Source organism: Mesitornis unicolor, unplaced genomic scaffold (assembly GCF_000695765.1).
Source record: "Mesitornis unicolor isolate BGI_N332 unplaced genomic scaffold, ASM69576v1 scaffold10841, whole genome shotgun sequence".
NCBI classification, from domain to species: domain Eukaryota; kingdom Metazoa; phylum Chordata; class Aves; order Mesitornithiformes; family Mesitornithidae; genus Mesitornis; species Mesitornis unicolor.
This window is the reverse complement of record NW_010165808.1, coordinates 1-64,155: the sequence shown is the minus strand read 5'-3', so window position 1 is coordinate 64,155 and position 64,155 is coordinate 1. Positions and strand designations below refer to the sequence as shown.

The 64,155-nt window shown below is 41.3% G+C and overlaps 2 protein-coding genes across 2 annotated transcripts; both read left to right on the top strand.

Moving 5' to 3' along the window:
- Window positions 1–18,238: 18,238 nt before the first annotated feature.
- TMEM45A (transmembrane protein 45A) lies at window positions 18,239–25,686 on the top strand. The gene is made up of 5 exons (XM_010194758.1): window positions 18,239–18,442; window positions 20,469–20,681; window positions 21,409–21,593; window positions 23,699–23,844; window positions 25,279–25,686. The coding sequence occupies exons 1-5, from the start codon at window positions 18,253–18,255 to the stop codon at window positions 25,370–25,372; spliced, it is 828 nt and encodes a 275-aa protein (XP_010193060.1). The 5' UTR covers window positions 18,239–18,252; the 3' UTR covers window positions 25,373–25,686.
- Window positions 25,687–34,838: 9,152 nt separating this feature from the next.
- Window positions 34,839–60,428, top strand: GPR128 (G protein-coupled receptor 128). Its single transcript, XM_010194759.1, has 16 exons — window positions 34,839–34,947; window positions 38,530–38,637; window positions 41,337–41,468; window positions 41,837–41,946; window positions 46,832–46,987; window positions 47,512–47,603; window positions 47,919–48,037; window positions 48,122–48,235; window positions 49,920–50,080; window positions 51,530–51,679; window positions 53,020–53,132; window positions 54,773–55,137; window positions 56,710–56,791; window positions 57,696–57,857; window positions 58,861–59,017; window positions 60,204–60,428. The coding sequence occupies exons 1-16, from the start codon at window positions 34,839–34,841 to the stop codon at window positions 60,426–60,428; spliced, it is 2,355 nt and encodes a 784-aa protein (XP_010193061.1).
- Window positions 60,429–64,155: the final 3,727 nt, after the last annotated feature.

The following is a 64,155-nucleotide window of genomic DNA, read 5'->3' as shown; positions in this document are numbered from 1 at the left end:
TAATATATATTAGTATATATATTATATATATAGTATATTATGCTAATATAAGCATATAATATGTATTGACATTTAGACATTTGTACTGTATTGTAGTGTGTGCCATTCTGTGAGTTTCTGTTCATTGCTCCTCCCTGCCTGGCCACAAACTATTATTTTTTAAGCTATCCCAAGGTTTCTCTGCTTTCTCTCAACTTTCTTGCCCTGACACAGCCTTCTCTATGTCACTCCTTCCTTACCACAGCCTTTTCCTACAAAGCTGTTTAGCTGACTGCCTGTGATCCCATTACACCCGACATCGCCCTGCGAGTTCAAACTGATGTTCAAGCATGACTGTGTTTATCAAGCCTCTGTGTCAATATATACTTACTCCTAGGCCAATGGAAATTTCAGTGCTGTGGGAAACCTGGCAGAAAGGTGGTACCAGGTGGGAGCCAGCACTGTGGAAATGGCCCTGCCTACCCTGACAGCACCAGCCAGGCTTGTGGATTAAAGCAAAGGCAAGGAAGAGCCAAGCGAGTTAATGCCAAAGTGCTGCCACAGGTGTGGGAGCTGCTTGGGAGCAGAGTTGGTGAGGCCAGACATGAGGAGATCAGGCTGGTGCTTTGAACCATCTGATCAGGGCATCCCTGGGGAGGAGGGCTCCTTCCTTATTAGTTCTTTTTCTGTTCCGTGTGTGTCATAAGTTTGAGTGTGAGGAACTTTTTTGCACCAGAGATTTTTGCACGGCCCTGGTGTCCCGTGGGATGAAGATCGGTACCACAGCAGCTGAGTGCCCCTGCTTTGTAAGGTTTGCAGGAGGATGTTACCTGCCGTGCTGCCAGAGAGCTGGGGGGAACGGGTTGCAGGAGGCAATGCCTGTGCAGTGACACTGATTTTCCAACCTCCCCTTCTCTCCATGCTCACACCCTGCAGCTGTGCTCCTGCTCTCACTTTCCCCCTTCCCCTGAAAAAGCATTTTTCCTTCTTTCTCCCTGGGCTGGGCTATAGCTGGTGCTCTTCGTATCACTGTTCAACTAGCCAATTTTCCTGTCCTGTTCTTTCTGCCTTGTGTCTCATCCACAGGGTTTTTCACCCCGATGTCTTCCCGTGGCTGGCCCTCTCTCCTGACTCACCCAAGGTATGAGCTGAAACCAGCAAGTGAGTCAGACAGAGACAGAGAGAACAAAAATTAACAAAACAATGAGGAAGACAAAGTTGCATCATAAAAAAGTGAAAAGAACACCATTAGGTTTACAAAGTTAAACTCTCAAAAGCTGGACAAATCCAGACCTAACGCTGCCTTCAGAAGCGCAGTTCAGCCCCCTTCCCCCACGCAATCTGTATTGTGTGACATGTTTTCATCATTTGACTGCATACTATTTTTCCCACAGGACTAGAGCCTCGTTTAGCATAAACGCAGGACAGTATCCGGGAATGAAACTGGTCTCTACATTTCCTGGACTAATTGTGTGACTACGAGCCTCATTTATCACTGTGCAACACAGGCAGCATGCTGAATTCAGACCTGCCAGCTTCTTCATGAGGTTTTCTGGAGTAGCTTTACTATGGGCTCTGAATATTTTGCAGACATGATTATCATCACAGTGTGCATTAAAGGTGAGGAGATACTGTTTCCAGGGGGCAAGGGACTCTATACTATGATTTACTGCACCTTTCTGAATATTTTGTTGGCCCTGACATTTGTTCAGAATACTTCATATTTTACCTAACTGCTCCAGCAGACTTATTTTGCTGTTCTGAGTGCTTAGTGCTTCTATAGAATCTAGATTCTAAAAAGCTATAACCTAGATGTCTCTTACCAGGTGCCCCATAGTAAACCATCACCCAAATGCAGATGTGAAGGTACCTCATGTAGAAACAGCCAAGGAACCTGACGGAGGCAGGGAGAGTTTCTACTTCCTGCAGCCACCACTTCTTTCCTCAGCTGACAGATCAATCCCTGTTTCCTCACAGTCCTCTGTCTTAGATTTCCACTCCCCAACTTTGGCTAATAAACTAGGACTTGGCTTGCTATTTGGCCCTGAGTGAGTATATCAGAGGAGCTCTCTGCCGCCTGATGCTATTGAGAAGTTACACTCTTGTAGACTTGTTCGACCAACCTGTTGCTGACCAACTTCCACTGAAAAATGCCATGTTAGTGCAGGTCGTTTTCCCCAGCGTGAACAAGCTCTTACTTTCTAATATGAAACTTGCTTCACGAGCTGAACTGTAGTAAAGAGAAATGTCATTCCACACTCTCAGAGCCCATTTTCAGACTTCCGTATTGTCATTTGCAGCCTTAAAAATCATCTTTGTTCTCATTCAGCTGATACATGATGAGAAGAGAAAATGCAAAGATTCTTATTCTGCAATGGGGGAACAAGAATCAACTTTTTTTATACATGCTTGTACTGAAGTTGACCTCACCTGCACAGCTCTCAGTGTCAGGGCACATATTCACTTCAAGTACTGATACTCTGAGAAGAAAAATATTCAGGGTCTGCAAATTAGTTTCTCCTAGTGCTTCTGCTTTTCCAAAGTTTCTCTGTTCTGAATTATCATTATATGGAAATGGAGAAGTCTGGAGCGAATATTCTTACCGTTAATACTCTTGGTATTTCTGGCTTTATTGTACTAGATTCCCCAAGCCAAATTGCCAGATTAGTTCAAAGGACTCTCATCAACTTGAAACATAGCCAATTACCTAGGAATTATAGATTGTTTCGGGTACTGCACCTTCAGTCATTGCAGTTCCTCTCTTAATGCAGATAGGGGTAGGATGAGCTCTTTCAGCTTTATTTCTCTGAGATTATTTTTGCATATTCTTCTAGATGAAAGACTTACATTAGGGGGCAATACATTTTTATAAGCTAGGACTCAGCTTGACAAATTGCTGATTAATGCACAGCAAGGATACAAATTTTAATTAAGTCTCCTTTGTAAGCATCTTAGAGACTCAGGACCAATGGAGATTTATGTAAAGTGTGTTCCTTAATGTTTTTGTGGATGCTATTTACTTTGTCTCCAGAAAGAATGGAGGAAGTCCCAATTATGAAGGAATTTTTCCTGGCAAAAATAGGAGGACACAAGGTATATGGAAATAATGTTTGTTTGTCAGACGGGCAGACATACATGGTGCACCTGGGCTGTATTGTTCATAGAATCTTTCTATTCTATCTTAGAAACCACAGGTTTTATCTGCAGTTACTTGATAGCTTGTTCTGATTGAGTGAATAGGATTTACCATATCAAAGAGGATACATGGTAAGGTTACATTTTACCATGCAGCATGGTCATTTTACCATACAACAAAAGCAATGTCAATCACATCAAACCTATGCCATTCAAGTATTGAGTGGTCATCCAGAATCATTCATAGCACAGAACTAACACTCACTACAACATTAAGTATATGAAGGCAATTGGTTTTTTGCTGACGGACACAGTAGACAGAAAGAAAAGTGGAATGGATCCAGTATGTTATTAGCTACAAACTGGGAAACGAGATCTAATAGTAATTTTAATTGTCTCTTAAAATTGCATTGTAGGAAGCAATCCTGAACAGGCAGAAAATCACACCATGACCTGAACAAGTCTTTTTCACTTATTCTACTTAATATTTACATATTTAAATTTTCTTTAAGGTACTTGTTGTTGTTTGTATTAATTCTCAGAACACATTGCCCCAGCAAGCAAGACAACTGTTGGAAAGGGGAGCAGCTGCCACAGAGGCTGGATTTCTGAAACACTGCTTACACAGAGGTGGTCCTTCTGGAAAATATTAATTGCCTTTTTCTCTGTACTTATTACATCACCCAACCTGCAAAAGCATCTGCTCACCAGATGCTGAAGGGTATTTGCTGGAGTGCTATTTATCTAATAGTAAGTGTCACCTTATACTAGAGAGACAGGCAAGCATGGAACTGTTTGAGGTGGTAACTGAGGGTGGAAAGTGTCAAACAGAAACACACTTTTGATCTAAGTTTTAATCTATACACCGAGTCAACTTCATCCACAAATTTCTCAAAGAAAAAAGCTTTCAGATACTGAAAAGCAGAAATCTTAAATTAGGGGACTTGGAATTGTCTCAGAATTTAGTCCAAGTTATGGCTGACTGATGGGGAGAGTTGCACCTCAACCTTGTTCCAACAGCCACAGGGGAGGTTGGCAACACAAGAGTTTAATGCTTTCAGGGTGGAAAGGGTCAGGGAGGCACCTGATGTAGTTTAAACAGAGCTTCAGAACCTGATTACCCCAACTTTCTGGCAAATACCTCAAAAGAGGATTTTTCTGTATGTAAGATTTGAAGATTTCATTGGTGTTCTCTGCTGCCTAACGTAACAGATGTGGTGCAGTATAAGATGCCTTTCATTATGCTGTGAGTGATTCAGTAATGTCACTAACACCACTTACTACAGCAGGACCTTTGCAAATAAAACTGTGGCTTCCTCATTTCAAATTTATTTTTAGACATTCTTCTTTTGGATTCAGGGCTCTGCCATACATTCCTGTGAAATTACAGGAACTACAAGCCATGGGTGCTCATTTTCGTGGAGAAAACCACGGGAGGGGGGAAAAAAAAAAGCAAAAAAAAAAAGTCTCTGTTAGATGCAGCGATCAAAGGAAGGTTTGTGTGCCTGCAAGTCCCTTTATTTTTCCCACTTTTCCTAGCTTGTCCGGGCTAGTGGAAGCCGCTGCTCCTAAGTGTGAGCGTCCTTGCTCCCGGCTGCTTTTCCTGGAAAGCGGGACAGAAGCTGGGGACGGAGAGCAGGCAGCTTTCCACGAGCCCCTTTGATTTGACTCTGCCCTGGGTCCTCCCCGGCCAGGCGGGGAGAAAACCTCCCGCCCCACGCGGGGCCGCCAGGGGAACAACATCTGGGCGGCCGCGCCGCAAACATCTGGGGCAGTCCCGGCGCATCCTCCCCGGCGGCCACAGCTGGAGACGACCGGCAGCGAAACCCCTTGGAGGGGGCGAGGAAGCGGCTGCGAAGGAGCAGGGTGGTGGAGGTAAGGAAACCCGGGTCGCCCTAAGCCGGGGTAGCGGGGAAGGCCGGAGATATCCCCGGTGAATGCAGCGGGGGACGGGAAGGGAGTGTTTAATATTGGCGGGTGAAAAGACAACATCTACTCCATGATTGCCTTAACTCGGTCCGTGGGGGTGACTCTCGAGGGAAAAAGCATGTATGGGAGTTCTAAATCAGAAACAGCTTTCGAGAAGGCTGCTGGCATTAAAATACGACTGTAGCCCTTGCAGACATCCAGAGTATTTAACTCCAGGTAGAAGAGTTTTTGCAGCAGTGGTTCTGGACCATTAGAGGAGTTTAATTCTTAAGGATGGGAATAAAACATTTGCTATAGTTTTAAGTTTCTTACCTTTTTTTTCCCTCTCTCTTCCTTGGATGTCTCAATTGGAGATGTATGTCCAAACTTTAATTTCCAGACAAAATCAAGACAACATAAATGTAGCCATATCTACTTACTATATGAGAGAAACACTAAAATTAGATTATCTCAGCATTTCTATTCCATTTAAATATAGAATAAACCTTGGAAAAACACAGTCCATGTATATGTTTAATTTTTTTTTTTTTTTGCAATAAATCATATTCTTCTCTCCTAATAACGCTTAATACTTAACATGGTATCGGGCATTTCATATCTTTCTGATAAGTGGCTTTCTGAAATTTCAGAGCTTAGGAATGGAAACACAGAAACAATTCAAAAGTCTTTGTGCTTCCTCATGTATAAACTAAGTATATGATGATTACTATGCATTTACATACCTAGGACTTGTGATTTCTCCAGTATGTATAACTTTGTTTGCACCAGCTTATATTATTGTGGACCTCTTTAAATTATGGCATACATTGTACTGTAAGTCACCACAAGTACTTTGTCAATTGTAAAATGAATGTATTCAATTCAATTTTAGATGCAAATTCATCATCGACACTGGAGTTACCTTTCCAAAGTTTGTTCAGATGTCTTTGTTTGCTTTTCAGAGTTTCTTATGTGGGCTTTTCTTGTATTTTTCTGTTTATAAATGGAGTTGAGTAAATGAAACAGATTTCTCTCAGCTGTGGAGAGCGTGGGTAGAAATAACTGCTGGGTCAGAAAAGTTAAATGAACTTTGAGGAGTGGCTTGAATAATCATGCCTGTGTTTAGGCAAACTGCTCTCTGTTTACTCTTTTCTTGCACACCAAATCTGCCTGGAAATATCATTTTACTCAGTACTGCAAACAGCGAGCACAGCAGCCCAAAAATGGGCCCCTTGTTTCCTGTCTGAAGACATACATGAATCAATACTTCTCAGTGTCAAAACTCTTGTCAGCTGGCTCCTACTTTGTTTCTTAGATGTGACCAAACACACTCATGCTCACTTGCAGTTGGCAGCAGTATTCATTTTGATCCTCGCTTCCTAGCTATGAGCAAGGCAAGTTCCCAAACCCAGGGATTATAAATAATTAAACATTGTTTTCAAAAAATCTTAGGTTTTAGTATAGTGCCACTCTACTGTGGCACTTCTGTCTTCTCACACAGCATAAGCCAGACCTTGAGTTCTGGTGCTGCTTTTCGGCCCAGAAGATCACAGAATCACAGAATTGCTTGGTTGGAAAAGACCTCTGAGATCATCATGTCCAACCGTTCCTGTCTACCCAAAAAAGGAGGCTTAAGTCTTTTCTCAGAATCACAGAATATTAGGAGTTGGAGGGGATCTCTGAAGATCATCTGGTCCAGTCCCTCTGCCAGAGCAGGATCACCTAGACCAGGTCACACAGGAACACATCTAGGGGAGTTTTGAATGTCTCCAAAGAAGGAGACTCCACAACCTCTCTGGGCAGCCTGGTCCAGTACTCTGTCACCCTCACAGTGAAAAAGTTTTTCCTTATGTTCAAGTTGAACCTCCTATGCTCCAGCATATTTTCTAATCAATTTATGCCTAGATCAGGGCCTTCTATAACATTTTAATGCTATCTGAGCAAAATTCCTAAAACTCTTGCTTTACATGACCTTGCACTTCAGACATTTCTACAATACAGAACGTGGCATCTATAACACCTGTGGTTTTAGAAGAGAATACAGCCCCTTTCTGTGGCTGCTGGTCTGATTGAATTACAAAGCTCCTACTCCATAACACTACTCCTGTGCCCTCCACAAATTCTGTCATCTGAGGGGTGGCAGGAACTGAAGTTGATGCTACTGTAGCTTTGCATTATGGAGGACACTTCAGTTTTTGCTAATACTACATTAGCATTAGCTGATTCCCATTTAGAGAGTACAAGATGGTCCCATAAAGAAGAACTATACCTGTTTCTCTGATGCATTTTGATTTTTCTAGCTGGGCTAACTCAGACAGCCATTTCTCCCAGCTATTATCAATACTTCACACTGCCTTGCCAACACTCCCATTTATTCATTAGTGTTTCTCTTTCTTTTCTGACCTACATATCCTTCTGCTGTTGACAGTGTGTTTCTCCCAAGCAATAGTTGGTAGAGGCAGTGCATTCACTTACCTTCACGACAAGCAGTAATCAAGCACCCCGATCTCAACAGACAAGACTTTAGAGAAAACTTCCAGCTACAAAGGCAAGCCAGCCAAGACAAAGCTCTAGGTGAAAACCCCAACTTCTGCTTTGTTAAATGACTTTATGGAAATTACTGACAAGAAAGTTTTTTACTCACTCAAATATTATTGGTTACAGCATCCAAATCCACTAGATTCAAGCATTTATTTTAAATCACCTTGCCATCTAAGAGCTCTGAGGGCTCACACTACCTAACTACTTCATAGACAGACAGGATGGCCAAAAGTTACTAATTCCTTAGTCAAATAACTTCAGAAAGCAGAGATTCAAGAAAAGGAGGCTGGATGTCAGCAGAAGGAGGCAACAAAATGCAGCACAGTGTCCTACTAGAAGCCACTGTTCTGGATACATGCCACCGATTTCCAGTGTCCTCCTTACACAGGACAGGAGTTGTTCAGCTCTTACAAGTGTCACCTGCTTGTTGCCCAGGAATGAGCTGTTAGGAGCATCACATTGGCTAACTAAGCCCATTTAAATTTTTGGTAAGAAAACTGAGTCCTTCCTATGAACACTATCAAGGACTTATTATTGCTCTTGCATTTGTTGAGATGAGCTCCCTTCCCATTTTTGTCAAGTTGAGACCATCCTCTGAAAGCTTCCTAGTATACGCAGCACCACATGACACTTCTGCTTACCATATTTTGTTAGTGTTTGGCAGGTCTTTAAAACTCAGTGGTCTTTGTAATTTTCCAGTTTCTCATTTAAAGGTTTCAGTCACCTCAGTATCTGGTGCTATACGCAATGAAGAGAAATCTTAATGCCTTTTCTGCACAGTTATGGGTAGTTACAGTAAGGGAGCAACCCTGGCTACCAAATAGTTATAAATCCCATTAAGGTCAGCAAGTCCTTTCCTTCATACCTGAAGATCTAGCCTTCTCCAAGAACAGAGTTTCTGACTTTTCTCTTTCAGACCTGGCTTCCTTGCAGGTAGAAATTATAATTTTATACCACTCAAACAAAACTCTACTGAGTTTTCTCAGTAGATTGCTCCCCCCCTTTTTTTTGGGGGGGGGGGGGGATTGTGCCTTCTTGTGTTCAAGAAGTATTTGGAAACATATATAACAATTGAAGCCACTTCTAACAGTCTCTAGAGAGCTCTGGAAGTGTCAAATGCAGGGTCTTTCACAGCCCACATAGTCATCAGTATTTATTACAAATAGTTGTCATAGTCTAGTGGTTCTGTCAGCTTTGCTGTCTTACAAGATGATTACACTGAAGCCCTGACTGTATTGCTGAGATACTGTAAGGAGGAGTCCATAAAAGAGGCTGAAACCAAACTGTAGTTTATTTCATTTTCTCTCCAGAGCAGAGCTTTGATCTCTAAATCATCAGTTGATATATCATACTTTTGCTTTCTTGACATTTTCATAGCCTATCAGGAAGCAGAGAACATGTAGGTGAGCACACCTGGAACTACAAAGAGGAGCCAGGGATTATACTCTACACAACTGTTTTTTGTGGGGTATCCAAGGAGCAGTCTTCTCACTGGTGGTGTGACCTCTGCTTGACCATGGACTTTCAGAGATACCTAGGGTTCTGTAGAGGTTGTTCATTGAAGTGACACTGAGTGTTTTAATGATAATAAAAGGAATCGACTTTATAAAGAGGAGCATATAGGAATTTCACCAGCTGGCACAGTTCAGGTTAAAATCAGGAAGCAATAAGAGCTCTAGCTGAGCCCAGTGGCAGATGGACTGGAAAGAAGAGCCAGTCTCTGATGTCAGTGAAGAGCTTCTGCAGCACAGCAGTGGGATATCACAGCACATCCTTCCAGCACACCATCGCTTGGCCGTTGCTGCACACCGTCAAAAACTTGCTTGAGCCTGCTGTGTTGGGAGAAGCTGTGCATTGGCAGCACCTCACTTGGAGGGCAGCAGTCTGCTGTGATCCTCTGTAGGGAAGGGAACTGCTGCTCTATAGAGAGGACAGCTGGAAGGTCATCCCACAGGAGGCAGCAGCTACTGCTGGGCTCCTGCAGGCAGGGAAGCAGCTGTGGTGGCTGAAGCCAAACATACTCCTACAGGAGGTAGCATTCTCATACCTGTAATAGTTTACTCTCATGCCCGTGCTATTTTACCCTTTATTTCAGGCAGTGCCAGGAAATAACAGGTTTTATTGCCAGTAAAGAAACTATGAATATTTCATAGGAAAAAATTACTCTTATGGATCCCATGCAATTACCAAATTTAATTGTGTGTGTGTGTCTGTTTTTTGAACTTGTGGCGATCTGAATAAAAGGCTCCAACTGGCAGTCCTGAAGACCAAAAATTTCATATCCACAGACTAGCAGCTGCTCTGATATCAAGAGCCAATGGTGAGATTATGATGGAGTGTTTGCTGTCCCTGGGTAACCCTTGGAGCTAGCCTGCTCCAATCTGGGAGCAAAAGCAGAGCCAGCAGATGCACAGAGAAAGGGGAAAGAAAGCCAGAAAACTGAGGGTCACGGGAGATGAAAAAACACAGTAAGAAGCACTTAAAGGGCTGAGAAGGACAAGTATCTGCAAAGGGGGAGTTCTGAAGAAGGCACTGAAAAAAATAAAGCAGTTCAGGCTGTGGGCCCAAACCCAGCACTATGAGAAATGGAGTCTTGGAATTCCTCCTTTCTAAAGCCACTACACAGATTTCTGGTCATTAGCTCTTTGGGATTTTTGTTTTTCTTACAGGCCTGAAGATTTTATCAAGGACTGAATTCTTTTACAGGTTTCAGAGACGCCTATTCATGAAACTTCTTTTTTGTAAAAAAAAATTCTTTCTCTCCCAAACCCTTAAGCCAATAATATGAAGGCTGTACTGTATTCTTTGAGTATTTCAAGAAGCCTTGAGTCCTCCTTTCATTAGCAAACACAGTACTTAGTTCCAGTTTAATTCTGAAGGAGCTATAGGTGTCAAATAAGTATTTTCTTAACAACATAGCTGTGATCTCATCTGGAAACATGGGGCTGTATTTTCTGAAATACTTTAAGTAATGACATGAACAAAGTAATTACAGTAGACGTTGTGTGTGGCTCTCCATGATGTTTATTATTTATTTGCTGCAAGATAAAAGGCATTTGCCTCGTGAATACATCTTTAAGTGCAAGTAGGAAACTTGGATAGTGAAGTAAACTTCTCTATGATTGTCTTAGATGCATTGAACTTTGCTGGATTCCACTTTTCAGTAGAAGCTGTATGATCACAATTTGTGTGCTGATTAGAAAGTGTCTACAGATGTGCTATTTCCTCCTCTTATCTGGGTGCATTATTCTCACTGACATCATGATTGTTTACTGTGGCTGTTATAGATAAATAAGCATTTTGTATCAAATATGATAAACTTCACATAATTGTTTCTTAATCTACCATAGGGAAGAAAAATAACACTTTGTTTTTACCATTACCATAGCAGTAACTTTGCTAATGTTTAATATTCAGTTATAACCTCTGTTACCCTATGGCTCTGTAGCAGAAACAAATGCATTACAGCAGAGTGAGTGGCCTTGTAACTTGTGTCATTTCTGGAAAAAAACTCCCATGTTTCTGGTCGACTGTCTTCTTTAACATTCTCCAGAGCGTGAGAAGCACAGGAAATTGCAAGGCATACTGCTGTGGCAGGAGAATATGCAGGGAAGGGAAGCTGCCTGCTACAGGGCTAGCTCTGGCTCAGCTCATAAGCTCAGCTCATAACTCCCTGTTCAGTACAGGTTATACTGCCTAAGCCCCTAAGCTAAGGGAGAAAAGGAAAACTAATCTAGTTCTTCAAGAAGTGATTGAGAAGCTCTCTGAGTAGCCAGGTGATATAGCTAATTTCTTCATACCACTTGCAAATCTTGCCTTAGTCCCCTCTTGGGCAGCCTCAAGAGATTGGGAATCAAACTGGTAAAAGTTATGAAATGCCTCCAAAAGGGCATAAGATATTTAAATCAATCGTGTAAGCCTGTTTCTTACCTGCCTTTCATTCTTCTGCTAGTGTGAGATAATTTTCCAGCTAAAAAGGCATATTTCAATAATGACCATCTGCCAGGGTGGGAGTCCTGGGTAAGGCTGGATGGAGCAATTAAGGCACATGAACTCTGGGCAGTAGCCTCCCCTCCTGGCCTGCCCTACACCCTCCTGAGAGTGGGGTTTCAAGGAGTACTTGCTGGGGAAAGCCCATGTCTGGGCTGGAGTATCTGCCTTGTTGCTGGTTCCTTGACATGCTCCTCAGGGCAGCAGCTCTGCTGGTTGGTGGGGAGGGAGCTTTCCCCCAGCTAGTGTCCAAAATTTGCTGGTGCCCTGCCTGCTACAGCCCCGTGGCTGTTGGTGGTGATGGAAGGGTCCTGGGTGGTGAGGCTTCAGTATGGAGACAAGAAAAGCTGAGTGAACCTGCAGGGATCCTGGGGATGCACACAGCAGGTGACAGGGGTGATTCAATCAGCAATGGTCAGAGAGTCTGCATACGCTTGCTGGAAAGCCAAACTCTGTCATCCATGGTGAGGGCTGTAGCTGGGTGATGCCGGCTGTCTGTGTGCCTCTTGTAGGCATCAGCACCATTGGCTTTGCCTGGCAGGATTAGTGGCAGGATTTGACCAGGGTTGAGGTTGTGCAAGCAGGTCACCAGCTGCAGATATGCATATGCAGCACCTGGTGACTGGGTGGCTTTGTGGGGCAGTGAAGGGAGCATGGGCTGACAACACATGACCAAGCCCAGATGTCTTGGCACCCAGCTGTGGGGTAGCCTCAGGATTTTCTCTGCTTGCATCTCTGACAGGTATTTTACTCTAGGGAAGGTGATGGGTAGCAAGGGAGGTTTGCTGCTGAGATCATGGCTGTGGCTCTGTCAGCACCCTGGCTTCGAAGCCTCTGAGGATAAAAGAGAGTCTGGGATTTGCACATCTTGCAACATCAGACCTTCAGTGATTTGTCTGCTAGCTTATGGGATAAGACTCTGTAAAAAAAACCCCTCAGATTTATTAAGTATGGGCAACAGTGGCAAACTAGTAACAACAGACAAGGAGAAGGCTGAGGTTCTCAGCAACTTTTTTGCCTCAGTCTTCACTGGCAACCTCTCTCCTCACAGCTCTCAAGTTGATGGCCCACAAGACAGGGACCAGGGAGAAAAAGTCCTGCCCACTGTAAGTGAAGATAAGGTTTGTGACCATCTGAGGAACCTGAACATACACAAGTCCATGGGACCTAATGAGATGCATCCCAGAATCCTGAAGGAATTAGCTGATATCATTGCCAAACCACTCTCCATGATATTTGAAAAGTCATGGCAGTCAGGTGAAGTCCCTGATGGCTGGAAGAAGGAAAACATCACACCCATATTTAAGAAGGGTAGAAAGGAGGACCCTGGGAACTACCGACCTCTCAGCCTCACCTCTGTGCCTGGGAAGATCATGGCACAGATCCTCCTAGAAGCTATGCTGAGCCACATGGAGGACAGGGAGGTGATTCGAGACAGCCAGCATGGCTTTATTAGGTGCAAGTCCTGTCTGACCAACCTAGTGGCTTTCTACAATGGAGTGACTGCATCAGTGGACAAAGGAAGAGCTATGGATGTCATCTATCTGGACTTCTGCAAGGCCTTTGACATGGTCCCCCACTACATCCTTTTCTCTTAGTTGGAGAGGTATGGATTTGATGGGTGGACTGTTCAGTGAATCAGGAATTGGCTGGATGGTCACATCCAGAGGGCAGTGGTCAGTGGCTCAATGTCCAGGTGGAAATGGGTGACAAGTGGTGTCCCTCAGAGGTCCATACTGGGACCTGTGCTGTTTAATATCTTTATCAGTGATACAGACAGTGGGATCAAGGGCACCCTCAGCAAGTTCACAGATGACACCAAGTTGAGTGGTGCAGTCAACAAGCCAGAGGGCTGGGATGTCATCTAGAGGGGCCTGCACAAGCTGGAGAAGTGGGCCCAGGTGAACGTCATGAAATTCAACAAGGCCAAGTGCAGGGTCCTGCACCTGAGAAGGGGCAATCCTCATTATCAGCACAGGCCTGGGGATGATATGATAGAGAGCAGCCCTGCAGAAAAGGACTTGGGGGTACTGGTGGGGGAAAAGCTGGACATGAGCCAACAATGCATACTCGCAGTCCAGAAGGCCAACCACATCCTGGGCTGCATCAAAAGAAGTGTGGCCAGCAGAGCAAGAGAGGTGATTCTGTCCCTCTACTTTGCTCTGCTCAGACCCCACCTGGAGTACTGCATCCAGTTCTGGAGCCCTCAACACAAGAAGGACATGGACCTGTTGGAGTGGGTCCAGAGGAGGGCCACAAAAATTATCCAAGGACTGGAGCACCTCTCCTATGAAGACTGAGTGAGAGAGTTGGGATTGTTCAGCCTGGAGAAGAGAAGGCTGCAGGGAGACCTTATAGCAGCCTTCCAGTACCTGAAGGGGGGTTACTAGAAAGCTGAGGAGGGAGTGTTTACAAAAGCAAGTAGTGGCAAGGGGCAATACTTTTAAACTAGAGTGGGGTAAATATAGATTAGACATTAGGAAGAAGTTCTTCACTATAAAGGTGGTAGATCACTGGAACAGGTTGCCCAGAGAGGTGGTGGAGGTCCCATACCTGGAGACATTCAAAGTCAGGCCTGATGGGGCTCTGATCAACCTGATCTAGTTAAAGATGTCCCTGCTCACTGCAGGGGGGTTCGACTGGATGACCTTAAGGTCCCTTCCAACTCAACACATTCTATGATTCTATATCACACTTTATTATCCATTGTTATCCAATAAATAACTTCTGAGATACCAAAGCTGGCTGGGTGCCCAGGCATGCAGAAGAGCTGACAGGAGCTGCTTTGTCCCATGCAGCACCAGGGAACACCAAAGTGCAGCACAGAAAGTCAACAGCCTGCCATCTTGTCCTCTTCCTTCACCTCCTGTTGCACCTCTGCCTCACACCTCCCAGATCCGCCTCCTGATCCCACAGTGATCTTCCTGCAGGGGAGGCTCAGCTTATCCTTGTCATGTCCTCAGTGTCATACTAAGCCCCCAGATCATGGGATACCACCTGTCTTACTTGCAGACAAGACTTCTCAGTCACATCAAAACTGTGGGTGATGGCAGCGGACTTCTAGCTTCATCGAAATAAACTCTGAGGCTTGATAGGAGAAAATGCATGAGTTGGGAAGTTTAATCTGTTTAAGGCAAGCTCTGTTTTCAAGTTTACTAAAGATTTAAAGTATAATTCACATAACTCCCTCCTGAAGCCAGCTGTGTTGAAATTCAGTGTACCAAAGATATGCCACAACAGCTAGCTGGTAGATCTGATGTGTCTCTAGAGAAATCCTACAAATAATCCCCAACATCTTTGGATGAACTCAAACGGAACTCTACACACTCTAAAGCTAGTAACACATGACTGTATTGCTTAGTGGCCAGCCCAGCCCTAAACCATGACAAACAAAAAATCAACTTTTCTAGTTCTGTTTTGTTTATATTGGATATGCAGCAGTAGCTGCTGTATCAGTCTTTTTTATTTTCTTCTTTTTCCTTGTTTTGAAAGGCAAAAAATAGTTTTAAACAGAGTATCTTGATGGATTGCCCAGGTTAAGGGCAGAAAAATCCTGCAGTGTTTAGAGCTCTAGATAACCCAGGTGTGAATTTACATATGTAGAATTACTTTTGAAGTTTTGTATACCATGCACTACAAACGGCATTAACACACTGTTCTGCATTTGACTCTTACTCCAGCTGTAGTCTCCTAATTTACCTTTTTAATCTGGTATCTCACTTTGATGTGTGGTATAGGGTAAATCTTTCCATTTGGAGTGCTATGTGCCTGTGATAAATAACAAAATAGCTAATGAATAAAGTCTTTCTGGTGAATGGTGTTCAATGAGATCAGATATATGGTGAGGAAAGGCCTCTGTCCACTCCGCCCCTTTTCCTTTCACTCAAAAAATGAAACAAAAATAATATATCTGAAGAGACAACAAAGCCTTTCAGACCCACAGGTTTCAGAAGAACCAGATATTAAGGCTTTCAAAGCATAAGAAGCATTTCAAAGTTTAAGCAATATTCAGGCAACTGTCTAAAAATTCAGCTTCCGTTAGTATTCCCCTTTTTGGAGGCCAATGATGGTGCAGCAAGTATTGACAGTAGTGCACCAGCTCATCAGACTCTTTGAACTTAAGATGTCCTGAAATAAGGTACCCCTTCCAGGACAGTGTGAGAGTTGGGCCTAACCTGTGAGGCTGAGCCTCCCAACCGTACCACTGAGAGCCCAACTGAAATGTAGGATGCTTGAGAGTGAGCAATGCTTTCCCCACTAGGAAATAAAACACACAGGCATCAACCCAGAGGGACTTTAAGGATGGTAGTTGGAGGCACAGGAGGTAGAGGAGGCAGAGGAAGGCTCTTCCCACCCTCAGCCCCTTGGCTGCCACCTTCTCTCTCTGCCCTGCCCAGCCCATCCTGGGCTAGGATTGGTGATGTTCAGCTCTCAAGCAGTCTGATTCAGCACCACTAACATATGCTCAGCCCAAGGGAGCTTAGAGCTTAATTCAGCATTTTGTGAACATAGATGGAGGTGGTCACCACCATCCTGGTGGCCGGGGTGCCTGTGCTGAGTACTACCTGCCAGATCTGCCACTGCTCGCTCTTCATCATGGCTTTTGCCACTCTGATCTTCACCAGGTGAAGCAAAGCCCCCCAGCAACAGCTCTGGATATAGCATCCCTGCTTTTCTTCTTGACAGGAGACATTTTGCATGCAGAAGCAGAAATCCCAAATGGAGTCCTTTACCTTTCAAAAGAATACATAAACACATCCCTTATTCCCCCTTTGGCTGCCCCATGGCTCCCTGGGAGCCTTTGCTGGGCTCGGTGCAGCCATCTCGGCAGGCTTTCCTTCCAGGCCTTGATACGCAAATGCCAGCACTGGCAATACCTGTGAAGACACAACCAGAAATTGGCTTATTTTGGTAACTGGTGTCATGTTTCCCTTTCCTTGTAATTCAGTAAGACTTCTCTAGAAATTAGCTAAGGGCAGTTTTATCCAGGGAAAGCTTCTCAAGTTCACCCCTCCTCTTTTGCAGCCTTTACAGTGGGAGAGATCAGCTCTTGAAGAGGAGGGGCTAGGCAGCCAAGACAGGACACTCTTCAGCAACTCTGTTTAAATCACAGCCTGCTTCATGCTGTGCATGAACAGTTATATTTCTTTCACCTTCTCTTTTGCGGCTATATAAGTCACTGCTCCTCATGCAATTGGGTAATACTCTTATGGCAGCTTAAGACCTGTGTATGGAAAAGTTTCTCTTCTTAAAAAAAAAAAAAGAAAAAAAAGAATGCTTTCAGTGAAGCTTAGCCTCCAGAAATAGGAAGGCTCATGCTACGTGACTAGACAGCATTACGTGAACCATCTGCAAGTACTCCATGGCCCACAAGCCACAGTTTAAAACTTCTTATGCAGAGCTGACCATAGGAAATACTTACTGGAAAGAAAAACTTTCCAGAACCTCCATGTTCTATTCATAACCAGATGGCTCCAGTGTAGTGTGGCAATCAGATTTTTAAGGCAGCAATGACAATAACAGAAAGTGGTTATTCTTGATTACAAGTTGTCTGTGCAAAGATTTAGTATGCCTCTGGATCACAATGCACAACACCTCAGTTTATAAGAACTGGAAGAAAAATTGCAAGCTAATGTTATAACTGTCATTTTTAATGAAGAAGCTATTAGAACTAAGTCTCCTAAAAGCTGGGATGATGAACAGAATTGCTAGGCTTGGAGCTTGGTCTCTTTAGCTTGGAGAAGAGGAGACTGAGGGGTGACCTCATTAATGTCTATAAATTTGTAAAGGGCGAGTGTCAGGAGGAAGGAGCCAGGCTCTTCTCAGTGACAGCCAGTGACAGGACAAGGGGCAATGGGAGCAAGCTGGAGCATAGGAAGTTCAGTCTGAACATAAGGAAAAGCTTTTTTACTGTGAGGGTGACAGAGCACTGGACCAGGCTGCCCAGAGAGGTTGTGGAGTCTCCTTCTCTGGAGACATTCAAAACCCTCCTGGACGCATTCCTGTGTGATCTAGTCTAGGTGATCCTGCTCTGGCAGAGGGGTTGGACTGGATGATCTTTCAAGGTCCCTTCCAACTCCTAATATTCTGTGGTTCTAAATGACTGTATAACACTGATCAACTAATAACCTTATCACTCGGGGTACTTGATGGGAATAACATGTATCTAGTTGTGGGTGCACAATTCACCCAACAAATACTGAGAATGCCTTGATGTTTGTAAATCATAACGAGATGTCTGGATTGAAATGCAAACCACAGTTTATTAGTGGATAGTTATCCATCAGGTTTTCTTTCAGTCAGGTATTGTCTTGATTTCTGTTTGTGGAGTAAATAAACATAAAAGGTGGAAGAACAAATTTGTGAATATTCATATTGTCTCTTTTGCTAGTGTAACTTCAATAGCATGACAGAGTGGCTTTTTTTTCCTCTCAACTTTCCAACAGCTGCTCTGCTGTTGGGGCACTTAATCTCGTTCTGCAAAGCTATGAAACTGGGGAGACTGGCTGGGTGTTTTGAACAGCTAGGGAAGAAAAATATACAAATTTATTGTTAAATAAAGTATGAGTGCTTAATTCAATGACACCCTTTTGATCCATGCAGGGAGTTACTTTAAAATTATGACCCACAGATTTCTCCTACTATTCCAATAATTGATCTTCATTTGTTGCATCCTCAGGTATCACCTGGCAGAAAACCATGGGCAATTTCAAAGGGCATGCCCTCCCTGGAAGCTTTTTCCTTCTTTTTGGCTTGTGGTGGTCAGTGAAGTATTCACTGAAGTATGCCTGTCGAAAAAACAAGAACATTTGCTATCTTGGTTCCAGAGCAGGATTTCAACGCCTGGAGTTTGTCGAGGGGATAATCAAAGCTGTGTTTGCCTTGATTGGTAAGTAAGGAGGACTTGGGGCAGACAACAAAAAGGCTGTGCTTCTTAACACTTTTTTTTTCCAATTTTGTTTTCTGATACAATGTATCTTATTCTGTTTTGATATTTTGTCCTTAAAACACCATGAATCTGCAAACTAGTGGGGCTACTGCTATTAATTACACACAACAGCTGTAACAGTTTCCATTCATAGTGCTCTACTGGAGCTTCTTTAAGGTCTAGTGACTACTTCACAGCAGGTCCATCTAAGTGTTTATGTGCTGTTCACTACTTCAGGGACGGAGATAAGATATTTAGGCAAGGAACTCTCATATGGAGACTGGGAGGACCAGGCCCTGGGAGCATTGCTTTTCTATTTTGAATCCAGCCATCTCAGATGTCAGTTGTCTCCACTGAGACATTATTGATAAAATGTATAAATGCAGATGCTTCTTCATTAATGTAATTCAAAAGTAAAAATATTCACAAAGAAAGAAAAAGACTGAACTTCAGATCTTATAGCTACAAGACTGTGGCAAAACTGGGATCATGTTTCTTCTTCTGTTGTGGACTGACCTGGATGCAAAATCACAGCCAACTGGAAGTCCCTAATTCTTGCTTACACTCCAGCATGCTATATATTAGCAATTTACCTTTATAGAGTAAGTAAATTAACTAACAGGGAACTAGGGGAACTCAGCATATATGGGTCACAAGTTGAAAGAATCTTAATTTTCAGTATTTTTATATTTTTAGATTCTATCTACTCTTCTTTAGATGCTCAGAGTTGCCTGTTGTCTAATCAATGTGTACCTATAAGTTGTGCAAAAATCTTCCTCATGCTTTTCCTTCCTCTGTATCAGTTAAGATACATCAGCACTAAATTGTTTTTGTGCAAAGAGTATATAGTCTGATAGGCCTTTAAAAGTTATTAAAACCTAAATAATAGCGTTCATTCTGAAGTTTGAGTGGAGACACCTTTCCTACAATTTTCCCAGTCAGTGACTAGATGTAGTTGGGCAGATAGAACACTTATGTAGTAGTTTTTATTTTCACCCTGAAACAAAAAGCTATTATTTTAATATATTGTAATTTCAACTACTTATACAGCAGGATGCCATCCCATAGTTTAGAAACAATATTATTACCTTTAAAATCTTAAAAGAACAACGTATTTTAAACCCTTCCCAAACTTCACTGATCATATAAAGTAACTCAAAGCAGCTCTCATCCTTTCTGGAGTACTGCAGCTAGCTAGTAAGACACCAAGGAACCAAGGTAAGGGAGGTGGTGGAGCAGCAATTCAGACACTAACTCAGTATATATTCTCATAGGACCTTTACTAACTCTGCATGGTGGAGGGATTTCCTTTTATGGCTTACAGGAAAAATCTCCTTTGAATTAAGAGTTTGAACTCTGCCATCCTGCATACTGCACAGTACTGAAATAGAAAATCTTTCTTTTGGGGACATCAGAATGTGTTAAACGCATGTTTGAACCACTGGGAGAGGCAGCTGGAAAATTCTGTCAGAGAACTACTACAATAGCAATTGTTTAAAAAATAAAAAAGCAGCACAGAATAGCCATCTCCATTTCCACTGCTAGAAATTGTAAGATGCAAGTAGTCCCACCAGGAGTGGAGCTGAAGCCTGATTTCCTCTGGCTTTCTCCTCTCTGTATTATGTGAGGCTTAATACATGCTTGAAATTACTCAGTGGTCTTTCCCTTAACAAAGCAACTTATTTAATCTCTTCTCCACCCACTTCCTATTTTCTTGAAAATTTATGTAAAAGTTAATCTCTTTGAATTCTCTCTACATTTTCATTTGAGTTTGGACAACACATAAAAAGCTACTGGGAATAGCTGGACTGGGAAGAAGGGATCAAAACATAGCAGTCACACAGAGCACTCCTCAGAAAGCCAGACTAACCCCTAAATTAACTGGTGTTAAGCTGCATGGGGATATATTGTTGCCTCTATAGTTTGTATCATCAGTCTATACCTTAAGCACCAGTACAAAGAGTTATGCCTTTTATTTCATGCACAGGAATGGTAGCTGAGCAGTTTGTTCCTGATGGACCTCATCTGAAGTTGTATAATTATGAGGAAAAGCACTGGGACCACTTGATGAACTGGCAGCACGCCACCATGTACCTTTTCTATGGCATTTCAGGGTTGGTTGACATCGTGGCTCATGGGACCAACGCATTGCCAGTGGCCATGGACAGGATGATGCTATCCTTAGCAGTGTTCATTGAAGGTGAGTTTACCTCTCCTTGCAGAGGTCTGTGTGAAACTTGCAGTGAGGTATCAGCCTTTGGTCTGGGATTCTCACATCAGCCTTAGAGAATGAGCTCCATGGGAGCTGGGCGTTGATCAGTCTTGGCCCTCCTCAAACTGCTGAGGGTTTGTCTGCATTGCATCCCAGAAGCTTTGTACAAGTGTACAGCTACAAATGTGTACACATTATAGAGGTGTATCTGTGCTTTCCAAACTAGCTCAGATAGCAACAGAAATGTTATGAGAATAGCAGCATGAGCCTGTTTTGGGTAAGTGCTCAGTAGCTCAAGCATGGCCTTCAACCTTTGTACTAACTTAGTATGCAAGTTGTTGGCTAAAGCCAGTGTGAGTGCATTTACCTGCACAGCAATTGCATGCTGGAATTGCACTGGCGACACACTCAATTTACATTTTCTGTGTGCACAGAGTATCTCATAGCATCCCTCGTTACACTGCAGAGACAGGAATGAGATTTTTTGTTAGCTTGTTTTAAATAAAAGGCGACAGTTTCAGCGTTCCATGAAATTTCCCTATCTGAGCTCAGGAGTGGAAGTACAGAGTACGCAGGCATCAGTTCTAAAAAACTGCTCTCAGTTTAGCTGAGAAGGTGAATTTGGCGTAAATGCCAAGGTTCGCTGTTTTCAAAAGCAGATAAGGGGAGATTAAAAGGAAAGAAAATATCAAACTGATCACTTAATTAATTCCAGGTTTTCTCTTTTGCTACCATCTTCATGGGAGAGCCATGCTGGATGTGCATGTTCATCAGCTATTGCTATTTGCTATCTTTGGAGCTGCTGTTTGCATATTTCTGGAAGTTTTCTTCCGTGGCAGTATTGTGCTAGAGATGCTCCGTACAAGCCTCTGCATATTACAGGGCAGCTGGTTCTGGCAGGTAGGTCACTTTTTTGACTTTTCTGCTTTAAGGATTTCTTCCTTCACCAATATTAGTCATTTACCCCTTTGCAGGTGTGTTACACTTAGATCTCAAAGGGCTTGGAAAACAGTGCACTCCTAATGTCCCTTTAGAGAGATAAAAGTATTTGTCATATCCATTTTACAGAAGAAGAAGCAGCCATTTTACTACTAGTACTATTTATCTGAACCAATAAAAAATCCAAGGTGGTTTCCTAGAGCTCTCCCTTGCTACAGCCATTGACCATTCCCTCTGATCCCTGTAACATCCTGTTCCAAATTCACCTGTCAAATGGCAGTGATTTTAGAGCCTGGCAGTATATGTTGTTCCTTATGAAGACAGTCTCCATGGTCAGCTGCTGGAGCAGTGAGTCGATGTCCAGCAGAGTACTGGACTCTGCAAAGCACTCATTGATGCTGCCAGGTTCAAAAGGTATTTAAGCTCCTGATCTCCATTAAGACACTGGGTGACGTAAAGCCTCCTGCTTTTCCAGTGCTCTGGAAACTGAGCAGAAGTAGTAATGGCAAAAAATCTGATATTTCAGGGATGTGGCTCCCAAAAGGACTCTTCAGAATGTATCCTCTATACCCTCAATTACTTGTGATTCTATCCAATTAATAGATATTTGAGAGCGACCCTTCCACTGCTGTCAAGACGAGTTTAATGAACTGCTGTGATCTTGTAACAAAGAAATAGGAATGCTAGTGCTGATGTGTGTTTCATCTTATAGTGGAGAACTGAGGTCACTCCAGTGATTTTTCTTTCCAGCATGTCTAGACTGGCTTTCCTTTTTTTATATGCTGGCCAGACACAATGAATAAAAATGTTTGCTGTTCCTTAGGAGAACTGGACACTCAGCACCAAATCAAATATTTAAATGCTTGCTCTGGCAACCAGACAGACCTCCAAAATGGCAGTATTTTTCTATAAGTGACCTTAAGTATCTTATGCTGCAGCACTTGGTGCTTTATTTTCTTGCTTGTAAACTTTTATTTAGTGATTTAAGCTTTATATAAAAAGAATTAGAGGCAAACATTTATTCTCTGTTGTCTGCCTAGTCTAATGTTAGAACAAGTTATTTCCTCAGCTCTGGAGACAATGTACTTTTTGTTTCAAAGTTAAAAAAATGAAGAACTAAAAATACGAGATATTTAAGTGTGGCTTTTTTCATACTTGCATCAGACTTCAACCATATGTGTGACTGAAAACCACATACTGGCTGCAGCATTACAAATTTGTAAAAGGTAAAGGGACTTTCTTTCTGCATCATCAACACTCTCATTCACTGAATTCTCTGCATGGAAATGCAAAATCCACTCCCTCCTTCCTCTTTCCTCTCCTCCTCTTCCCAGCTCCAAAATTCTCAGCTAAACTGCTGAGTGATGACTTTGAAGATTGTAAGGCAGTACAGAGGACTGGTGCTCGTCATGCAGACCCCTGTGTAGCCACAGGATTACTAAATTCCCAACTTATGCATTAATATTAATTTGATCTTTCCCAGCTCTGAATAAACAAAACAGCTGTGTATTTCACATAAACTTACAGCCTTGGGTGAGAAAGTTCCATTTTTACTTAATTTCAAAACCTGACCTTTTTCCTGCATGGCCCAGAAGAAAAAAACTTATGGCTCAACTTTATTTATTAATTTATTATTCATCTTCTGAACCATGTAACATATCCCCAGACGCTGTTGGGAAGAAGTGAGTCAGTGCAAATGACCAGGCAGATTTTCTGTTTGGTGACATGTTTGCAGTTCAGACCATACATGGCTGGGGATCACCCTCTTTCCTTACAGTGTGTAATCGTGATTGTTGCTGGACTTGTTAGGCATGGTCCTTAATTCTCCAGGCAAGAGCAGAGGGTCTCTGGGAATGGTTCTGCATCTTCAAAGGCATTTCAGCACAGAACTGTGTAAAATGATCCATCACATCTGAGTGTGGGTGCAAAATTGTGTTAATAATAACCATGGAAATAATCACCACTATAAGAAAACAAAATATCTGCCTTGTGATGAGTAGCATAAAACATGATATGACATAGGATACACATTGAATGTTTGCTAAGTATCTTTTATTTTATTACAGATCGGCTTTGTGCTTTATCCTCCAAATGGGAGCCCAGAGTGGAATCAGACAGATCATACTAATATGATGTTCCTGACCATGTGCTATTGCTGGCATTATGCCTTTGCTTTTCTTATACTTGCAGTGAATTACACAATTGTCAGCTGGTAAGTTACCTGCAACACTGAAACTTTGGGGACCTGTCTATTTAGTCTACCAAGGGCTTTATTTCAGAAAGGTTTCACCATCAACTCAAAAGATTTCACTTTTAAAGTAATTAATTGTCTTATAAGGTAAAATAAAAATAGATACTGCTAATCAATGAAGACAACATGACTTATTGCTTCAGTAGGAAGGGAAAAAACATTCATAAAGTACAGCTCTGACAGCATAATGCTTCTCACATAAAATTAGCTCTATTTGATAGTCTTCCACATTTGTAAGTGCATATAACATTAGAAGTAGGAGAGACTTCTTTTTCCTACAACTCTCCCAGTGCTCATCTCTTCTAATTCTAAGTGGTTTAGTCAGCAGTCTTCATGACTTAACTTTGAAGACTTTCACTTTGGACAGATTTCATTGATAGGCATTTCCTGTGGTCAGACCTGATTTCTTTTTCATTAGCCAATTTCATCTCCTAATTTCTAAAGTTAGGCCTTTTGCCTTGCTGCCCAGTGCTAATTCTAATGGAATTTCAACTGCAGTGTTAACTTGGTTGTAAAAATGAGTCATGTGTGATCACCTTCTGCCTGCAAGACCTTACAAAGCCTTTGCCTTCATTATCCTAAACATACTTCTCACCACTCGCTTTACGCCTACCATCCTAACAGCCTTATTAATCATGCTTTGGCTATATGTAGTTCTTGCAGTCTTGATTTGCACCAAGGAAGTGCCATGTCTTTCTGGATCTCAGTCAAAAAAGCACTGACACTCAAGTCTGGTTAACTGATTTGTTGTGTAAAGGATGGCCACTATAAAGAGGGTGACAGCAGTCTTACATCCCCTCTGATTCTGGATACAGCAGCTGCTCCAGCATCAGACGAGGCTCCCCATGTTGGTCACAGCATGCTGTGCAAAGCTCCCCTCTGTGTGGAGCTTGGCCAGACTCACTCTTCTTCACAGCTTTATATTCTTCCAAGTGGACACAGCTATTGGTCTTGTGCCTGCACAAAATTGAACTTTCTAGATGGTACACTGAGGTTTGCTTAAGATGTAGGCTCTTAGATGTGACCACAGGAACAAGATCTTACAAGTGGTACATACAGGTGCTATCATTACAGGCAGCACATACTAATGTCACAGTACATGCTTGTGTTGTATAGCAGTCACTCATGCTAAAATACAGGTATCTACAATCAAGGCCTGTGGTTAAATCAAAATAATTGAAATCACTATCATTGATAATGCTTGAAATTACTATCTCCTCTTTACAATGTCTTCCACAGTGGCCTGCTACAAGTCTTCATAAATCAGACACCCTTGCTCCCTGATGAGATGCAAGAGTTACACAGTTATTTTACCATATAAAAATGGCCAGATGAGCCTTTCAGTTGCTATTTGATTTCTAAAATGTGTGATGGTTTTTTTGTTGTTGTTTCCAGGGTGGTTTGTTCAAAGGTCAAACAGTCCCAGTCCATGGAAATGGGATTACTGAAAACATCTGAACGAGATCAGGAGTCAGAAGATGAAATTTAGTATGAATATGGCTTGACTAGTTCACCTACTTAGGATAATTAGGCTAATTGATACCTCATTTCTAGATTTGTTTGCCATCTTATTCATTCTTTACTACAACTTGCTATGCAAATATCACCCCCAAGTACTGTCTACATTTACACAGTTACGTCTTTATTTGCAGAGGGTAAGCTTGGTATCAATTTGTGGTGGTTGCACTAGTACCTTGCCTATCACATGTTTCAGAGAAAACCAGACTAATATTAGACAGACTAGGGCTGGATGAGGTGGCATGATGAAGTCTGTGTATTTGCCTCGTTAAAACCTAAGCAAAAAATTATCCAGCTGCTGCTGAATAGATTGTTAAGTTTCCATAGTTAGGGTGTCCAAATAAGTGCATTTGTTGCCCTGCAAGTAACTGCATAAATAAATGCACAGACTGGGAAAAAAGTAGAACAAGATAAAAAAATCAGAGTATTACAGCTCTCTTGTATAACACATTCCTGTCTCTGCTTGTGACTTTATGCTAAATGGAAAGAACTACTCACAAACCCATTCAGCATTTCTTTGAAAAGCATGTGGTATGTCCCCTCCAACAGAGATACTACCAAGCTTGGTAGGAGGACCAAACAGGTATATGACGATCAAAAGCCATTGCAGTTATTCAGTCACATGCCTAGATAGTCCTGACTCCCTGCTATCATTTGACTTTGAAAGGCAGCCAAGTGTCTCTGCATCTCCTCAGTGCCTGGAGCAACTTCTTTTCCAGATATGATGAGAGGTGTCCAGTTGGGCAGTGCTCAGACGCAAAGCCAGTTGCTTTCCCACAGTTACCTCCTTTCCTTTGGTGAAATTTGTTGGATTTCTGCAGGGTTCATAGCAGACCTCCAACTGGACCCAGCACCTGGGTCAGGAGCAGGTAATGCTGATCTGTGGGCAGGATGAGACAGATTTACATCCTTTTCTCTGTCCTGCCCTTGCAAGTGCTGGGCAGCCTGCACAGTGCTGCATGGTGAACTGTGGGAGGGCAGATGTTGCCTTCATAGTAGCTCCACAGCAGTAAGTGAATTAAAAAAAATATTGTTTATAATTGCATTTATTTTCTCCACCAAAACTGAAGTCTTGATTTGGTGAAAAGCAGGGTGCACTCCCCAGCACTCAGTGTCGCTTGGGATGTTCTTCAACCTCAACAAAACAGAAATAACTGACACGTGGCAAAAGACATCAGAAAATGATGCTGTATATAAGCATACTTCCCCTAAGAGGCAGACTTCTGAGGCACCAGTCCATCTCTCTGAAAGAGATCTTCAGAAAGTACTTTACTTCTCAAAGGCAGGAACAACGCACGTTTCTTCACTGGTTTTCTTGATAAATATATTTAATAGCGTACATTTATTAAGGTGCTGTATCTTTTAACTAAATGAATAACCTAAGCAGGAAGAAAAGCATGATAAACTGGCAGAGATTTCATATGTCTTCTTAGAAGACTTCAGTTGGTAGTTAAAAAAATTATTTTAGATCTTTGCCAAATATTGTGAAATGATACTTGTAACCAGGTGTCAGATTATCCAGATGAATCTACTTTGGAAAGCAAAAATAGTTGCCTAATGTACATTTCTGCATTTACAAATGTAAAATGGGAAGCTGCAGATTGCTTGCCAAAGATCATTGCTTTTTCTTAATAATTGTTTGCCCTTCTTCAGTGCCTTTCTCTGAAGGGTCTTGGAGATTTTAGCAAACATTAATGAAACCTGTCTCAGGACTTCCTTGTGAGCTAGGTTTTGGTATGGCATTTTTGTAGCTCTGTGTCTCAGCTTTACAGTGGTCTCACTGTAAACTCTGAATTAATTTGTATTTACTCTGGTCTGCAAATCTAAGACTTGAGTTTCATTACTGTGGTTCCATTAAAATCAGATTTTCTGTTGGCATAAGTCACAAGGAAGATCCATGGCTTTGCTGAGGAGCTTGCCTGTTGACTGCAGCAGGGATACATAGGTTAGCAGGTCACTACACCCAGCTATAACCTTATCTTAATTGTGCCACATCGCTCTTGTATCTGAATTGTTGGGACTTTTTTAAAGGGCAGACTTTTTTCCTATTAGCATGACTGGGACATAAAGCTTCTGCAGTGCTGAGCAGTGAAGACAATGGTTATGTATCAAAGAGAACTTGGGGATTATTACAGAAGTCCATCTGGATAAGCCAAAATCAGTTGAAGAAGTGAGCCTCATGGGATTCAATAACCTGAGAGAGCTGTGAACATAAAGGTTGCTTAACAAACTATCCTTTTGAAAAACCTGCATTTCATAAACAAAAAGTGCCAGCACTCGAATGTGATGGCCAGAAGAGCGGCTACCTGCTGTGGTTCTTCCTGTGACCACCTCAACCTGGTGACTGTGACTCTGCCTCTGTTCTTACCTACATCCAGCAGTGGCTGCAGGTCTGTGCATTTTCATGGGAGAAAACCTGAACAGGGCTCACCTGCTGAGAGGTAGCACCCGTATCTCCCTCTGTCTCCATGCTGTGAATCTCCTGTAAACAATCAGAGAACTGGACGAATAAGCCCATCAGACACAACTGCTGGTTCTGGTGTAACCATGCTTAGCAAAGATGCCTTTAAAGAAGCCCAGTCTGGAGGCTAATGCAGTCTGTGACACAGAACTGCAGGGCAGGCTTCTTACAGAAACACTCTTTTTGTGGAAGAGAAGGTGGCATTGTATCATTAAGCTTGAAGAAATGTAAGGAAAAGCAGATCCTTAAGCCTCAAAGAAACAATAGTCTCTTGAATTTAATTTTTAATATTTACAATCCATGCAGAGTGAGTGTCATAGTGGGGTTTTGTGCCTGATGTATTTTTGGTGCCACAATGGAAAGAAACACCCTGTTTCGGGCTGGGGGGAGGGGCGAGGTTGCTGCGCAGAACACCTGACCCATTCTTCTCAAGCATTGTTCAGAAGAGATGCCCAGGAACAGTAAGGTACCTATTACAGTGAAAAAGGTACAGTCTTTCAGTTTCAGTAGCAACAGATTTTGCTTGAGTTGAATGAGTGGAAGGAAGCTTGACAAGTTTACAAATGCCACTCAGAAAAAGGTCGCTGCTCTCAAGAAAATTTAAGTTATTGTTAAATATTGGTGCTTTTCAAAAACTATATGGTACTTTATAATAGACAAGATATGCCTGTAATTTTATTTAAATAAAATTGATTTATTCATCTAAGATGCTTGTCATGTTTTCAGGTCAAAAAAATATAGCCATTTGTGTGGATGGGGTGGGGTACACATGTTACTTTCATAGCCCACCCAGACATTTGAATGAGTTGGACTCGAATTCAGGAAAGGCCAGTCCTGCCTTATCAAATTCACTTGAGTCTACTATTTAATTACGCTACATCTAATTAATTACAACACAGGTGAAAACAACTCTTTTTTTAGGCCTGGGCAGTAGAACTTCACAGATCCACAAAAATCAAATGCTAGGGGAAAAGTGGTCCCAGACTTGGATCTCATCTCCTGTGTCATACATGATGGAGCAGTCAGCAAGCCAAGTAAACAGAACTGTATGACTGTTTAATAATAGAAGTATTTAGGATTTTGACTTTGCTCCTTTTTTTCTTTAAATAAAAAAAACCCAAGCATTTTCTGCTGTAAGATGAAAATGCATTCTGAAAGAAAAAGCTGAAACACTTGAAGAAATGCTTGCAATTACAGGTTTTGTCCTCTAAATATTTTTCACCAGTTTTAAAAATTAAAATTAAGGACCATACTTAACAAAAAGTAGGAAATAATTTTGGCCACTCTCAGACTGCATTTTGGGGATAAATTGATTATTCATTAAAGATTACATTTCCATGGCTTACTTTCATCATTCCATGGATTTGATACCACTTTGCTACGTATTAGACAAAGAGTGGATTTTTGTCAACTATACAGAACTTTGAGTGGGATGCACTTACCCATACATAAGAAAACTTCTCAATTTCTCCAGGACTGGGGAAGGGAGAGAAAGTCAGTTCTTCCTACTTTCCCTTTGAGGTTGCTGAAATAGTCACATAAGACTTCTGAAAACTACCAGTCAGAAATCTTAAAAATCTAGAAGTAGCTCTAAATGAACCAAGTGGGGAAACAACTGGTTTGCATTAGAAAATTAAATGTACCAATGTTACTGTACCCCCTGGGGCTGGGGCTGGGGTTTGCTATCTCCAACTACAATGACAGTGTGACTGCCTACTCTCATGGTTGACCTCAAGGAAAACCCAGTGACAGGCTGCATGCCCCGTCCCATTCAGGCAGTTGTGTAAAATGCATGTTTTGGCATTAGCTCTGTGTAAGACAGACCAGTTTCAGTGTGTGGCAGAGGCTCATCTCACAATCGAAAAGTGTTTCCACCCATGGGGATGGCTGGGGACCTCATGGTTGCATTGATGTTGAGGTGAGGCACGGAGGGAGGCACTCACACGTGGTTTGGGAAGTTTGGTCTTGGGATGGTGCTGTCTGAGCCCAATAGAGCTTGCTCAATTATGTCAGCAGGCTGCAAAGGAGTCTGTAACCCAAAGGGAAGGAGGTTGAAACCTCCCTGCGTCTGACCAGGGAACAAGATGTCCTGAGGGGAAAAGAGCATCTCTGAGATGGCAGCTTAAAGGCAAGGCTGCTCCTGCAGTTCCTGGATCTCTGTCCACACTACCAGCTGCACTTATATTAGCATTTTAATTTGGATTAAAAGAGATCTTTGGACCTCACTCACTAGTCTTAACTCAAGCATCGTGGTTTGCGTCATGGAGAGAAGTCAGAGCGTGGGAACTAGAGTCCCTTCACAGGAAACTAAGTTCTGTGGTGCTCTCCAGCATTGCACCTTGTGTGCTCCAATTAAATTTAGCAGTGCAAGGCATTTCAGTCCTACAGGTTCACTCATCCTTAAAAGCTGAGGCACTAGAACACTTTGGTGTATCTGGTACTTTATAGCCCTGCTCCTACATGGTTCAGTTCCTCTGAACTACAGCGGCTGGGGTAGGAGTTACTGGTACAAAAGTCAGTGGATTAACACAGAGTGGTTGTTATAAAAAAAAAATCTATTAGCATTTGCAATAGTAGAAATGAGTCTGACTCCCAGGGACTGCACAACAGCAGCATACCTGTTGAAAGGGAGAAAGATGACTGGAAAACTGCTGGACACCTTCCTTTATGCTCTGTTCTAGGTAAAATATGTGCTTGCTCAAAACATGTGGGAGTAAAAAGCCTAGTATTTGTCAAATAAGGCATAAATAGTCCTCAGATGACTTTTTCAGAACAGTAATTTCTAACACCTTGCTATGCAATAGTTGCAATTCATGGATTTCTATATTTGATACACTTCTTAGAATGAAAACATATTTTAAAAGTAGTTGAAAAACATAATTATAAATATTATAGCAATCTTTGCGATCTGATTCAGAAAGAAAGCTCTTGTATGTAGACCACTGTCATCTAATTACAAAACATTCTGCAGGAGGTGGTACCTAAGAGGTCAATATCACTGTAAAGGCATGAAATTGGAGCAGAAATGTTTACATCTACAAGCTGTGGTTACCAGTCACTGCCGCTCTGAGAAGGAGAAAGAAGAAATGGAGACTGCAGATCGCTACAACTGAATAGCAATCAAGCAACTAGGAATCACTCCCACCATGCTAAGACTACGGCAGGGTAAGCTGTGTTCATGGTATGCGGCATTCCAGTCTGCCTCCAGCGTTATATACCAGGGACAAGGTTCTCAGACACAATCTAGGATTTTTATGACTCCTGTGCAGCAGACCCAGGAGCAGTAATGCTGATTCTCAGCTCCTGATGGGCATGGCAGCAGGGTCAAAGCTTGCACTGCTTCGCTGGAATTTTACTGGTTTGTAACTCCGACTCAGCCAGATGCAGTTGACACATATAAAAGGTCAAAGACGGTGTTTACTGCTAACACTACACTTCATTCAGGCTCAAAAACAAACAAAAAAAGGAAAATAAGTAGCATCTGGTTCTAATTAAGGCTCAAAAGAAAATGAGGAAAGCAGAAGAAACATACCTAGTCACTCAAGAACAGTTCTGTCTCCCTGCAGCTGCATCACATATACAAATTTGCAAGTAATAAGGTTTTCTTTCAGTTGGATTATTCTATCACATAAACATGATTTAATATTTTAATAAATAAAAGTGTACTATCCTTTAGGATGTATTTACTGATTTGTTTTGTTTTGCCATGTGGTTCCTTATGCCATTTTTTTGCTTTAAGGTTCATATAAAATATTCATGTGAGGTTAGAAGTTCCCGTTTTTTGCTCACTCTCCTACTTCCACCTCCCAGTTAACAAACTGTCTTCCATTTGCAAACCTGGGCTTGTAACCCAAGGTTTTGGACTCACAGTATTTTATATATCTTAATACCAGATGCTGCTCAATGACATCCATGATGATGTTAACTATGGAAAGGAATGAAGCAGGGATGTTATTTCCATTGAACAGAAAGGACAACGTCAGTAACTACAAGAAATAATTCTTCTTTCCTACTTTGTTATTTTAAAATCCCTGCAAGTATGTAAAGCCCCTGCTATCATCTAGCAGCATTTCTTCTACACCATACCTGCGGTTCAGAAGCTGAGTATGCTTTTAATATACTGCAAATCTCAGAACTGGTGCTATATTGTATTCAGCTTAACTTAACATTGCTGATCTATTCTGTGACTCAGTTTCCTCATCTGCAAGATCCAGTCTGTCCAAATCACACTTGGTTCTGCTTTGCTCTGTACAAGTCCTGCACAGGGACAAGCACCTTCCTGTATGACTCTTAGAACCAGTTTTAAACTCTTGGCCCTTCTAACCCCAGAAAAGCAAACATTTAACTGCTTATGGCAAGAGGCTGTAAAGTAATTACATGTGCAAAGGTACTAAGCATTCTTTGTGAAAGGGACAAGGAGGAGATGTTTCTCTCCATCGGAGCATTGCTGTTGCTCGATGTTTTGACAGCAGTGAGATGTTTTGACAGCAGGCCACGCAGCTGTCAGGCTGCCAGGGTTTGACTGGGTGACTCTGCAAATGCTGTGGGATGGCTGGGCAGTGGGACACATGCTGGGGCCATCCCTGGAGCTGTGCCATCCAGCCTCTACCCACAGCTGCTCTCACTGGACACAGGGGGCATCTCTGCTGCCCTGACACACAGAGCCCCATTTCTGCCCCTCTGATGAAGAAAGCCTGCAAATGACTGTGCAGTCCCCTGGGGGGGATTTGCAGTTTGTAATTTTATTGAGTTAAAAGGCTCAAGCATCCCCTCTGTGCCAGGATGATGGCTGTTTCCTCCCATCCTCCAGCTCCCTCCCACCCACCAGCTGCATGCCACAGCCCCAGCACCCTCCTCACGCTGCTATGCCTATCTAGCACTGAGGACCTTCTCCCTTCTCTGTTTTCTGTACTAATGAGAATAACACAGAGAAAGAAAAGATCTAGGACAAGAGACACACTGCTAACCCAACTGCTACCACAGGTGGGAAGGCAGATCCCCAACCGGACAGGGCTGCACCCAAGGGACAGCAAACTGCCAAACAGCCCTGTCCTGACTGCTAATTTGTCCCAGTACCTGTCACTGGTATGATGGCACAGCCTATCACTAACAAAAAAACCTCAGTGAGCAAACTGTTAAACATTCGGAAGTTCGAAGAAGCGTATTAACAATTTTGGAGCCCGTGTTTGTAAATGTAATCTAAATTTTTTCAGCATTTCCTCAGTCTTCCCTGTCTTTAGGTGCTTTCCTCAGTACAGGGAACGGTATGCATAGATGTACTTTATCTTACTCCTCTTTTTCTTGATAAGAGGAAAAAGCATCGTAATAATCTGTAATGTGTTAAAGATACAGTAGTGTCTAGAAGTACCAGTAGCTGTATCAGTAGTATCTAGAGGCTAGACCATTAGGCTACACCCCAGGAGAACTGAGCCCTTTCTGAATGGATTTCTGTACATCCTTGGCATATCACATCAGGTTTTGAAGCCCCGTTTCTAAAGTTGAGACAGAAGTGTTTCAAGAATTAAAAAAGCCAAGCAAACCTTCTTTCCTCACTAATGAAGAACACAATGTAAAAGCAATGTGCTGTACCTACTCATATTCTGGGGATTCATCCACTGATCACTGACAGTAAAAAAGACGGTGTTTATTCCAATTAGTTATTTAAATAGCTCTGTTTGTGTCTTCAGTTTGACTCTGATATTAATCTCTTAGCTTTTGATTTGTCAGTGGGAGACAGTCTAGCATACAGAAGATGATGCTGGTTTTGGCAGTTCTGGTGGTGTTTTCTTTCCACTTCACATTTTACTTGTGACTTTTACCTATTTTGTGTTTCTTCCTCTGTCCCCATTCCTTTCTGGATGCATCAGATGTCCTCGGAATTTGCAGACACAGATTTTATTCCCAGTTGTGTCAGTTGCCTGCTGAGTGACCTTATTTAATGGTGGAGGTGCACAGAGGGGATGCAACTGCCTGTCCATTCAAATGTACGTAGTATGGAAATGCCATTTACTCTCCTGAAAGTGTGTGCCAAGTGCTTGATCTAGGCCAGCCCTAATACAGTCAGCATTTCCACCTCTCAGCACAAGAGGAATGTTGCTGCAGAGGACAGATGTCCTTCTCCCCTTTCCACTGCCTCCTCCCTGGGTCCTGCCTGGCCTTCCTGCTGCAGAGCCTGCTGGTTATGGCTGTGCTAGCAGATGAGGCTTCACAACAGGAATAATCCCCTGGGTGCCAGCACACTGCCTGGCAGAGTTTTGGCTCGTGCCAGCCCACTCCCCCTCAGACCATGTGCAAGTCTAGTTTGAAGAACAGAGTCAGTTGCCAAGAGGCAATATGTGTATATATATTATACACACAAACACACACACATATATATATATGTAGGGTAGATTTAGACTAGATATTAGGAAGAAATTCTTTACTGTGAGGGTGGTGAGACACTGGCACAGATTGCCCAGGGAAGTTGTGGATGCCCCCTCCGTGGAAGTGTTCAAGGCCAGGTTGGACAGGGCTTTGAGCAACCTGGACTAGTGGGAGGTGTCCCTGCTCATGGCAGGGGGTTGGACTGGATGATCTTTAAGGTTCCTTCCAAGCCAAACCATTCCATGATTCTATGGCTCTATGATATATTGGAGGGAACAGAGGTTTGTTTGCATGGCCCTGAGCCATGCTGTGCACTCAAATAACAGGCTCTAGTCCTTCTCAGTATAAATGCAGCTGGGTGTCTGATCTGGCACATTTTCCTATAGCAAGTAGAAGACATGACATTTAATGCCTTGATAAGAAATATGTTTTATCTGGTGGAAAATTTTAAGAACAATTGTGTGCTACTTCTCTAACAAAACTTTCTTTTTTTCTAAGTGGGACAGAAAAGGTTAAAGTTTTATCAGTAGACAAGTAGTTAATGGTTTATCCATCACAAGGTTATGAATGTATAATACCATTTTATAGCAGAGGAGATAGTCTGCACCACAACATGCCTCCACTCCACTGGGCCAGAATATTGGTTGGAATTACCTGTTGTGTAGTGACTGTGACCCTTTGTGCATTATGCATTTGGCGGCTTGTCATCAGGTTTAAAACAGGTAAGAAATACAATTCTTCACTATTTGAGCTCTATTAGACCTCTTTGGTTTGGATTTTTTTTCCCTTTCCTGAAGTGTTTAAACGTAATTACTGATAAACACGACTACATCCATGCTGTATGCTTCCTAGGTGGAAAAATTTTTCTTTATACTGATGTTTAAAGTATTTTCCCTGTAACATGTTAACACAATACAAGATTCCTCTGATATAACTTTGAGAAATGTCTTGAAATTTTCTTACTCTTCTGTTAGAAATTTATTTTTCAAAAGACAAAAATAAATCTCTAGCTAGTCTAGTAAATTTTGTTTTAAATAGGAAATATTTAACTTCATATACGTTTCTATATTTGCATATGAACAAAATGTGCTATATGGTACCTGTTCATGTTTTAATTACAACTTGCATTATAGAAAACTCTGAATATTGGAGATACTGGCCTGCATATTCTATACCTGAAAATCAGGTCAATGCACCCTCCTAAGACACTTCTGTGTGCAAACTTGGCGCATAAAACCAGTCAGTGTTTCCTCTTGACAAAATACTCACCATATTGACATGATACAAAACTATGCATGGATCTATATGCAGAATTCATAGAAAGATTCAGATATTCGTGGCTGCTTATCCAGCAGGGAGTCAGGTATGACTGAGATCAAGAAGGCTAGGGAAGAGTTTGTATGAGGATGCATTAGGTTATATTTACTTGAAGAGATTTATCAGATGTTTGTAGGGAGGGAACGTACCCAAGCCCAAGAAATAGCACATAAACAAACAGCAATTATTAACCATACATCAGTAATAACCTACTTTGCTAATACAAGAAGACACTCAGTGATTTGTTTGATTTGATGGAGCTAAACCTAGATGAGCTGGGAGTTAACTCTCAGTGCAACTCCGCTTATACTTAGGATTTACACAACTACAGGCAAACAAGCTGCTAGGAACTGGATTCAAACTGCAGCTACTTCTGGGATGGACAATACCTCCACACCTGTCTGATGCACTGGTTGCTGTGCATAGTTGTAGTGTTTCTTCCTTATTCAAACTTCAATGGCAAGTATTAGTAATAACAGTTTCCATGAAGTTTGATTAAGAAAAAAACCACCAACAGTTCATGATGACATAGTATTACACGAGAATCTTTTCGTTTTAGTTTTAAAATATATAGTCAAAATCAGTGAGATCCTTGAGTTGCTTAATGTCTGCAAAACTTAATAGACAAAGACAGATAAAAAGATGTTTTCTGAATCTTGAAATAAAAACAGAAGAACCCTGTGATTTCAAGACAGTGCCACAATTACTGGAGACTGATGAGTTTTACAGACATGACTGCATTAGTCATCTCAGGAATTCATACTTGTGAAAGACACAGATTTCCCTCTGCAGAAAAGAAAAAAATATTGTGTTACAATGGTACCTGAGACCTTGAACAGTAGGCAAGGTCACCAGGAAGCACTAGATAGAGCCACAGTTTCGACTGGCATTAACAGATCGTGCAAGTGTCTCGTCGTTGTTGCAGAGGCAAAGGTAAGACCGATGCTGTGTGCTGACACCTGCTTTCTGCTGCATGGGCAGCTCAGCCTGCACCTCCAGGGGTAAATGCCGCACTTTTTACTCCACAGCTTCACGCTTTTCTGTTTTACTGCTTTCAAAGGAGTGTCAGCCCTGTTTTCCTTTTCACCTTTGCCCTTTCTTGCACTCCTTTTGCAGCTGGTGACTAACAGTGCCAAAGCCAGATCCCAACACCCTAGCCTGGCTGTGGAAGAGCCACCACCACAGCTCTCCCTCACTGACGCCCTGGCCGGCAGCCCAGGGTCTGTGCACTTGCAGGGCAGCACTATCCACTCCCTGGTTCTGGGATCTTCTCTGTCAGATTACCCTGCTCAGTCACCTTCTGCCTGGCTGCTTCAGGCACACATTCACCAAGCAAGATAGAGGCTTGGTGCTGTGCTGCACGTCTCTCAGCATTTTGTGGGTTCCCAGGCTCCCAAACCAAAGCAAGTGGCTGAGTCCTGGTGTCACCCCTCTGCCACATGGCCCCATGCACACACCTGGTAGGTGAGCCAGTGCTGCCGGATGATGGGGCAACAGCTGTCCAACCATGCACCCATCTCCCCCAAATATAGCCATTCTACACAGCTGCTTAACTTGGGCCACCCAGATCTCAATTGCTGGAGGAGTTTTCCTTTTCTTTCTGTAAGATTTCAGCTGAGAGTCAATGTATTTTGAAACACTGATGGCTAGTGGAGACATTACCTAGTGACACATAGATTTTATTCCACTATCATCATAGACATCTGGCTGTAATGTAGCTGAGACAGCCTGAAACACAAATGCTAAATAGCAACAACATAAGTGAAAGCTGAGCGAGGCGTGCCAAGAACAGAATTACCCTTGCCATGTGGCACATCCCGTACAGTTTGCAATAATCTTCCAGTTATATGAATCCCATTAAAGTATAAGAAGTTACAAAATCTTTTTAGTTCAGTAAGAACATTAGAAATATATAACAACATGTGTTCCTGACAGCACTCTTTACTTTTGAATTTTCTGGCTTTACTCTATTTGTCAGTGTCTCAAAACACAGGCACTAAATGTCAGGTCAAAAGGCAGTCCTCAACTCCAGTTTTCTGTATTAATTCAAGGCATACACTGCATCTAGTGCACAGGTGCACAATTTTCACCATGAACCCTGTGGGAAGACATTCCAACTCCACCCTTCACTTAGGGACCAAGAGAGCTTAACTGCGAGGAAGCCTTGGTCTGTGAAGATTCCCCAGGTTTTAGAGGGAGCTCTTAGAACTTGAAGTCCATCCACCTTGAGAGCCTTATTGCAATTTCTGCAGCAGAATACCCCTTAGCTGTGCAAGATTTGCCAGTCTCTTTTTTAAGAAACTTTAACATCTTCAGAGCCTGCCAAACACAGCAAATACCATGGCACATTCAGAAATTTCTAACATCTGAGGTGTCTCTGTTATTGCTTATACTGTGCTTTTTGTTTCCTGAAGCCGTGCAGCCTGTGCAATGACTACTTGAAACAAAGCCTGCTATTTCTGCCAAAGGACAGAATAAAAATTGGCACCTGTCCCAAGGTGTGAAGAGAAGCTATGTATGAGACTGGGCCATGGGTTTTTATCTGCTTTATCCTATAATACCTACCATAATATCTCTGTCTGATTCTTAGATGTGTCCACGTCCTTGTTATCATTCTGGGTCTCTCAGCACTGCGAATCTGTGGCCCTCGTTTGCCTTTTTACTCTTGTGAAATCCTGTAGAAGTAATTTGGGCTTTTCACAGGTTCAACAGCTTGAGTTTTTGGCAGCCTGAAGCCCACACCACCACTCCTGCTCATCCAGCAGCTGCACAGAACTGTTTCCACCTACATCATTGTGGGAAAACAAATTAATGTTTGAAAGCTTTCACCTCACTTTCATGCTATTGGTTCTAGGCATAAGGAGGCACCAATGACTGAGTACCTGAGCAAGACTGTGGGTCACATGTATTTTTTAGTTGGATTTTTTTTTATATATTTTTTAGCTAAAATATGTAAATATATATATCTTGATTCTTTATTTACACAGACACTACAGATTCTGTGGTACCTCCATGCTTCTGTCTCAACGGTGGCATCTGTCAGAATGGAGCCTGCATGTGCCCAGAGGAGTGGGTGGGATCTCTTTGTGAGATAGGTCAGTACAAGTCAGGGAGCATGGGCCGCTGGCATAATTTCTGGGAACTCCTTGGCTTTGGGAGGCCTCTGGTCTTCCCCCACCCACCAAGACCTGCTCAGCAATGTCAGACCACAAGCAGTGATGTGGCTTTTCTTGCTAGGTGAAGCCACATCCTTCACCCACTTTTGCCGCTGCCGAGTAATATATCTGGGGAAGACACTACAGGTTTCAGCAGTCTGTGGCCTGTTTCTAGCCAATTTGGTCTTTGTTCGAATTCCTCTGTTCGTAGATCACAGTAACTAGAAAATCTGATTCAGACCCCAGTGGCCAATATTGCCATGTCTGGATCTGCCAGCGTTTAGGGACACCATCCAGCTCCGCACCCTGTAGGACAACGCTCGTGCTCAGCTCCTGCTGTCACCAGCAATAGTTTTGGTTGAGTCAAATTTCCTATGCGTGGCATAGCACTGGCCTGGTTGACTCAAATTTCAGTCCCCTCTGCCACAGCACTGCTGTACCTTGAGTGGGTGCTCCCAGCTGCTGCCAAGAGGGTGTCAGCTCATTGAGCTGCAGTATCTCCAGAGCTGATAATATCCCCAGCTCATGCCTTCCAAGCCAACCAACAGCCCACATTGTGGCCAGTGTGATACATAGATATGCTGTCATGTATCAGCTACTCCTTTGCCAAATTAACTCAGATGCTTGGTCAGAAGGACGTCAAAAAATCTGCAGCTTATCCAGGAAAATACTCTTGGTGAAGATTGCTGGTACATGTAAACTTCAGGTCTTCCTTGTCATTTCTCTGATGACGGGATGGGTAGCACATCCATCAGCCAACGATCGATTGGATAGGTTCATGATGGATTGGAACATTTGGGCAAAATGTTTCAGAGACGTTGGCTTAAATAAAATAATCATGGCTGGGATTTCAGCATTGGAAATAAACATTTATGATTACTGTAATTCTGTATATTCACTCCTCTGCTATTCTGTATTTGATTTGCTGCAAATTGCCTTAAATAATAGATTTATGCAGTTGTTGTTATTAAAATATATGAGGTAAAAATGTTTGGAAAGACATCACTAACTTGAAATAATAACAAACATTACTCCATTTACAAAATCTGAATTTTAGTCTGTTTTCATGAGGAACATTTATACTGCCCATCTGTTTGTTGTTCCACCTTCTTGGTAACGTTAACTTGCTCACAAGTTCAACTAAATTCACTAAATGGTTATAGTTCTTAAAGGTCTTAAGATCCAATGAGTTTTACACATATCCCTAGTTGGATAGAGAATACCAACTCTGTAAATACCTCACCGAGAAAAAGGCAAGGAGACTGACCCCAGCAGTGAGTGACCCGTAAAGATCATCAAGTCCAGCTCCCAAAGTCAAACTCTTCTTGGCAGCACCAGATGGTAAAGCAAGGGGCAGCAGTCAAAAATTGCAGATTGAAAGGCTGAGACTGAGCATAAAGAGAAATGTTTTGGTTAGAAAGGCAATATATCACTGGAACATGTTGCTTAGTGGGGCTGTGGAGTCTCTGGCCTAAATGTCCTCCAGAAGTTCCTGCCACCTCATATTTTTGAGACACCTCACCCTGATAATCACCTCCTGGCAAGTGAGGCTCAGATATGGTGCTATAAGGCAGACCTAATCTTTGCAGAGTCATGTGTTCATAACCATCATCATTCCAATACCTGAAAGGCGCCTATAAGAAAGCTGGGGAAGAGCTGTTCACTAGGTCATGTAGCAATAGGATGAGGAGTAATGTTTTTAAACTAGAAAAGGGTAAATTTAGGTTGGATATTAGGAGAAGTTCTTCAATACGAGGGTGATAGATCACTGGAACAGGTTGCCCAGGGAGGTGGTGGAGGCTCCTGGAGATATTCAAGGTCAGGCTTGATGGGGCTCTGAGCAACCTGATCTGGTAACATTGTCCCTGCTCACTGCAGTGGAGGTTGGACCAGATGATCTTTAAAGGTCCCTTCCAACCCAACACATTCTATGATTCTGTGATTCTATGATTTCCATAGAAGGAAAGTATCACTGTGTCATGGGAAACTGAGACCTCATAGAAAATGAGACCCCATAGAAAACAGGACCCAAAGAAAGTTACGGGATATGGCAAGGAAGCCCAGAGAACACACCAGGTCTCCTGAGCTCCCCTCAGGACCCTGACCATAAGTATGCTGCTTTGACTCAGCTCTGCTAACAGGTCACAGTCAGCTGAAATATGGTCCAAATTAGCAGAAGTTAGCAAAAACAGGACATTGCAAGTCCTAAGACCAAGCAAAAACTTTCTGCCTGTGTGCTGCAGTATTTTTTTAAAATGCTTGCAGCACTGCAAGGCAAATTTGTGTTAACTTACAGAAGTATGGTATGACATGAGAATGCAATAGGCTGCTGCACTGGGTCAGGTCATGGGTCCACTAAGCTCATCATCCTGTGCTCAGAAGTAACCAGTATCAGGTTCTTGGACAAGGCATGGGGTTTGGAGTGGCTATCCTGTCCCGTTCCACCAGGTTGCGGGGCAGCATCTTCCTGGGCCAGAAGCTGAGCCATCATGGTTCAGAGCCATCAAAGGACCGCCCTCCATTAATTGCCCAAATCCCATTTGAAAATGTGTATTTTTGCCACTGTTGTATTCTTTTAAATTGCTCCTTGTATGAAAAATATTTTATCTGGATATATGTTTTATTTTCCTTTTGCGCAGTTAATTTTTGTGAAGCCAGTACTTTCACAGTGAATATTTCTGAAAGCATTATAAAAATCCTTACTTTTGAACGGATTATAGTGGGTAAATACGGCAACTCCAAAGAAAAATGCGAACCTGACACTGTGAATGGTATGTGTTTCTTTCCTTTCACTTCTACTTCCCAAAAGTAAATGTAAGGACTGTGAAAGGTGTTGGATTATTAGACCAGACGAAAGATGTGTTTCTGCAGCTCTAGCATAACGAAACCTATCTGAATGACGTCAGTCACTCTAACAAGATTATGTATATGAGTAGAAAATACAAGTTCTAAAAAGAACAATATGTAGTTAAATAATTGATGGTCCCTTGTAACTCTTAAAGGCAAATATTTTACGTGCAAACAGAAAATAACACTGTGTCACACCCACAGTACAGTTTTAATTCCCAATTAGGTCATGTACATGTGAGTGAGTGTTTCTGTACTAAATGCTTATCTTTCTGTTTTTACAAAATTACAGGTAACGCTTCCATAGCAATCCGGATGTGCTCCAGAGAAGAGAGAATTCCTACTTTAGAGCTCCCCAAAATTCTGAATTGCAATGAAAATCTGGACTCCCTAGCATCACAGGTAATCTTAAATTGCTATTTAAAAAATGTCTGAGATTTTGCATCATCCCAAGGAAAAAAAAAAGTGACAGGAAACTGAGGCAGGAAATACATATTTGTATTGTATTTCTTAAAACTTTGCAGAAAGCAAAATAACCATCAAAGCCTTTTTCAGTGGAATTCTTGGCACGTGCCTGCTATGCAAATGGCCTGAATTTCCATAGGTGATTATTTTATTTTGCCTGAACACAGCATCACATTTCATATTTTTTAACTGGCCTGGAAGTTCCTCAGTCAGGTTCCCAGTTCACAGCAAACACCTCCGAATGGAGGCTATGTCAACCCAGGATACTAAATTGGTGAGAAACTGGAAGGAAACTGGAAGTGAAGACTGGCATGAGGGAACAAAGTGATGCTGACACTGGTATGTTAGTAATGATTAAAAGCAAAGTCTCTCCATACAGTTCTGTGACCAGCTGAACGTGGACATAACACTTCTGTCCCTCAAGAATTCAAATTCAAAACTCTTGTATGAATGAGAAACCTTCCTGATAAAATCCATAACCCCCTAAGCCTTGCTTTAAGGCTGAGCTCTACCATATCTACAAGGCATGAAGAGCTGAACATGACTAAGCATATTACAGATGGTGACTGCTTTTCCTCTTCTGCTTCTGTACTTCATTTCCTTATCACTGGGCCCAACTGAAAAAAAAATAAATAAAGAGAAAAGAAACTGGCTACAATCTCTTTAAGAGAAGTCCCTTTCACCATGCATTTTTTCTTGACTATTGTACACTTCGCCTGCCTAGATTCTTTGATAGGTAACCCTTGAGATCAAGACTATATTTTCCCAGTACATAGCCTTCAATAAATGTCTAATTCTCTCTATAGTAATACAAAATATTAGTATCAGCTATTTCTAATACTGCTACAATATAAGGCCAGTCTGCAGCCATTAGTAATTTGGGATTTTGTTACAAGTAGTGACCTCGTGCTGCCATCTAGTGAGCCTAGGGCAGCTCCGGGTGCAAAGGTTTAAAAGGATTTTATTCCTTTTAAATAGAATCATAGAATCATATAATCTTTAAGGTTGGAAGAGACCTCTAAGATCATCAAGCCCAACCATCAACTTAACACCACCATGCCCACTAAACCATGTCATGAAGTGCCACATCTACACATTTTTTGAACACTGTGGGATGGGGACTCCACCACAGCCTGTTCCAGTGCTTGACCTTTCTTTCAGTAAAGAAATTTTTCCTAATATCCAATCTAACCCTCCCCTTGAGACCATTTCCTCTCATCCTATCACTAGCTGTGAGAGAGACTGACCCCCACCTCACTACAATCTCCATTCAGGTTGTTGTAGAGAGAGATAAGGTCTCCCCTCATTCTCCATTTCTCCAGACTAAACAATCCCAGTTCCCTCAGCCGCTTCTCATAAGTCTTGTGCTCCAGACCCTTCACCAGCTTCGTTGCCCTTCTCTGGACATGCTCCAGCATCTCAGTGTCCTTCTTGTAGTGAGGGGCCCAAACTTGAACACAGTATTCAAGGTGCATCACCAGTGCTGAGTACAGAGGAAGGATCACTTCCTGGCTCCTGCTGGCCACACTATTTCTGATGCAGGCCAGGATGCTGTTGGCCTTCTTGGCTACCTGGGCACACTGCTGGCTCATGTTCAGTCGCTGTCAACCAGTACTCCCAGGTCCTTTTCTGCCTGGCAGCTTTCCAGCCAGTCTTTCCCAAGCCTATAGGGCTACATGGGGTTATTATGACCAAAGTGCAGGACCCAGCACGTGGCCCTGTTAAACCTCATATAACTGACCTCAGGCCATTGATCCAGCCTGTCCAGGTCCCTCTGCAGAGTCTTCCTACCCTCAGACAGACTAACACTGCCATCCACTTTGATTTTGTCTGCAAACTTACTGAGGGAACACTCAATCTACTCATTCAGATTATTGATAAAAATATTAAACGTAACTAGGCCTGAAACTGAGCCCCAGGGAACACTGCTTGTGTCCGGCAGTCAAGTGGATTTAATTCCGTTTATGACAACTCTCTGTGCTTGGCTGTCCAGCCAGTTTTTAACTTAGTGAAGAGTAAACTTGTCCAAGCCATAAACTGCCAGCTTATGGGAAACTGTGTCAAAGGCTTTACTAAAGTCCAGGTAGGCAACATCCACAGTCTTTCCCTCATCCACTAGGTGGGTCACCAGGTCATAGAGGGAAATCAGGTTGGTCAGCCAGGACCTGCCTTCCATGAACCCATGCTGGGCCTGATCACCTGGCTGTCTTGCACATGTCGTGTAAGTGTATTCAAGATGAACCAGTACATAATCTTCCCTGATACAGAGGTCAGGCTGAGAGGGCTGTAGTTCCCGGGATCCTCCTTCTGACCATTCTTGTAGATTTGCTTCACACTAGCAAGCCTTCTGTCATCCGAGACTTCCCCAGTTAACCAGCACTGCAGATAAATGATAGATAGTGGTTTGGCAAGCTCTTTCTCCTCTCTCTCAGTACTCTTCGGTGGATCCCATCTGGCCCCACAGACCTGTGTGTGTCCAGGTGGCGTAGCAGGTCATTAACTGCTTCCTTTTGGATTATGGGAGGTTTATTCTGCTCTCCACCCCTGTCTTCCAGCTCGGGGAAGGACGGGGGGCAGGCTGAATACCTTGAAGATAGCTCCTCTGACTAACAGAGACTGAGGTGAAGAAGGCATTAAGTACCTCAGCGTTTTCCTTATCCTTGGTGGCAATATTCCCCACTGTATCCACTAAAGGATGGACATTCTCCGTGGCTCTCTTTTTGTTGTTAATGTATTTGTAAAAACATTTTTTGTTATCTCTTACCACAGTGGCCAGATTAAGTTCTAGCTGGGCTTTTGCTTTCCTAATTTTCTCTCTGCATGACCCAACATATATTCTATATTCTTCTTGTGTTGCTTGTCCCTTCTTCCAAAAGTGATATGCTCTCCTCTTTTTCCTGGGTTCCAGCAAAAACTCCCAGCTCAACCAAGCCAGTCATCTTCCCCAATGGTTTGTCTTACAGCACATGGGGACAGCCTGCTCCTATGCCTTTAAGACTTCCTTCTTGAAGAAAGCCCACCCTTCCTGGACCCCTTTGCCCTTCAGGGCTGTCTCCTAAGGGACTCTCTTGACCAGTGTCTTGAACAGGCCAAAGTCTACCCTCTGGAAGTCCATGGTACTGATTTTGCTGACTCCTCTCCTTAGTTCACCAAGAATCAAGAACTCTATCATTTCATGGTCACTAAGCCCAAGCCTGCCTCCAACCACCACATCTTCCACCAGTCCTCTATTTGTAAATAGCAGATCAAGGGAGGCACCTCCCCGGTGGGCCCACTTATCAGCTGTGTCAGTAAGTTACCTTCCACACACTCCAGGAACCTCCTAGACTGTTTCCTCTCTGCTGTGTTTTATTTCCAGCAGACATCCGGTAAATTGAAGTCCCCCACAAGAACAAGGGCTAGTGATTGTGATATTTCTCTTAGCTGCTTGCAGAATGCTTCATTTGCCTCTCCATCCTGGTTGGGTTGTCTATAACAGACTCCCAGCAGAATATCAGCCTCATTGCCCTTCCCCCTCATCCTCACCCATACGCACTCGACAAATACAAATATTTATTTTGAATACAAGGACATGCTATAAGTCAGAAGTGAAAATATAGTGAAAACAGGTGTTCTTGATGTACTGTTTGTTCATGGTACAGATGCAGATGTTTTCAAGCCAAATAATATAATCTCCAGTAATTATAAATATGAATTTCCTTTCTCCCTGTGCAACACATTCAAGTTTCTTTCCTACATTTGGAAGCTTTATAAACACTTCAGAGCTGCATGAGCAAATTAATCTTGATTTTGATAGCTTCCCAACATAAACAATTTGAGAACAATTCAGTTATTGAAACTATTCATTTAAGCTACTCATTGACTGGATTAGAAAAGAGACTACTTGATAAACTGTTTAGTTGGCCTCCATAGCTTACAGAGAAAATTATCTGGATGATTAGCAGATTTTCCATCTCTTTGTTACTGTTATCTAGCTATACCTTCATATAACATATAGCTAATGCCTCATTCTTTTCTTGTGTTTAGACTCTTAACATACATTTACACTCTAGCCAGTACATGCTGACTGACTCAAACTGGACCAAATGAGTGCTTCTAACAATTCTTATTACTATATCCAGCATCAGAATATTTCCTGTGTTTTTTTCCTACATTTATTCCAAGCTGACACCATATACAATGTACTGAAGTGAGGACAATGTTCGTGGTGCAGAGTATGAGCACTGTATTGAGAAGCACTATGATTCCAGATGACATTTCTCAAGTTCCTGTGATAGCTTTTCAAAACTTTAGTTCTGGTTATTTAAGGAATAGCGAAAAGTGTACAGAAGTTCATAGACTCAGAAGCTCAGTAACTCAAAGACAAAGTGGAGGTTTTGGTGTTGTGTACAGCTAACTCATGGCAAGGTGTGGAGGACAACAGGGCCAGGCTCTTCCTTTGAGGTGCAGTTTTAGGAGGAGTGGCAACAGACACAAGTGGCAACATGTGAAGTTCCAATTAGATAAGAGAAAAATTTCCCCTTGAGGCTGATCAAACACAAGCAGGTTACTGTGGGGAGTTGTGGATTTTCAAAGCGAAACCCTGAGCAGCCTGGTATCAGCCAAGTCTGCTGGACTATTGGACCTCCAGCACTCCCTTCCAACCCAAGTTACTCTGTGAGTCCATGAAATCACGCCCTAGGTAGAATCTGCAAATGCCACCTACTTGACAAGAACAGAAACAAGTTAGACCAGCAATTACTTGTATATTTTGATTTTATGTTGGTGGTGACTCCTTTTCCTTTTCTCATTTTCTTTCTGTTGAATGGCCTTCTCCTAATAGGTTGCAACTGCAGACTCCAGCAATGTTTCAGCTATTGCAAGTAACACTCAAATTCTCACCTCCATGCCAGACCAACTGACCACACAGAACATCTCTGCTGCTGCAACCATTGCAGTACAGATTCTGAAAAAGCCAAATGTTTCAGAAGACTCTCAGGTGAGATTTATTATGACTAACATATGTTTTTTATGGCTTAATATTTGGGATATCAATTCTGTCCCTCCCTCCACCATCAGCAGGGACACTCTCTAAGTGCTTTCTTTTAACTGTACATAACCATACGACCAAATGTATTCATTCTGCCATTTAGCCGAGTTATTTAAGTGGCCCTGAGTGCATACTTGTGGGATCCTTGCTGGGTCAGTTCTCAGAACAGAGTGCAATTTTGTTTCTTATCAGCTATTTAGACGTGCATATATCTGAAATTCTAATATAAGCATCATTCAATGTTTAAGTTCATAATTTAATCTTTATTGTCTAAATTAATAAAAGCATGGTATTTATGAACCCATTGTCACAAAGTTTGTGTTCTTTCAAATGACATCCTGTACTTAGTTTACTCTGTTACGTGTATCTTCAAGCAATGCTTGTTGTTTCTACTTTGCCCATCCAGTATGTAGCACATAGGGTGATTTATTTCAATTGCATTTGATTATTGCCTTTTTTCCTGCTTGTCTCAGGCATCTGTGGCAGTAATGGCTACAGTGAGTCAGCTCTTGGATGCCAATGAAACAGAATTCATCCACAATAATCTCGTCAACGTTACAACAAGGTAACTTTAGCTTTTGCCCTTTTTATTAGATGCAGTAAACTGCATTTTCCCTTCTGTTTCAGGATGAAAGTGGTTCATGGACAAGTAAAAACTTCTTTAGTGTTCAAATCTAGTGGGCGATGTGATTGATAAAGTAGATTTATACCAGAATACACAATTTTGACTGGATTTTTCTGCTTTGGAGAAAGGATGAGGATAGGGAATGAGGAGTGGTTCCTGCTGGAGAGGAGTCAGAGAGGAAGCTCAGAAACTGCACCTGTAGCCGTATATTAACAAATAACGACAACTTTTATCCCACTCATCATCTCACTGCAGCCTCACGAAAACAATGGAAGCATTTTCTTTGACTGGCAACATCACACAGCCCAACGTTGCGATCCAGTCTGTCCCACTGAAACTAAACTCCTTTACGATTTTGTTTTCAGCACAGAGAGGTAAGCCTGGGTATGTTGTTGGACTTACCTGGACAAGGCAGTACATACCATAAATCTTAATGCATCCACTGCTAATTTTTGCAGATACAGCACTGGGATATTATCAGTCAACAAAACTAGAAATACAGGAAAATGTTCCTGGGCTTCTTAGTGACCCCAGTACTGAAGTTCAGATACTGCTCAACATTACAAATAACAGTAAGTTCTTTCTCCTACTGAAAACTGTGCCTGGCAAAATTTTAAATGAATATTCACTAAAAATATCCTTTGGAAAAAGAACTCTTAGCTAATATAAACAATTACATGTTGTTTTTTTTATGCATGCTGTGCCATACTGTGGTACAAGAAATGCACATTATTTATAGAAAAATGCACATGTACATGTAATGGCCAGAATGCTTTCAGTGTTTGGAAAATTTTCATTTCTTTTGTTTTCTAAAATTGAGAAAGTAGAGAATCTTTGACCATACCTCTACAGACATCGAGATCCAAGAGCTAGTACCTTGCCCGAAATCCAAAGACATCGACTGTTTCAACTAAGATTGCTACTACTGTCAGGTGTCAGTCAGGACATATACATCCTTGCACCTACATATTGGGATAGTCTTTAATGGCATGGTAACACAAGATTTTTCTGGATGTCAATTACACAGACTCTGTGGTGCTCAGAAGAGAAATTGATGTCACACAGGGGAAAAAAAAAGCAGCGTATAGTTCCCCTGCTTAATTTGCTGCAAAAGTTGGTGGGTATGGGGGAGCTGAGCTTTAAACATGTGCATTTTTATGACATGGTAAAAATTGCAAGTGTTTCACACTGGGCACCTGAAACCAGCAGACTTGTCTTCAGTCTCTTTGTATAGTGACAGTAACATTAAGACATCCCAGCACAAGAATATAACAAAGGACAATCTCATGGAGCACTGAGACACTGTATTGCTGAACATTGTATGTATACTGGCCAGCAGGGAAATGAATTATTCAGCGCTCTCACCAGAGTCAGAAAATTCTCCAAGAGATAAATCAAGTAGCCCCACACACCCAGCAATGAGGATAAAACAAACACTGAATAGCTCATTAACTAGTCACTGTTCTTTCTACTCACTGTTTCAGACAACAATCCTGTGGAAAACCAGTCTGATCATGTAATTTAAGTCTTCATCATAATGCCTGTATGTCATAACACTTCCCTCAAGAAAGGTAGATTGAATGGACAGCTTGTCCTGAAAAGAAAAAGAGTTCTTCAATATTAAATGCACAATTGTGACATTTTGTAGATATAAAGTTACATTAGTCTCTCCTGATGATCAAATCAGTCTCGCTTGATCTTAAATAAAAAGTATAAAATAAAGAACAAAATCCATTATATGAACAAGGATTTTTGCTTACTCACAAGCAACAGTTAGGACTAGCAATTTAATCACTTAGATGAAATCTCTCTGATTTGGAAGAAGAATGCAAAAGAAATGAGTCCAAAAGTTGGATCTCAAGTCAAAAGTCAAATCAGCCTCTTTCGTCCTCTGAATTCCTACTAACTGTAAATGTCCCTGGTGTTACTATTTTTTATTTAGTGTCATTAAAAGCCTGACTATTTGGAGTATGTGCATGTATCAGGATTTAGGATACATTTTCTTCATTACCAGTATTTTTCCCCAGAAATTACATTAAGAGAAGGGTAGTAAGTATTTTCACACTCCACCTCAGCAAAAATTGAAGATTACTCTCTTCAGATTCATGTGAAGAGAAGCTCTTCTCTACTTCTTAAACGGATTCTAAACAAAAATCTGCTGTAAATACTGGATGTGTGAAACAGCATAGCATAGGCTTCTTCAAAAGCACCAGCTTCTCTGATATCCATACCTACTTTTCTGTTTGCCTTCTGAAGGTTCATCAGACAGGGGAAAAGTTGGCTTTGTCCTATATCAAAATGACAAACTCTTCCAGTCAAGGATTTACAAGAGTCGCAGTAGTTTCTCTAAACAAATTATCTCTGGCAACATTGATGGTGGAAGAACCAGTGGTGTTGAAATAGGCTTCAGTCCCAAGGTAAGCCTCTGCAAGAAATGCCATGTTCAGTGTGATTAGAGGCTGCCCTTGCCCTACTACCTGTCTTTAGGACTTTAAGAAAAGACACATGCAAAAGGTTTTTTTGGTATACTGCTTTGATTTCCGGCAATAAGCAGCTGAGAGAGTTAGTGTGATGTACAGGTGACACTATAAGTGAAACATGAAGGGTATTTAGATAACATGGCATAGAGAATATTTTTCCACTTTTGTATTTAACACCTGATGTTACTGACTCAGCACTGCTAAACTAGGATGTTCGCAAGCAAAACTGTATTCCTTAAAAAGTCATAGGTATAACAGAGTGGATTTGTCCTAGGGTAGATTTGTCCTAAATCAAGAATGAGAAAAGCCAGGTCCCTGGAGGACAATATTTCTTTCTAGAAGTCTATCACAATTTCTTGAAAACATGAAAAAGTCAATATGACTGGCTCAGCCCAATGCACCTGCCAATGGGGGAGTGCTCATTTTTCACATGATCTGTTAACTCCTGCTTCCAGTTAAAATCACTGCGTGTTTTGTTTTGACTTCCTCCCCCAGGAACTGATTCCAGATGTTACTGTTTTCTTGTAGGAAATACTCTATGTGAGTCCTCACTTGTCAAAACAACAGGATTTTTAGATAATATATACTCATATCTAGCAAGTTTTTTTCCAGAAAACAGTAGTTGACTGCTTCTTACACTATTTAACAAAGGTTTAAAGCTCAAACACATGCATATGAAAGAACAGTAATAATCATAATGGATCTATACAGTTAAGTGATCTGGGAAACACGTGTCATTTCTAAAGAAATCAGTGAAACGAACTTATAATTAATATTTTTACTCCTACTTTTATTCCTTATTTTTAATTGAACTACCTAGAAGTGTGAATAGCTGCTTTCACTATTTATTTGCACTTCAAGCTGCTTGTTGCTTTTTAAAAAGCAGTTCTAATTGCACTACCTTACGAAGTTATGTTATCTGAAAACTACTTCATGCAGTTTGACATATGACTGCATGAGCACTGCTGTGGTACAGGAGAGGAGTGGATGGTTCATGGCATTTATAGTTGTTTGCTTCCTGTTACAGTGTGGATTCAGCTCCAGTTGGCAGTAATTTAATGCTACTAATATCTAAAAGCTGTTGTTTGGCCTATGCAGAATTCATTTGGCACTTGTTTGGTGCCTAGCTGATGTGTGTCTGAAGCATAATTACTTTAATAATTCACAGAAATGGGTAATTTCACTAGCACTCTTGACTGAGAAAGGACAAAGTTCAAACTGCCAAATTATGCTATTATTGATATCCTTCATAAGTTTTACTGGAAACCCCAGAAATCTCTTAGTAGCTGTCAGCTTTCCTTTCAGAGGATAATTGTCAGTACTTGCTGGTACATATCTCTTTATGTTTCTATAGCCAGTTTTTCTCCTTGCAATCCCAATCCACAGTACAACACATCTGAACTGCAGTTGCGTGATCATGCCTGTGTCTTCTGGGACTACACTGTCAACGACTGGAGCACTGCTGGCTGTGCAAAAGGAAGAGATCAGTTCTTGAGATGCAGGTGTAATCACACTACTAATTTTGCTGTCCTGATGGTAGGGGTGTTGTCCTTTCTTGAATGGAAAGAGTGTGGTTTTTTTCCTTTTCTTTTTTGTTTGTTTGTTGGGTTTATTTTGTTGTTGTTGTTTGCTCGCCTTCAACTGTTCTCTGACTTTTAACACCAACATGCCAATATAAGGGCTTAGGCATGCTGAGCTAGAAGGCACATGAGTTTACGTCCTGTACTTGCTTCTAACCTGTGGAGAGTTGGTAAACTGAGACATGTGAGTTATTCCCAGATTGCTGGAAAACCAAACACATCCTCAAGTCCTGCCCACCTCTGGCACAAATTGTGGCAGCACCAACCTGCCTTTGCACTCCAGCAGCAGGGAAATGCTGGCACAATTCATTCCCCAGGCTCAGCTATGGTAGCCTCCAGCTCTGCACCTCTATTGCTGGTTGTTAAATGAATGTATGCCTAAAGACTAAAGTGCCCTGAGATGAACAGTAGAGCAGCCTGGGGTCTGGGCTAGCTGCGGCACTGCCTTGTGCTGAGTAAATAACTCAAAGTACTTAGCATTAACGATCTCCTTTGTTAATATGTTTATAAAAAGCAATCACTCTGTAAATATTAAGCTTGCTACCATTAACTTTTATATATTGCCCTCTTGTACTACCAAGATTAGGAATGACTGCCTCTGTCTGACATTTGTCATTCTTTCAGTATTTGTTTCAGCTTCTCTAAATAAAACATTTCCTGAATAAAATCATATATCTGTGGTGACTGACATCAGCAGTGCTAGGATTTCAGAGTTTCTTTTTACTCTGTCTTCAAAGAACAGCATTTCCATGTTTGCAAGATTTACTTGTTTCTGTATTTCCCTTTATTTTATGCATATCCTTATTGCATAGAACGATATTCTAGAAAAGATTCCCATTCATTTATGCAGACAACAGTCGTTTCTGTTTCACTGACTACATTTGCATTTAATTGCTGCTTTATTGTCACTATACAAAGACTAGTTTTGATTTCCAATTATTTACATCTTACCTTAGACCTTTTCCTATGAAACGAAAATTCAGAATGCGCACCAGTACAAAAATTTAAAACTACTTTTTCCAGTTCTGTGTCACCTTGCATTTTTCTATCAATAGTTTAGTCTGCTATTTTACTAAATATTCAATTGACATTGTTAAGTCTCTTTTTGGCATTCTTCACAAGCTTCTCTAGTTTTGAGGTCCAAATAATTTTGTGTGATCTGAAAATTTTGGCAGTGGCTAGCAACAGTCATAACTTTACTAAAACATTTTTGGTTTTAGTGTGCAACTAGAAACAAAAATTTTAGAATTAAATTTACTTCTTCTCGTCTTATAACTGACGCAATTTCATTTCTAGGCCTTTCAGATCAAATATAAATATGCAAAGCCTTTGGAGTATATAACTTACACTGGCGTTGGATTGTCCATGGCTGGTCTGATCATTACAATTTTGTTTCAAATATTCACTAGGTAAGAGTGAAGATGTAAAACTGCAAGTATTTTACATTAAGTTACTATATTTTGGTCTGTATATAGTTTGAGGAAAACAGAAACAGTAGTCAGTTTAGAAGATTTTGCAATATTACTTATCAGCAAATAACATTTAAAAAGCCTTTCATGTAGCATAGCTTGGGAAGCAAGTATGGCTTCCTGGATAAAGTGAAGACACGAGATGTCTAGTCATGCCACTCACCTAGATGAAACTTGAACCTGTTAATGTTAATCTTTTAACGTGAGGATATATTATGTATTATTATTGAACAAACCCACCTTCAAAACTGTGAAAATATATGAGTATGGAATAGCCTAGTATGGTAAAAGGCCAAGCCTTTTGCAGGAAACACAGGGCATGGCCACTAACAAGAAAAATGTTTCCATCACTTTGACAGGATAGCTCACCAGCTATAAGATAATAAAGCAGGCAGCACATGCTACTGAGGATCAGGTCAAGGGCTGATCATTTTACCATAGGGTCCCATGATCATGTCTAGAAGTCTGATCTCCAGGTAGTGTCCCAAAGTGACATTTGACACATCTACATGCGGTAAAGGCAGTCTGCCATTTCTGTTGCATCTCATGTTCTCCCACTGCACCACTGACATCTGTTAGTACCCTGGTCTGGTAGTTGACAATACAGACCCAGCACTGTATCATTACTACACTGACCCATGCTACACATAGTTCATTGCTCTCACTTAAAACGTACAGCAATTTTAAAAATGCACAACAACTTAAAAAATGTACAACAGTATTCCACCACTAATATGACCTCCTTTTTATTATTCTGTACACCCTGTACTGTGATAATACAATGTCTAATCAGTTATTTTTCTTCTAGCCAGCTACCAATACTATTATGTTGACGTCTTAATTTAAAGCTAGTCATTTCAGCCAACTGTCAGATCGCTTAGACTTTTAAGCATTCATATAGAAGCATAGATGTTTTTCCACAAGTTCTCTTCTATCCTGTTTAAATGATACTCTGCTTTCTGTTGCCTATTTGACAGCTTCTCTACTCTACTGCCTTTTGTTTATAAAACCTCTGTAGCAAACAGTTGATTTCAAAGCATACTCATTATGCAGCAATATAGATTAGGTACACTGCTTGTGCTACAGTTTTGTTGTAAGAGACTTGAATCAAATACAATTTCAAATACAAATACCAATACAGCAAACTTCCTTGATGGACATGTCCGTGACTAATGTTGTCATGTGATTCCCCTTGAACAAGGAGCAAAGTCATGCCAACAGAGTTGTAGTCATCATAAATGCAAACATGTTTCATCCTGCTTGCACTAATGTAGATTTGAAGCAATTCCATCACGGTCAATGTATTTAAGATTGTAGGAACTTCTAGACTCTGCCTTTGAAATGGATTTATAAGACTGCATTTTGAAGTGGAGGTTTATTATTCTCTTGTACCTTAAGGAGTATTTAGAAATACTTGCAAAAAAAAAAAAATGTAAGTGGAAAAAAGAAAATGCATCCCAACCTCTGTCGGAAATGATCCAGTCCTAAAAGGTGCTGGGTATATATATAAATGAGGAAATACTTTAATTTTTTTCTTATTTTGCTTTACATCTTTCTCCTAAATGTATTTCTACTAACAGGAAAACCAGAAAGTCATCTGTAACGTGGGTGTTAGTGAGTTTCTGCTTCTCTATGCTAATTTTTAACATCATCTTCATCTCTGGAATTGAAAATCGAAATGCCAGGAATCACAGCAGTGATACCACCAGCTACTACCAGCAATACCTTCCTTACAATACTGCCAGTAACACCTTGCTCACATCTGATGTGGTAGATCCTCCTGCAGACTCCTGGTGTACGGCTGTGGCTGCCCTACTGCACTACTTTTTGTTGGCAACATTTATGTGGACAGCACTCAATTCTGCACAGTTGTACTTACTGCTGCTTAGAGCCATGAAGCCCCTGCCTGGACACTTCCTCATAACCATATCAGTAATTGGATGGGGTAAGATTTAAAGCTATATATGTTGCAATTCTTACCAAAGTATCAGTACATAGTACATTCAGGGAGAGTTGTAAAGATAGTAGATCGATAGAGAGCAATTATAATCAGTATCTCTCTGGTCTAGCACAACATGCTTTAATAAATAATCTCCTGTTACTGCTCGCACTACTGGAATAAGCTGAGCCTGTTTTCATTGTCCTGACACAACACCGAAACTGATAACTTGTTCACTGGCACAGCGTGTGTGGGAGAGATTTTCACAGTAATGAACGCATTCAACAATCTCTTTCTGTAAACTAAATTAAAAAATCTTTCAGATGCAGTGATTGCATATATGAACTCAAATTCTTAATTCAGATATCTCTGAGATTCCTCATTACCTCAGCCAGAGCCTTGCATGCATCCAAAAGCAATGAGTTACTTACATAATTTGTTAGATATTATTTATTAATAAACAAAGAGCACACTCTTAAGACAGTACAGGAGTTAGCAGCAACACTTCAAGCTGCAAAGGATCTACTTTGAGGACTGCAGAATGCACAACGATGCCTACTAGGTAAAAGAAAAATCTCAACATTCTTCTATAAACTCTTCAAATACAGTGTACAGGAGTATATGCCTTTTCCACGTTGTGCATTCAGCTTGTATGGTGTGTTGTTTCTGTGGCATCTACCAAGCAGTTTTAGATTCTCACTGCTTTATTATTATGTTTTGCATTTGGGTGGAGGTAGATGCAATTTCTCTAAAACTTTTAGAATTTGGACTGCACGTGCAAGCCAGAAAATTTTCACTGAAAGCCGTTTGTCTATGCGGCACTGTGCTCCATGTATATTCACACAGTAGCACAGCTTTAGGCTCTTCAGTGTCTTGCCACAGGTTACACACATCTAAAATAGCAGGATTCTGACTCACTGCTTTTCAGACCTACTTTGAGAGCACAGCAAATATTTGGCAGTCTGGAAAATTGCTAGTAGGGATAAAGGAAGAACTGACCTTAAGAAACATGTTTATTTCCTAGAGAAAAACTCATGTGGGAAGCTCCTTCCCATGAGATGTGCCACTTAGACTCTTGCAACAGGTAGGCAGGAGACATGCAAGACAGAAAGCGAAGCAAAGGCATCGAGGAGACAGCTCCACACTGTCATGTTCCTCAGATGGCAAAATCTACCCTTTGCATCAGGCTGGTGTGAAATGTGACTGTGCTTGGAGCAGAATTTTCTTAAATTCCTTTCCCGCTGTCAACAAGAGGGTAGAATTGCACAGCTGTGATGAGGGAGTCAGCTAGAGCACATGAAAGTTTGTTGTCTCTGGAAGCTACATTTAAGCTCTTTAATGGCAAAAATCAGCAAGACATGGACGTGAGCCGTCCTTCAGAAAAACAGTGCTGACAACCCTCAGTTTTGCCTTTTCCTCTAGGCTATAGAAAACCCACTTAGCTTAGTGCAAGGAAGATAAAACAAAACCATTGAAATCTGTGAATTTTAGGAGGCAAGAAGCTATTTGTGTGGAAGGGAGATAAGGTAAGCCTATGCAACCAAACAATAAATTGCTAATGTCTCTCCTATTAATTAGGAATCCCTGCTGCAGTGGTTGCAGTAACACTTGGAGCTACTTACAGAGAAGGAAAAGCTTTAAACTACCGGCAGGAAGAATTGTAAGTTTATTTATTATAACAATACTTGCTATTCCACACCTTTTGTGATGGCTTATTATTCATACAAGTCCAGATTTGTTGCTGCCATTTTGTATATTTAAGTACTTAGAAGGAAACAAAACTCTTTACTCAAGCTAAACATTCTCTACAAGGAATTGCAGTTTCTCCTCTTTAAGGATTTAGGGTGCTAGATCCACATCTGCCTTGAATCCTCCTGCAAGATCCCCTATGACTTTAAGTGGAAGCTGTGGACACTCAGGCAAACTGAAATTCAAGACCTTCAGTGTGTAACTGCATTCTGTACCTAAGCTGAGTCCCACTGTTTAACTAAAATCATTCTGGCCAACATAACTATATCCCTATTTACTCAATGCTTTTTATATCTGTATTCATTTAAGTGTCCACATACCAAAGAAGGAGTATCAGGCTAACAAGGTACCTTGGTGATATGGATGATCCAGAACAAAGGTAGACTTCCTTCAGAAATGTAAACACACATACCCTTCCACATGGTGGCCATCTGATGATACTTGTTTAGGGAGTGTTGACTTCTAACTTGAGATTATTTGGCAATGAAAAAAATGGTAAAGATTATTGCAGGATAACTCTGTCCTCCTGAAGCTGCCTGTTTTTGTTTCAACCTTTGTCCTTTAGGTCTCCTCTACTACTTTTAGCTCTGCTATAATATATACTCTAAAAAGAAACTTGCATATGGTGGTCAAGTATCTACTTGGGTTAGCTATATTGCACCTTATTATATTTCTCTATACAGTTTGTTTAATACAACACTTTGCATTCCCCAGGTCTTTCAGGATCAAAATTGCAATATTATTTTATTTTGTTTTGGTATTCTGAATAATGTCTCTAACAAGTCTTTTGAAATGGCCTCTCTTTCCATTAAAAGTTGCTGGCTTGCAGCACTGGATGAAAATCAGAATTTCAGTGTGCAAAAGCCCATGCTGTGGTCATTCCTTCTGCCAGTAGCACTCATACTCCTGTTTAACATCATCACCTTCATCAAGATCACAGTCTCTGTGATATGGAAGAAGAATGAGAATTTGACAAGGTGAGATGGCATAGGACTCCTCAGATCGTTCAGCAAGTGTATTCCTCAGTCTCTTATCACCAGCTCAGATTTTCTTGTCACAAACACCTTTTTTTTTTTACAAAATATTTTCTTTTTAAAAATGTGCATTTAAATCTGTCAAAAAATGAATTCCATTGTTGTAATGGTTCATGTGCATATCAATGAACACATTTTCGGCTTTTACCGCTTTTGTTTTTGGTTGCAGTGTTACTTTTGACTTCAATGAAGATTATCTCAGATTTGAATTTTTATAAGTGAGAGCAGAGCTGGGTCCACCCAGATGAGAATTACGAATTTCTCAGCACATCTGAATGTCAGGCCAGTTTTCTAGCAGCTTTGAAGCAGATTTACTTGCTTAATTTTACATCAATGCTCCATGTCTTGTCACAGGCTGCATGTCACAAACTCTGCAGTATACATTGTATTATTTAAAAGAGAATTGCTCAATTTTTTATTAATCCCACAGAAATTATCTGTTCAATAAAACTTTGCACCATTTCTTTATTTCTTTTACATATGATTTTCATGGTTGGAGGAAACCTAAATACCTTCTCTATGACCCCTCTCAGGCTTGAGAGAAATTGAATATTGAAATGTCATTGGCAGCTTATTCTTATATGAAAAATTGAGCCCATTTGGATTGAAGTTTTAAGCATTCTAAAAAGTTCATAATAGTTAACATACTAATTTCCAATGCTTCCTGTTGCCTTGGTAAACCTCAATTTTTGTTAAAGAAAGATACATCCAACTTACATATTCCAAATGCAGAATATTCTGATAAGCTTGGATAGATTTCTTTTTCTTGATTTTTTTCTCTGGATGATACCTCAAACAAATGTAGGGAGGTGTATGTTCTCAACTCACCTGAATAACATATCTTTGCAATAGAGCCCTGAATAAATAAAGTAGAAAGTTTGAAACTCAAAAAGATATTAAATGGTATAGAGGAAGAAGTAATTACTTTTTGTGTGTGTGTCTCTAGGAACAAAAAGGATTCATTTATGAAAAAGATGACTGCCACTATCTCTATAGTGGTAGTGCTTGGAATCACCTGGACGATAGGCTACTTCATGTTAATAACTCATGAAGGAACAAGTCTTGTTTTCAGCTATCTCTTCTGCATTTTGAATGCTACCCAGGTAAAGTGCTTAGCAATTCTGAGATTTAAAATTGAGATAACAGAAAAAAAGATGTTGGATTTATTTTTTCTGTAGCTTGGTATAACCTGGGAACTCACTGGAAAGCAGTTACAGAGATTCAGAATTTCTGTTCAGAAAGGGAGGCTATCCTGCTCTGTCACTCACAAAACTCTTGACATTGTGCAAATCAATGTGCGATTTTATTTCAAGGTCACCATTGAAAAGACCTTCTTGTCTGAGTGGTTTCTCTCATAACAGATCATATATAAAATGATACTCAGAGTGAGCTCAAGGAAAAAAACTTTAGCATCAGCTGTGGGAAAGAATCCCAGGGAAGTAAGAAGAGCTTTATGGCTTGAGACCTTTCACAATGATCTTGGATAAAAGCCTACAGGAAAGTGCTTGCCTCTTTTCCCCCCATGGCCCTGCTGGATTCTTTGGTTTATATTCATATATCATAGGAAGTATGAAGTACTTGATCCTTCATCATTACACCACTGAATATTTTCTACGAAACAGCTGATTGGAAATACGTGAAAATCCCCCCACCCCCAAATGAGGTTGTTTACTATCAGTTTGATCTACTGAGAACTGAGGGTCTGTACACCAGTGGGGATCAGATCTGCAAACTCTCTGTGCTAAAAGTCCTGAGGTAATTATTACTACACTGATGGATGAATTACACCCATGATTTAAAACTGAAACCACGAACAGGGAACAGAAATCCACCTATTTAAAAACATGAGCCCCCTTTATCTTTTTTAACCCAGGACACTCCTGATTAATCTTTGAAATGAGAATTTAGAAGAACAGGTATAGAAATTTTGAAGTCCTGCTTCCCTCCATGTGTGACTACTTGGAAGTGCTGATAGGGCACACCAGCCACACGTAATGCTTATGGCATACTCGAGCAGCTCTTACCTTCATCCTGTCAACACAGGGTAATAACAGAATCCTGAGACATACCAGCCAACCCCTTACAATCTACAAATGAGCTGACTGCAGTTGCAAATCCATAGTTACATGGAATAATATTCCTGTTGAAAGTACTTCTTGTATTTCAAGGTATTGTCATTGTTAGTGGTTACTGGAAATTTTTTCGTGGTTGTTTTTCAAGTCAAATAACACTAGTCTTTTGCGGTTTCATCAGCAAAATATTAACCCCATACTTTCATTTACTCTACAGGGCCTTCAGATTTGTATTCTGTACACTTTCAGATCACCAATCTTCAAGAAAAAAGTTTCTGAAGTGTTTCCTATTTTCCGGGTACCAGAGGTGCCATTGTATCTGCATTCACAAACTTACTACGTTGCAAAATCACAGTATCGAAAACATTTACAGGAAACTTTCAGGCCAACTGAGACTTTTTCAGATAATATTTCCTTGTCAACCTTCTCTAACTGTAGTTAGAAACCTGTAAATACATTAAATATAATCCTGCATTTTTCATGGTTTGTTTTATGTAGATCTCACAGGTATCTTGAATGACAGACATACGCCTCCAACTGCAGGTAGCGTGAAATAGATCATAAGCGAAGATCCCCAGGAAATCAAAAGCAGGACCACACGCTACCAAGACTGAGCGACTCTTAAGCAGCGATGCAGTGTTAGATCCTCTTGATACCACTCATACTACATGCCACTGAGGAAGGTCTTTGCAAGGAGTTGAGGTTATGATAGTTTTGTATTACAGTACAGATGTACAGAAGTTGCTGTATTTATGCCCTCTTCATTTTTCAGGCCTGTTGAACTTGTTTCCCTAGCCCATGCACTGTAGCTCTCTTCTCCCTTTTGTAAGAGCAATTTGAATTTAATAAGAAACCAAAAGGTAAATCAACAAACAGCACAGTTTCTGTTGGCTCTGCGTCCAAATTCTACTTGCTAATTCCATAATGTGATGGCTTAGTATTTACAGAAGAAAATCTGTATCTTAGAATGGTCTTTTAAATTGCTGAGCTAAAATTTCTTTACTATAAGTGGTATTTAGACAAAATAGTCTGTTTTCATATAAGAAAACAAAACCAAAAGTTAGATGCTTGAAGAGACAAGCTAGGAAAAAATCCTTTATAAATATGTAACACAGGTTCTATTCGCATCATCGCAGTGCTAGCCTGTGATAGGAAGCATGTTTGCTTTTGTAGGTAGATGGGTGTTGCCAGAATAGCAGCTGAAGTGCTGCAGCTGCTTTGACCTGATTTTGGGCTGCATCTTTCTCTCCATCTCTCTGTTCTTTGGGTTTATGGGGAGCTTGGAAAAGGGGCCCCCTGACCTAGGCATTAAGAGTTCGTTTCTTAACTAAGTAAACATAAACACTTCCCCTTTTCTGTGCACCTTTTAGTAACGTTATTCAGTATAAAAAGGTTGATCAGTAATGAAAGCAACTTCAGAGGTAGCGGGGAGAAGAGTTTCTGGATGTTCAAGTGAGGAGTAAGAGCACCTTGATGGAAGGAAGCGTATAGTGGAAGGAAGCGTATGGTGGCTTGAGCACAACTGGTATGTGAAGTGGAAGCAGCTCTTCTCACTTTGTGACTCTAAGCAAAGTGATAGGGCCCACTGTAGTGGGTTCTTATCTAAGGAATGGGAGTAGTTATACTGACTCACTCCACCCTCTCCTGTGTGAGAAAAAAGCTTAAGAAATTTAGACAGGTAATTTTTTAAAACCTTATTTCTGTATTCTATTCTCTGAATAAATATATTTTAATGTTTTGCCATTTCTGGTTTTATTAATATAAGACTATCATATTGAATTTTAAAAGAGCTGGTTTAAGAAGTAGGGCCAGATTTACCACCTGCTTTCATTTTTTCTGAAGATGAATATGGTGGATTTTGAAAACTTCCAAGCTGCACTAGATAAGGTCATGGGCATGATTAACTGTGATGGGCACTGTACATAAGACTTTCTAAATGTCATCACAGAAGCGTTTCAGTGGTTCTGAAAAGTTCTCAATGTCTTAGAAATCTGTACTCTCTCTATGAAGAAGAAAATAAATGTCCTCTAGCATTGATAAGCCTTCAAAAAGAGCAGTCATATCAGATACAAGGCTGAAGTTCATCACCACTCTAGAAAAGGCAAAGAAAGTCATTAAAAGTTATGTAGGAGAGGTAATTAATACTTCTCTTTTTTTGACAGGAAGCTTATGTTTCTATGGGCATCCATTTTTTAGTTGCAAATAAAATGTGTAATACCTGCCTTTGTCAATTCCTTCAATTTCATTGATGAAATAAATTTTAGCAATTATAGTGTGGTTTAGGAAGAATGATATTTGATTGTGTTGTAAAACATAGTCAGATACTATGAGGATGGCTCATTAAATGAGTGATAATATTTTCTAGTCTTTGATTCTTTTCCCCACAGACAAAAATACTCTGTAAAGCACACCCCATTTAATTTTGAACACAGCTCTTTTAAGAAAATGATAAATATATTGTCTCTGTATCATACCAAAGACCAAGCAAGAAGCCCAATAAGAATCTGTAGTATTGATTTAGAAAAATTTTGACATTTTACTAATTAAATTAAACATCCTGTATCTAAGTATTTCAGACATTCATAAAATGCTGTTATAGCTAACACTGAGTATGTGTCCCCTGACAGAAAACATTTTCAGCATTAAAAAAAAATTAGGAAAATTATACATTCTATGGCTTTTGTTTTCATCCAGAGAGTTGCAATTTCAAAAACGGAACAAAGCAAAATTATATTTTTCAGGTTATATGCTTGTCACACGAAAAATAGCTGAGCTCTTATCTACACGTGGAACATATTGATCTTAATAATGCAGCGAACTTTGTAATATGTGGCCTTTAAGGATCATGAAGTTTTTTCTTGTTGACACTTTAGGAACCCTCTTTCGATAAAGAAATGGACTGAATCATCCGTACAAAGGTATGAAATAGGAGAGGCAGAGTATATGTGCACAATGGATGGAAAAATCTTGTTTTCCAGATCTAATGCCAATGTTTTTAAAAGCAAAGAGACAATTTTTGGTGGGTGTTGAAAATGCCTAAATTATTTCTAAATATTTTCTAATATTTATCAAAGAAGGCTCCTGAACCACACCCCTCCACCACCTCAAAATATTTAGAATTTAAAACATGTACCATATTCAGCTTTTTTCAGCTTTTTTCCATTTCAGTGTGAATAACACCTACTTATTGCTAGTTGGAGTTATCACACTCCTCTAAGCTGAGACAAAGCTCTAAACAAAGACCAAAAAAATCAAACTCCTATGACTTTTTTCCTTGTCCCAATACAAATTGCCATTTGGAAGTCTTGCTTTTCGAGACACTGAAGAAAAGAGTATCTTTTCAGAGGCATCTCTAACTCCAGGGAATAACTAATTACAGCTGTGCTTTGGCTAGCGCTGCATTGCTACTTCTGTCGTAGGTACTAGCATGTGTAGCTTCATTTCTAAACGAAGAAAGGCAGCTGAAATCTGATATCCTGGAGTCACAGGAGATTCAGCTCCAGCAACTGAGTCACCCTTAGCAGTCTCTTCTTGCATCTTTTAACAGAGAAAACGCAGGCAATCAGCTCCAGATTCATGTTTTTCTCTCATAGGTGGACAAGGTTAGTAGCGACTGCCTGGAAGGATGATCTTGCCACGGAAATGACTATTCAAGGCCAAACGGGCTCTCTGTGTGAGGGTGGTGTCGTCTGGCAAGTCCAGTGGGATTTTATGGCTGGTTTTTCCCCCTAGCCCCGCCAGCCTATGGGGGTCAAAGCTTGCATTTCGAAACAAATCCTTCCCGACTGTGCTCAAAGTGAACCTTTGGCAACCGCTGTTTCTGCCACGTCTCCCACGATTCCACTGCGGCTGGAGGTGCCACCAGAGGCCCAGGAGAAGGGACATGACTCTTCCCTCAGGGACACGCATCAGCCACGTGACTGGTTTTTGTGCTCCGGGACAAAAGCGTGAAAGGTTTTGCCCCAAAGCCTGGCTATTTCGTAAATACCGCCTAAACCCCAGCACTATTGCTATTGGGGTGGCAGATGAGAAAGGACAAGCGCTGGGAGCGAGGCGGCGCTTGCTCAGGGCCAGGGGCCGGGCCACCACGGCGCCAACGCACCATCGCCCCCGCCCCATCCCCCTGAAGGGCCCAGACTGCGGCTCTACGCCACACCACGTCCCCCTCC

What these genes read in the sequence shown, in the direction of transcription:
- TMEM45A (XM_010194758.1), top strand. Translation starts at nt 18,253, where the DNA reads ATGGGCAATTTCAAAGGGCATGCCCTCCCTGGAAGCTTTTTCCTTCTT. An exon ending in CTTAGCAGTGTTCATTGAAG is followed by an intron (nt 20,682 to 21,408) that starts GTGAGTTTACCT and finishes AATTAATTCCAG; the next exon opens with GTTTTCTCTTTTGCTACCAT. An exon ending in AATTACACAATTGTCAGCTG is followed by an intron (nt 23,845 to 25,278) that starts GTAAGTTACCTG and finishes TGTTGTTTCCAG; the next exon opens with GGTGGTTTGTTCAAAGGTCA.
- GPR128 (XM_010194759.1), top strand. Translation starts at nt 34,839, where the DNA reads ATGCCTCCACTCCACTGGGCCAGAATATTGGTTGGAATTACCTGTTGT. An exon ending in CTAATTTTGCTGTCCTGATG is followed by an intron (nt 51,680 to 53,019) that starts GTAGGGGTGTTG and finishes TTTCATTTCTAG; the next exon opens with GCCTTTCAGATCAAATATAA. An exon ending in AACTACCGGCAGGAAGAATT is followed by an intron (nt 56,792 to 57,695) that starts GTAAGTTTATTT and finishes TTCCATTAAAAG; the next exon opens with TTGCTGGCTTGCAGCACTGG.